The sequence below is a fragment of the Chelonia mydas genome, unplaced genomic scaffold (genome assembly GCF_015237465.2).
Source record: "Chelonia mydas isolate rCheMyd1 unplaced genomic scaffold, rCheMyd1.pri.v2 scaffold_78_arrow_ctg1, whole genome shotgun sequence".
In the NCBI taxonomy this organism is placed as follows: domain Eukaryota; kingdom Metazoa; phylum Chordata; order Testudines; family Cheloniidae; genus Chelonia; species Chelonia mydas.
Window position 1 is genome coordinate 881 of NW_025111282.1, and position 72089 is coordinate 72969.

General features: G+C 45.3%; 3 protein-coding genes across 3 annotated transcripts; all 3 read right to left on the reverse strand.

The window, feature by feature from the left end:
• Window positions 1-5296: 5296 nt before the first annotated feature.
• Window positions 5297-9034, reverse strand: LOC119565040 (olfactory receptor 52N4-like). The gene is made up of 2 exons (XM_037888859.1): window positions 8947-9034; window positions 5297-6342 (listed from the first exon to the last, which is right to left on the reverse strand). Exons 1-2 carry the CDS (start codon window positions 9032-9034, stop codon window positions 5297-5299), a joined length of 1134 nt encoding a protein of 377 aa, XP_037744787.1.
• Window positions 9035-33145: 24111 nt separating this feature from the next.
• On the reverse strand, window positions 33146-38286 carry LOC119565041 (olfactory receptor 52N2-like). The gene is made up of 2 exons (XM_037888860.1): window positions 38148-38286; window positions 33146-34128 (listed from the first exon to the last, which is right to left on the reverse strand). Exons 1-2 carry the CDS (start codon window positions 38284-38286, stop codon window positions 33146-33148), a joined length of 1122 nt encoding a protein of 373 aa, XP_037744788.1.
• A 25407-nt stretch (window positions 38287-63693) lies between these two features.
• Window positions 63694-64632, reverse strand: LOC102938951 (olfactory receptor 52N4-like). Its single transcript, XM_007053434.2, has one exon. It carries the CDS (start codon window positions 64630-64632, stop codon window positions 63694-63696), a length of 939 nt encoding a protein of 312 aa, XP_007053496.2.
• Between the last annotated feature and the right edge of the window lie 7457 nt (window positions 64633-72089).

Below are 72089 nucleotides of genomic sequence, written 5' to 3' on the forward strand. Positions count from 1 at the left end.
TGCTGTCCTCCAGAGAGCCTACTGAATGGACAGTCACCAATTTATCGAATATTGCTGTGTCAGGATGTAGTGTTGGTACCCAGACACTGAGCAAGATTGTTTTGAATAACATTGGCCTCCCTTAGGATGCAGTGTCACTAACCCAAATTATGACTGGTACTAACAGGGAAATTGTTTCCCCTTTTTGTAGGTACGATGTAACGTATTGTTTACCACATTTTTTCCCTTCCCTTCATGTTCTTTGCTGCTATTCGTTTGTTGATTTTCACCTGTGTGTTGGTGAAAGAGTTTTTTCAATGCTATGCACATTGTAAATGACTCACAGCAATAATGCCATACAGCAATAGTGCATACAGCATTAATACAGTTGCTATTACGTAGTATCCACGTTTAATTTAACTGTGGTGATTTTTAGCTGATTGCCACCTTAATTCTCCATATATGGTAGATTGAGGTTTATTTGACCAATCTCTTTTTTATAAAGCACTTCATTTTCCTTTTCTTGATGCTGGGATAGTCCAAACAGCAAATAAAGGGGATCCATCAAGTCCAGCATTCAGATGAGAGATGAATGCTTCCCTCTCAGAGCATCCCTGCAGCAGACCCTCCCTTCCCTCAGAGAGGGACATTTGGGCAATTGTTCAGGGAGAAATTCTGCCTTCCCTCAGCTGAACTCCCTTGGAGCTGCTGGTAGCTGTTCTCCTTTCCTCTCTGGTCTGCCACAAAATGAGCTGCTCCCCTGCCTTTTTGCCCTTCTCAAGCACTTCTCTTCAGACTGCATTTGTCTGACCCATTTTCCTGATCATTTACCTGCTGAACGTTTGGCTCCTTTCAACTCAACTTGAAATGTAGCTACAAGTTCAGTGGCTTTGGAAAGTAACACTGCTGCTTTTTACTACAGGTCTGTGTCTTTGGATTGTGGCAGTTTTGAAACAGCAGTTACCATTTCCACAATCTTTCTGTGAAGCACAATGAGAAAAACTGAACTAAAATTTTCCAATAATTTCTTGAAAGTTGAAGGTTCATAAACATCAGCGGCCTTTTTTGTTCAGGAGAATTATTTCTGTGGGTGCCATCATTGTGTCTAAAATCTGAGAGGAAGCAGTGAGCTCAAAGAGGGAGATGGAGCAAATTGATTTAGTCTGCAGAAAAGAAGAGTGAGGGGGGATTTGGTAGAAGTCTTCAACTACCTAATGGGTGGTTTCAAAGGGGATGGAGCTTGGCTCTTCTCAGTGGTGGCAGATGGCAGAACAAGGAGCAATGGTCTCAAGTTACAGTGGGGGAGGTCTAGGGTAGATATTAAGAAAAATATTTCCCTAGGGGGGTGGTGATACACTGGAATGGGGTACCTAGGGAGGTGGATGCATCTCCAAAATGAGAGGTTTTTAAGGCCCAGCTTGACAAAGCCCTGGCTGGGATGATTTAGTTGGGGTTGGTAATGCCTTGAGCAGGGGATTGGACTACATGACCTCCTGAGGTCTCTTCCAACCCTAATCTTCTACGATTCTAGGATTCATTCTAGTTGTTGATCAATTTTCTAGTCAAGTCCTTGAAGAAGCTTTCATTGTTTATGAAATCTGTTCAAGAGGCCAAAGACAAAATTTCAGTTTTCATCCTCGAACCCCATAATAGAATAGTACAGGGGGGGGGACAGGTTTTATATTATAACAGTCTCTGGGAAGCCATCTCATGCAGTGACGTTATATTCCCCTTACACAGAAAGGGTGCTCCCCAAAGTTACACATTTCAGATTTAGCAGTTAAATGAAGATTTCACGAGTTACACATCTCGTTACACATCACTAAAATCCAACCCATCTGTTTGTCCCAGTTCCCTAATGTAAGTGGGGAACTATTGTGGAGAATTTTCTGGCTTCTGCAATACCCCAGGGGAATTGGCTAATGAAAAGCTCGGAGTCCCCACTCACATTGCCTTTACCCCAAGGCCTGCCTAACCTCAAGCACTCCCCTTCCACTCTCCTGTGTGGCAGAGTCCTCGTAATGGCGACACAGCTGGGCCTTGGATTCCTGGGAGGCTGAACCCCCAGTCTCATCGTGGTCACTTAGGACAGGGGCTAGGATGTCCCCACTTGGGTTACTCCCTTCACACCAGATGCTTCCCTGACCCCCTAATGACTGCATTAAATTCAAAACTAATATAATTTAGAAAACAAAAACTAGAAGAAAAATAAGGAAAAATGGGAAAGATTCAAGGAAATAAGGAACCCCACTTGTTGGGGATGGGGACATTACAAACCACCATCTCTGGGATGTTAGGAAAGTTCACAGTCTGTTCCTCATTCGTCCCAGGCCTCCTGCCCAGGCTCTGCTTGTACTGCGGTGATACCCTGGGTCACACACTTGGTCTGGCAGTGGCCACACACCTTCAGACAGGCAGGACCTTTCTCCCCAGCAGCTACCCTCCCTTCAGAGCCTTCAGGGACCTGGAGTCTGGTGACATCTCCCTGTGTTGAGCCCTCTGCCCAGGGCCCCACCTTGCTCTTCCCATTCTGCTTGGCTGTCATGTTACTTGCAGCATGGCTGACATACAATAGAATAGCTACATTGGCTCTGAACCCGAAGCTCCCCGCTGTAGTTCAGCCTTCTCTCCCTGTTGGCGCAGCTGGTCTGTTCCGATCCAGCCCTGACTTCTGGTCTCCTCCAGCTGCAGGTCCCCAGCGCTGCCTCAGCCTTGCTGTTCTGCCTCCAGCCTCGTTCTGGCTCTTCTGGCTCAGTGCTGCTTCCCTGGCTCTGGCCCACCTCTGCCTCCGGGGCTGCTTCTCTGGCCCTTGTGCTTCCGGATGCTTCTCCTGTGCGTCCAGTTCAGCTTGAGGTGCTGCTCAGGTTTGACAGAATTCTACTGCATTAAGAGCCCCAAATCACTTCAAAAGTAATCTAAATGTACCTGACATCAACTTAAATGTATTTCTTGAAACACAGTGTTCTTTTATTACTAGCAGGACTTTGTCCACATTAGCAACAAAGCCATGAGATGACAATCAAATTCAAAATTAAAACCCCACTACTGGTCCTTGTATCCAGACTGAGGGTTGGCAGGTGTTTAAAAAAAAAAAAAAAACCCGGCTTGTAATGGTGTAAAATAGCCAAAAGGAGCCCAAAACATATGTAGTGTAAAAGCAGCAAGACCATTATATTATTATTTTTTTCTAAATGCATTCATCGAAGGTAGTCAATGTCCATATTTTGAATTGAATTAGTTTGTTACTGTTAATCTCTCAAAGGCAACATTTCATCCTCGCTCCCATCACTGGAAGAAGACGAATGCCTCTGCTCCTGGCCATACATATCTGCAGTGACCAATGCGAGCATTTCTTTTGCTGGTGCAAATGCTTCACAACAGATTTTCTTGTTGCATGCATGCCCTAACATGACAAATCTTTTCTTAAAGTTCCTCTTGTATCTTCTTGCACAGTTTTGGTAGCAACAGCAATGAAAGAGAAACAAGTCAAGTTCACTAAAACCTTTGTCCCCTGTGGCATCCATGTGTTTGAGACCTTCAACACAAAACTGTTCTCCATGGTTGTTCTGAGTAAGAGGACAGTGAACCATAGGCAAAACTGTCCACTGCTGCTCCAACTGTCCACGGTCTCCATGAAACAATGGCTAAGTGAGAAATCAACCAATATAGGCCATGAAGGACTTACTATTGCAAGCGATTCAATCATAGAATCATAGAAGATTAGGGTTGGAAGAGACTTTAGGAGGTCATCTCGTCCAATCCCCTGCTCAAAGCAGGACCAACACCAACTAAATCATCCCAGTCAGGGCTTTGTCAGCCGGCCTTAAAAACCTCAAAGGATGGAGATTCTACCACCTCCCTAATCACCTGGACATTTGATGGCAGTCTCTGTTTCAACTCTTTCACAAAGTCCAAGATGAAATCTCGACACCTACATTTGATGCCTTGGACAACGGGAATAGTTAGTATGTATTTTGAAAGTTCTAGCTGAAAGTGACTCCAAAATTGACTATGAAAAGTGATAAGTTATTAGTCTCCGAGGCGGTTTCATAGTTTAACACAGCAATCTGTTACGCAGGTTTTTCAAAACCCCCGGGGGGGCAACTTAACTCTTTCATTCCAGGCGGTGTCAGGAATAAAGAAATGAGAACACAGCAATTCTGTCTCATCAAGGATTAAATACGAGTAAACATGTTCTTTTCTAACTGCAGTTTCTTATATTTAAGCACACAGAGACATAAGCAATAGGTGTAGAATATCCCACATATTTACCTAACATCTGGAACAGTATTGAGTAATTAACAGCAGGTTCGCAGTTGCCAGTTGCTGACCCACCAGGGAGAAAGAGTGTCAGGAAAAATATCTCTAAAGATGGCTTCAGAGGGCTGCTCCAAAGTACTCTGTATTAGGTAATCTTTTATAACTTCTACAAAATACATAGGTCATAGTGACCCCTACTGGATAATCACTTTTCCTAACTTTCAAAAAACTTCTACTATCTGAGGCATCTAAAGTCAAGGTTTGCATCCATTTATCTAATTTCTTTCTCATATATTTACTTGTCTGTCCACTCCTCCCATTCTGATTAGCAGAAACTGCCAGCTAGATTGTAACCTTGCATCTAAAAGCCTGCTTTCCAATTAACACTTAACTATGTGATGGTCTCTTTTATTAATTCATAGTGACTGAATGCACACCCTATGGTTGCAATTAGCTTGATCACGTTCTGGGCTACACACCTCTTAAATCTAGGGTAACATGGTCCAGTTCTCAAAAACACACAGTTTCACAACTCTCAGCAAGAAGTTCTAGTAGAATGTTCTCAATTCCTGCAGCAGCTTTCCTGTACTAGCACTTTCCAAAGGAAACAATTGGTTTACCCTCCGGGCTTCCTGAATTATTGGTCTTAGAAAAATCAGGTAAATTTTGCTCACCAGATCACTGTCGTTATGAAAAAGAAGTTCAGTTTTTTTTCCTTTTCTTTTCTTTTTGTCTATCAGAAAGCATGGCTTTATTTCACCAAACTGATCAAGAATGCTGTTCACACAGGGGCTAATGGGAAGCCACCTTGCTTCAGAAAGCTGCAGTGTCTTCTGCTGGTATGGAAGTAAAAGGAATGCCAAGTGACATGGTGTGTAGAGGTGGGGGCTGATGGGTGACACTGAAAGTGATCAGGATATGGTCAGAGAGAGGGAACTCAGCAACAGAGAGAGCAGTACTTGATGATGGAGTGATAATATGTTAGGTGTGAGGAGCTTTAATATCTGTGAACTTCCACAATGATGAGCTCAGCCAAACTTGGATAGAACACCCTTCATTAATGAGGAGTAATCATTTCCCCCGTTATGTCACAGAGGTTTGGAGTCAGTGGCCCCAGGTGATCACATTCTGCAGATGTATTTGCGCACTTTATCATGAAGCTCTTTGGTTTGATACCATAAACGATAGGGTTGAGCATAGGAAGGAGGAGGTAATATAGGTTGGCGAAGATGATCTGTACATAGGGAGTGATGCCCTGATTGAACCAGTGTGTCAGATGAGAGAAGAGGGCGAGAGTACAAGAAATCAGAATCACACAGGTGTGGGCTGTGCAGGTGTTGAGGGCTTTCTGGTGGGCTTCCTTGGAGGGGATTCTGAGGACAGCCCTGATTATCAGAAAATACGACACAGCAATAAGTGTCAGGTCAAACCCAAGGACTATAAATACTAACAATAAGACGTATATCCTGTTGACTCTGATGTCCCCACACGACATCTTTGCCACAGCCATGTGGTTGCAGTACGTGTGGGGGATAATGCGGTTGGCACAGAATGGCAGCCTGCTCAGGAGCAGAGGCAGGGGCAGAATGAAGAGAACAGCTCTTGTCAAACACACTAGCCCTATCTTAGCTATTCGTGCATTGGTGAGGATGGTGGCATATCTCAGAGGGTTACATATGGCAACATAGCGATCCAAGGCCATTGTCATGAGGATGGCTGAATGTGTCACAGAAATCACCTGAAGGAAGCACATCTGGGTGAGACAGCCACCCAGAGTAATGCTTTTCAAATTGAACCAAAATATACACAGTGCCTTTGGCACGATGGCAGTAGACGCGCTGATTTCTGTGAGCCCCAGCATGCAGAGCAGCAGGTACATTGGTTCATGCAGGGTCTCCTCTTTGCTTACAACAAACAGAACCATGAAATTTTCCAACAGGCCAATAATGTAGAACGTAAAGAAAGGGATGGAAATCCAGCTGTGAGCAGCTTCCAGGCCAGGGATGCCTATTAGGATGAATGATGAACGGTCATAGTCACTGAGGTTGAAAGCCACCATGAGGTGGTCTGTGTGTCGTTTGGGCTCAGAAATGCTCAAGATATCTGTAAAGGGAAAGAAGCAGAATGAGGAGGGTTACATGTTTTATAACAAAAAGTACAATAAATATTGTATAGTTATGAACACTCGAGAAAGATTGGTGAACAGTGAGATGACAACATTTGCCGATGGCTCCAGATTATTGAGGTCATAGTCATGTCCAGAGAAGTCCTCAGAGGGAGCTAACCATGCAAGGTGAATGGGCAGCATGACGGCAGATGTTCTTCAGTGTAAAAAACTGCAATGTACATGCCCATTGGAGGGAAAAGCTTCAATTCCTTAAACACCTTACAAGGTTCTACTTTAACTGTCTGAACTCAGGACAGGGAGCTTGGCATCATGGTACACAGCTCTGTAAACCCCTGCTCACAGTGCAAGTATGGCCAGAAACTAAGGAAAACATTGGGATCCAGGAGGAATGGGATGGGGAATCATAAAGGAAATAAAATGCCATTAGATCAATCAGTCAATGTTTCATGCTCCTCTGGCCTCCTCTGTGAAGTACGGGGCACACATGTTTTCACACCTGTTATTACAGAACTAGAGGGGTTCCGGCATAGTCAAGAAGAATGATCAAGGGCCTGGGGAAACTCTTATATGGATAAGGTTGTAAAGTCTGGGATATTTACCTCACCAAGGAGGTGCATTAGAGGGGCCTTGAGAAAAGTCTATGAAATAAATATTGGTGGAGAGTAGATGGAGACTGTGTTCTCCCTGTCTCATAACACAAGATCAAGAGGACATTAAATTAAACCGAAAAGTAGAAAAATCAAAACCAATGGATACAAATGTTTTATTTGGTCAATGCCTAATTAGACTGAGGAACTCATTGTCACAAGAGATATTTGAGGCTGTAAGGTAAATGATAATAAGGAAGGGTTTGGAGATTTACATGGATAGAAAGACTATCCAGTAACAATCGTTACAGCTAAATAAATATTTTAGAATTTCTATATACCAAGGTGTTTCAAGGCACAAGCCAAGAGCTAGCTGTCAGGCATGAGGGTGACACCCTGAATCCACCTCCTGCTGGGTTTCTTACTTCTTCTGCTGCATCTGGGCTGTTGCTGTCAGAGACAGGACACTGGACTGGATGGACTATAGGTCTGATCCACATTGCAATTCGTATATTAAAAAGAGGCAAGTTTCCCCCAAGGAAACAATAATTTTAATTTTCAGAGGGGTAGCCATGTTAGTCTAGATTTGTAAAAGCAGCAAAGAGTCCTCTGGCACCGTATAGACTAGCAGACGTATTGGAGCATGAGCTTTTGTGTAAGCAGAGACATGTGGCAACAACTCAGCTGCTAGCCACTCTCATGCCTGAATATCGATGAAGTTTGCAGATGACACAAAATTGGGGGATCGTAAATAATGAAGAGGACACTTCACTGGTTCAGAGAAATCTGGATTGGTTGGTAGACTGGGTTGAAGCAAACAATGTGTGTTCTAACATAGCTATGTAGATATCTATATCTAAGAACAATGAATTCAGGCAATGCGCACATGATGGGGGACTATCGTGAGAAGCACAATGACTCTGAAGAAGATTTGGGGGCATAAAGGGATAATGAGCTGAATATGAGTTCCCAGCGTGACCATGTGGTGAAAAAAGCCAGTGTGATCCTGGGATAATAAGCAGGAAAATCTGAAGAAGAGGTAGAGAATTAATTGTACCTCTATATTTGGCACTGGCGTGACTGCTGCTGGAATCCTGTATCGAGTTCTTGTGTTCACAATTAAAGATGGATGTTGATACACTGAAGAGGTTTCAGAGAAGAATCAGAATTAATAAAAGAATAGAAATATCGCCTTACAGTGATAGACGCAAAGAGCTGTTTACCAGTGATGGCAAAGGGGTGACTTGATAAAAGACTGTAACTAGGTGCACGGGGAACTAATAGTTTTTTAATAGGCTTTTCAACCTAGTTTACAGACGTATAACACAATCCAATGAGTGGAAGTTGAAGGTAAAGAAATTCTGACTGGAAATAAGGTGTACATTTTTAAATGGTGAAAGTAATTAACCACTGGAACAATTTACCAATAGTATTCATAGATTCTTCATTACTGAGAATTTTTCAATCAAGGTTAGAGGTTTCTCTATAAGTTCCTCTCTACAAATAATTTTGGGGAAATTCTCAGGCTTGCGTTATACACAGTAGCTGATCACAATGGTCCCTTCTGATCTTGGAATCTATGAACATGTCCCTGGGAGTCAGCTGGAGACATTTTGCCTGCAAGCTCCTGCCTGAACTCACCAAAGGCATTTTTTCTATTCATGATTGTTTTGAATTTAACCCTCTGGGGAGAAATTCTCATGTGACTGTGGTGCCTTGGACATGTTACACGAGGTGTGTATTTCACGAGGCTGAGGGATCCCATGAGGCTCTGCACGGCCGAATGTTTTCGGTGAGAAAAATAATGGTTTGACCCCACAAAATCTCCTCACTGAGGAATGAATCTACACCCCTCGCCATTAATGAGAAAGAAAGCTGGCGAGCAAATGATCCCAGAGCATCCCGGGTTTAACGTCTGTGTCCCAGTGGCCACTGTTTCAGTCAGCTACTAGTGGTTCGTGCAGGTGGCAGGTGTATTTATCTGGCCCTCACATGTCCCAGAGTTGCCTGTTCTCGTTATAGAATGTGGATACTTCTCTGCTTGCCAGTTGTTCTTACGCAGCAGCCCTTGAAGCGCCATGCGGTGTATATGGGTGTAGCAAGAGAAGCCGCCCAGGTGCCTGTCTTGACCTTTGCCACTCGTGTGTGAGACAGGGCCAGTGATTACCCCCCAGCCAAGGGAGCAGGTGTGATAGGAGGCACCTCTCCCCTGCAGATGAAGAGCTGTGGGAAGCCTGGGGTGGCTTGGAGCTTGTGAGAGCCAGGGATGATTGGGGAGCATGCAGATGACACTGGCGACCAGCATGCTGTTGGACTCAGGGCAGTCTTGCAAGGGGAAGGAGAGAACACACGAGGGGTCAGAGTATGATGGGAGATTGGAGCATCTGAGAATGGCTTTGCTGGGGTGCCACCTGGTACTAGGGTACCACTGACTCGTCTGACTCACCAGCCTGGTCTCCCTCTCTCCGTGTGCTGTTCTGACAGGCTGTAGACCTGCCCCTGCTCCTACACCTCAACCAGCATTTACACAGGCAGGGACACATACAGCAGCAGTTACATGAAGGCTCTCTGACCAGCCACTGCATGAACCAAAAATAGAGAGGCTACAGCCAAAATAACCACTAGCTCCCTACTCTTCTGCTCTGGTCCAAACTCTGACCAGTTTGAATTTTTAACTCAGTTCGCCCCTCCCTCATTGTGGCTTGGAAAATGCACACTGGTTACCAAGCTGAGATTTTACCTCCAGGCAGTTCACTTAAAGGCATCCGGGGTTTAGATTAAAACATAAAACAAGCGTATTAACTACAAAAGATAGATTTTAAGTGATTCTAAGGGATCGCAAACAGATCAAATTTGATTACTGAGTGAATAAATAAAAACACAAACTAAGCTTAACACTGACTATTAATCAGCAGGTTCTCACCCTGATTGATGATGCAAGCAGTGTGGCAGAATCTCAAGGCACAAGCTGCACTTGCTTTGCAGCTTGGGTTTCCTGGTGTTCCATACACAGGCTGGAACTCCCTTGAGCCTGGGTCCAGCACTTCCCCCAGTTCAGTCTTTTATCCTCAGGTGTTTCCAGGAATTCTCTTGTGTGGGGAGTGAATAACCACCGATGGTGTCACTCCCTGCCTTATATAGCTTTAGCATATGATGGGAACCCTTTGTTTCAAAACTTGGTTCTTAGACCAGTTTGTGGGAAATGTACAGACACACCAAGATGGCGTCCATGGTTATGTGGCCTTGTCACATGGCCTTATAGAGTCACAGGACTTATAGGTAAGGCTGTGAGTTTGTCACGAAGGTCCATGACTTCTGCAGCCAGCAGGTGCCACTGACCCAGGACCACCTGAGCAGTTCAGGTGGACGCAGGAGCAGCCTCGCCGCTGCCTCCTGCAACAATGGCAGTTCTAGATGGCCCCTCACTAGCAGCAGTGTAGAAGTTCTGGGTGGTGGGGCTTCCCCATACTATCAGTATCTGCTGCCGTCCAAGGATAGTAGGGCTGTCCTCCACCAGCAGCATTGTGGGGGTCCTGGGCTGCTTTGCAACAGCAGCGGCTGCCCCAGTGGCAGCAGTGGTCCTGGGCCATCCCCAATACCAGATCACCAGTGGGCACCCCATAGACCCTGTTTGTTTGTTTATTGCCCTTGACCTGTCCATGACTTTTACTAAAAAAGGAGTACAGACCTGATTTGGAAAGAGAACTGAGTAAACATTGTGACACCCTTGCCAGGGTAAAGAGACCCTGAGACTGGCTCAAACCAACAATCACAAAGAAAAAATTAATTTCAGCAGCACTGACTATCTGTCCCTGTCCATGTTGCTATATGCCCCCACAACCGCCAGTGTTCCTTGCCTGTCCCTCTATACCTCCTGACTCTCCTTACCACCTCCAGCGCTGCCCTCCTCTCTGTGAACACCCAGCTCCCCACTGCACAACACACAGTGCTGACCACTTGTCCATGTAGGTACCCCACAACTTCCAGCCCTGCCACACAGTGATACCCTTCACCCAGGACCAAAACCAGGTGCCAGAGCCCACAGCGATGGCTCACAGAACACCTCCTCAGGCTCGGTTAAACTCAGTGTCTGCCTGCACCAGGGAAAAGGGGAAGATCAGCCTGAACTGCCTCTTCTGAGGGGGAAGGGAACCCCAGCGGCAGCTCAGCCTGTGCAGGGAAGGAGAGAGGGACAGACCCACCAGGAGGGAGAGAGGACGTGGAGACTAAAAGGAGCCAGTGTTAGTAACTCTTCCTCAAAACAACACAAAGCTCTAACATACTGCAGCCAGTTAGGAACCCAGACACGCTTTCCCAAGGCTGTGTTTCTGTGCTGGAACTGCTAACATTACCGTGAGGTTGTAGGGGGATTGCTAACAGGTGGATGGATGGTCCAGAGAGTGGATGGTGTCAGAGATAATCTGCTACAGGGTGGTCCACGTTATGTTACAGCCTGAGACCCTCCTCTTCCGCAGTAGGCCTCATTATTCCCCTTTGGTCTGTGCATTAGTCAGGATGTCCAATCCCTATTTTACCCAGTTTCAGGACTCCATGCCACTGGGATCTGTATTCTGCACTTCCTGTCATCCTGCTCCCACCCCGAAACACACACATACTGTTTGTTCCTGGATCTCCCCCTGTGAGCTTTCCAACAGCATCTGCTTTCCTCTAAGCCAGAAACATGCTTTTAGTTTTACTACCTTTTGGTGCTAATCATCCGCTCCAGAACCAGAGATGCAAGGGCACAGAGTGAGCAGACCCCTCTCCCACCCTGAAGAAAAATGTTATCCTAATTGTTTGAAACCTTTAAACCTCTGAGTTTGGAATTTCAGGAACTCTCATCTCCTGTCAGTTCTTCTTTGGCCCAAACGAGATCCCTCATCTTTAGAGACCACGCGACCACTCCAGCTGAAGTCATTAGAGGCTCACAGGCAGTGTAAATGAGGCCAATTATTTCAGTTCCTACGTGTGGACTTAGGGTGAAGTCCTGGCCGTGTTGGGAGTTTTGCCATTGATCTCAAAGAGACCAAGATTTCACTCGCCGTGTTTAAGTTTCTGCTCCCAGCTGTGAAAATCACACTTTTCTGTCCTACTACAGAGAGAGGGCTATTCTGCTAGAGTGCTGAAAGAGTCTGAAGGAAACCCCCAGTTCTGTGGCATTGTGAGACTGGGCATGGGAGATGGGGATTCCAAAATACATGGGCCCTGAATTTGCTCTCAGGGAGGCCAGTGTCAATCTGGAGAGACCACTGAGGGAAGAATGTGAGAGCAGAATGTGGTCATTGTGTGACCCATTCTTGTTGTGAACCCTCTGGTAACATAGATAATAAAGTGCAGAAGCTTTGGCTGCAGTTCCTAAAAGGGCAATGAAGTTTTGAATTGGAAAAATTGAGTGAACCACAGGAAAAACCTGACAGCCCAAAAAAGGAGGCTACTGAGTCAGACAGGACACAGTAAGAGACAAGGAACTGATCTTAAAAACAAGTATTTGTCTAAACTATTTCCAATACATTTGTACTTCCAATTTTACCAGGTAAATTTCTTGGTGTTTCTGACAATACTAAACAGTTCAAGTCACTGTGCTGGTGAATTCCTGCTCAGATGGTTAGGAACATAAATATAGTAACATAAGAATGGCCATACTGGGTCAGACCAAAGATCCGTCTGCCCAGTATCCTGTCTCCTGACAGTGGCCAATGCCAGGTGCCCCAGAGGGAGTGAACCTAACAGGTAATGATCCAGTGATGTCTCTCCTGCCATCCAGCTCCACCCTCTGACAAACAGAGGATAGGGACACCATTTCTGACCCATCCTGGCTACTAACCATGAATGGACTTAACCTCCATGAATTTATCTCGTTCTCTTTTCAACCCTGTTATAGTCCTAGCCTTCACAACCGCCTCAGGCAAGGAGTTCCACAGGTTGGCTGTGCGCTGTGTGAAGAAGAAGTTCCTTTTCTTTATTTTAAACATGCTGTCCATCAATTTCACTTGGTGGCCCCTAGTTCAGGTATGTTAGCAACAAGAAGAAATTCTTGGAAATTGTGGGCCCCTTACTGAATGAGGGAGGAAACTTAGTGACAGAGGATGTGGAAAAAGCGAATGTATTCATTGCTTTTTTTGCCTCTGTCTTCACAAACAAGATCGGCTCTCACACCACTGGAGGGTAGGGATAGGATACAGAGGGCCCTAGACAAATTAGAGGATTGGGCCAAAAGAAATCTGATGACGTTCAAGAAAGACAAGTGCAGATTCCTGCACTTAGGATGGAAGAGTCCCATGCATTGCCACAGACTAGGGACCGAATGGCTCGACAACAGTTCTGCAGAAAAGGACCTAGGGGTTACAGAGGACAGATGCTGGATATGAGTCAACAGTGTGCCCTTGTGGCCAAGAAGGGTAATGGCATTTTGGGCTGTATAAGTAAGGTCATTACCAGCAGATCGAGGGACGTGATCGTTCCCCTTCATTTGACACTAGCAAGGCCTAATCTGGAGTACTGTGTCCAGTTTTGGGCCCCACACTACAAGAAGGATGTGGAAAATTGGAAAACATCTAGCAGGGGGATTGTTTAGTCTGCAGTAGAGAAGAATGAGGGGAGATTTGATAGCTGCTTTCAACTACCTGAAAGGGGGTTCCAAAGAGGATGGATCTAGACTGTTCTCAGTGGTGGCAGATGACAGAAAGAGGAGTAATGGTCTCAAGTTGCAGTGGAGGAGGTTTAGGTTGGATATTAGGAAAAACTTTTTCACTAGGAGGGTGGTGAAACACTGGAATGTTTTACCTAGGGAGGTGGTGGAATCGCCTTTCTTTGAGGTTTTTAAGGTCAGGCTTGACAAAGCCCTGGCTGGGATGATTTAGTTGGGGATTGGTCTTGCTTTGAGCAGGGGGTTGGACTAGATGACCTCCTGAGGTCCCTTCCACCCTGATATTCTATGATTCTATGAAGAAAAGGAGTACTTGTGGCACCTTAGAGACTAACCAATTTATTTGAGCATGAGCTTTCGTGAGCTACAGCTCACTTCATCGGATGCATACTGTGGAAACTGCAGAAGACATTATATACACAGAGACCATGAAACAATACCTCCTCCCACCCCACTCTCCTGCTGGTAATAGCTTATCTAAAGTGATCATCAAGTTGGGCCATTTCCAGCACAAATCCAGGTTTTCTCACCCTCCGCCCCCCCACACACAAACTCACTCTTTTGCTGGTAATAGCCCATCCAAAATGACCACTCTCTTCACAATGTGTATGATAATCAATGTGGGCCATTTCCTGCAGAAATCCAGGTTCTCTCACCCCCTCACCCCCCTCCAAAAACCACACACACAAACTCACTCTCCTGCTGGTAATCCAAAGTGACCACTCTCCTTACAACATTGTTACAACGACTAAGAGGGGATAAGATAGAGAATCTATTTTAAGATCTAAAATGGTGACTGGTGTGAAGAAAGTGAATACAGAAATCTTGTTTACTCCTTCACAGAACACAAGAACCAGGGGTCATCCAAGGAAATCACTAGGCATCACGTTAAAACAAAGAAAATGAAGTAGTATTGTCAAGGTTCCTTCCCCACTCTGAACTCCGGGGTACAGATGTGGGGACCTGCATGAAAGACCCCCTAAGCTTCTTTCTACCAGCTTAGGTTAAAAACTTCACCACGGTACAAACTTTCCCTTGTCCTGGAACAGTATGCTGCCACCACCAAGAGTGTTAAACAAAGAATGGGGAAAGAGCCCACTTGGAGACGTCTTCCCCCCAAAATATCCCCCAAGCCCTACATCCCCTTTCCTGGGCAGGCTTGATAATAATATCCTCACCAACTGGTACAGGTGAACACAGACCCAAACCCTTGGATCTCAGTAAGAATGAAAAATCAATCAGGTTCTTAAAAGAAGAATTTTATTGAAAGAAAAGGTAAAAGAATCACCTCTGTAGAATCAGGATGGTAAATACTTTATAGGGCAATCAGATTCAAAACAGAGAATCCCTCTAGGCAAAACCATAAGTTACAAAAAGACACAAAAACAGGAGTACACATTCCCTCCAGAACAGCGAATTTTTCAAGCCAAAACCTAACACATTTTCTTGCTCGATCACTTACTAACTTTACAGGAGTTGGAGGGCTTGCATCCTTGATCTGTTCCCGACAATGGTATCACACAGACAGACAAACAAAAGCCTTTCCCCTCCTCCCCCAGTTGAAAATATCTTGTCCCATCATTGGTCATTTTGGGTCAGGTGCCAGCAAGGTTACCTTAGCTTCTTAAGCCTTTACAGGTGAAAGGATTTTGCCTCTGGTCAGGAGGGATTTTATAGCACTGTATACAAAAAGGTGGTTACCCTTCCCTTTATATTTATGACAAGTAGACACAACACACAGTCAACCTGTGGAACTCATTATTCTAGCAAGGGGATATTGTGAAGGCCAAAGATATAATTGGGTTCAAAAAAGAACTAGATAAATTCATGGAGGCTAGGTCCATCAATGGCTGTTAGCCAAAATGTTCAGGTACTCAACCCTATCTTCTGGGAGTCCCCAGCCTCAGACAACCTGATGATAGGACTGGGTGACAGGAGATGGATACCCTGATAATAGTCCTGTTCTGTTCTTTCCCTCTGAAACACCTGGCATTGGCCATTGTCAAAAGACAGGATACTGGAGTAGATGGACCATTGGTCTGAACCATTATGGCCATTCTTATGTTCTTATCTAACCTGGGTGCTCGATCTGATAGTCGACGGGGCACACATGCCTCATTACCTCAAACATTCCCTGCCATTGGACCAGTAATGTGAACAGGAAACTTGGCAATAACGAAAACACTGAATCACCCATTCTGAACACTCGTGGCTGGACCCCTTTCTTATAGGCCTTCTCTTGCACCCATTATGCATTTAGCAAAATTCTTCTAGCAAATGCCCACATTGTCTTGAGGCGCTTTCTTCATTTGAGAATGTATTGGACTATGTTCATTGTCTGGGGTCTTTGCTCCTCCATGTTTCTCCAAGCAGGTCTCGAAAGCCTAAAGGCTGCTTCCCAAACAGCAGTTGAAAGGGAGAAAACTTGGAGGCTTGAGGCAATTTCCTCTCTGAAAAAAGGAAATGGGGGAAGAGTTGGTCTCAGCATTTGGAATTTGAGGATACAAACTTCTTTAATGTCGCCATCAAAGTTCTGTGAAATTACTCTACAGACCGATCAGTTCTTAAAGTCTTTACCCTCAGTAAGTAACACAGTTCTTTAATTAATTGTAAAGTGAAGTCAGGTCCTTGATCAATAAGGATTTCTTGACGTATTACACCCCAGGAGAGGAATTCCATCAGCTCATTTGGTCTTTTGGCTCATAGACAGGGTGCTAGGTCGATGCCTAGAGGACAATAAACCTGGGTGGGTGCCTTTGTCACTGAACCATGCCTGTGGTCTTTCTTTCAGAGTAACATCATGGTCTTCCAAATTAGAAGGTTCTCTTTGTGTGAAGACTGATAACACTCCATCTCCAAGGACAGAAGCACTAAGCAGCCTCAACAGCATTACCAAGACATCTCCGCAGTGAGGAATGAATGTATAATAACACTTTCCATGCATGACTAAGAGCTGGCTAGTAAATGGTCCCAGAGCATCCTGGGTTTAATGTCTGTGTTGCTGTGGCCCACTGGTTCAATCAGTGGCCAGTGGCTCCTCCACTTGGCATCTGTATTTGTTGAGGCCCTAACCTGTCCCACAGTTGCCCCCTCTCATTATATAATGTGCAAACTTCTCAGCTTGCGAGTTGTTCCTGGGTAGCAATCCTTGAAGCACCATGGTGTGCACGGGTGTACCAAGAGAAGCCACACTGGTGCCTGCCTTGGCATTTGCCACTACTGAGATTCCTCACTGCTGAGACACAGTCAGTGATTACCTGCCAGCCAAGGGAGCAGGTATGATGGGAGGCATCTCACCCCCCACAGAGGACGAGCGGTGGGTAGCGTGGGGCAGCTAGGAGGTGGTGGGAGTGAGGGATAGCTGGGGAGCATGGAGAAGACACTGGCAACCAGCGTGCTGTTGGAATGGGGGCAGCCTGGGATGCAGAAGTAGAGTGCAGACAGAGTTCAGAGTATGATGGGAGATTGAAGCAAGTGAGGAGCAAAGGTCAATGGTTCTTTCCACTAGTGAAATGCCTGAAGTTATGTAAATAACATTCCACAACAACAACAACTATTGGAAACAAAACTGAGTAAAGTTTGTGACAGAGAAGCTGCAGTTCAATGGCTTGTTAGGGCAAAGAGACCCAGAAACCCTCCCAAACACACTCGGGGCCAGGAAATGTCCCAGTGCTGGCCTTGGACCAACAGTGACAAAGACAAATTTAATTTCAACGGAGCTGCCCACCTGTTTGTGTATATGCCACTCCGTGTCCCCACAACACCCAGTGCTGCTCGCCTGTCCCTGTACACCCCCTGCCTGTCCCACAACCCTCATTGCTGCCCACCTGTCCCTTTACATGCCACTCCCAGCCCCTAGAACCCACCAGTGCTGCCCGCCTGTCTGTGTACACCCCAATCCCAGCCCCCACAATCCCCAGCGCTGCCCCTCTTCTTGTGGACCCCCCTGCCTGCCCCACAACCCCCAGCATAGCCCACCTGTCTGGGTAACTCCACTTGCTGCCTCCACACCCCGCAGCACTTCCCTCCTGACTTGTGCACGCTCTGCCTGCCCCACAACCTCCAGCACTCCCTGCCTGCCCCGTACATCCCCTGCCTGCCCCCACAATCCCCAGCACTGCCTGCCTGTCCTTGTACACCCTGATTCCTGCCCCCACAATCCCCAGCGCTGCCTGCCTGTCCATGTACACCCTGATTCCTGACCCCACAATCCCCAGCACTGCCTGCCTATCCTTGTACGCCCTGATTCCTGCCCCCACAATCCCCAGCGCTGCCTGCCTGTCCATGCTCCCCGCACGCACAACTCCCAATGCTGCTCTCCTGTCCCTGTCTACCTGCTGCCTAACCTCATAACCCCCACCACTGCCCGCCTCTCCATGTGCACCCCTCTCCGCACTTCAATAACCCTCACTGTACATCACACTCCCTGCCCCAGAACACCCAGTGCCTGAATAGGCCCTTCAGAACCATCTGTCTAGCCTGGAAGCATTTTGCATAGATGTGTGACACAGATGGATCTACATTGAAATACAGATATGTAGTCAATATTTATAACTTCAGATTAAAAAATGATACATGCACACAAATAGGATGCATGACCTGTCTTATCATAAGAACATCACTATGAAGAATATGGGGTACAGTGTCACACAAAGATCAATGGTTCATTCCACCAGTGAAATGCCTGAAGTTCCATAATTAACATTCAACAACAACAATTCAATCATAGAATCATAGAATATCAGGGTTGGAAGGGACCTGAGGAGGTCATTTAGTCCAACCCCCTGCTCAAAGCAGGACCAATTCCCAATTAAATCATCCCAGAGATTGCTTTGTCAAGCCTGAGCTTAAAAGCTTCGAAGGAAGGAGATTCTACCACCTTCCTAGGTAACAAATTCCAGTGCTTAACCCCCTCCTAGTGAAAAAGTTTTTGCTACTATCCAACCTAAACCTCCCCCACTACACCCTGAGACCATTACTCCTCATTCTGTCATCTGCTACCACTGAGAACAGTCTAGATCTATCCTCTTTGGAACCCCCTTTCAGGTAGTTAAAAGCAGCTATCAAATCCCCCCTCATTCTTCTCTTCTGCAGACTAAACAATCCCATTTCCCTCAGCCTCTCCTCATAACTCATGTGTTCCAGTCCCTAATCATTTTTGTTGCCTTCCGCTGGATGCTTTCCAATTTTTCCACATCCTTCTTGTAGTGTGGGGCCCAAAAATGGACACAGTACTCCAGAAGAGGCCTCACCAATGTCGAATAGATTGGAACAATCACGTCCCTCTGCTGGCTATGCTCCTACTTATACAGCCCAAAATGCCATTGGCCTCCTTGGCACCAAGGGCACACTGTTGACTCATATCCAGCTTCTCATCCACTCTCCCCCTAGGTCCTTTTCTGCAGAACTGCTGCCGAGCCATGCGGTCCCTAGTCTGTAGCGGTGCATGGGATCCTTCCGTCCTAAGTGCAGGACTCTGCACTTTTCCTTGTTGAACCTCATCAGATTTCTGTGGGCCCAATCCTCTAATTCGTCTGAGTCCCTCTGTATCCTATCCCTACCCTCCAGTGTATCTACTTCTCTTCCCAGTTTAGAGTCATCAGCAAACTTGCTGAGGGCGCAATCCATGCCATCCTCCAGATCATTAATAGAGATATTGAAGAAAACTGGCCCCAGGACCGACCCTTGGGGCACTCTGCTTTATACCAGCTGCCAACTAGACATCGAGCCATTGATCGCGATCCGTTGAACCCGACAATCTAGCCAGCTTTCTATGCACCTTATAGTCCATTCATCCAGCCCATACTTCTTTAACTTGCTGGCAAGAATACTGTGGGAGACCGTGGAAACACCCAGGCTGCAGTTCTGTGGCCTGCCAGGGAAAAGAGACCCTGAGACCCTCAGAAACCCTCTCCTGCCTGTATATATCTCACTCCCTGCCCTACAACACCCAGTGCTGGCCACTTGTCCATGTAGGCCCCCCACCCCAACAACTTCCATCCCTGCCACACAGTGATACCCCTCACCCAGGACCAAAACCAGGTGACAGACCCCACAGTAACAGCTCACAGAAATCCCTCCTTAGACTTGGTTAAACTCAGTGTCTGCCTGCACTGGGGAAAAGGGGGACAAAGCCCTGGCTGGGATGATTTAACTGGGAATTGGTCCTGCTTCGAGCAGGGGGTTGGACTAGATGACCTTCTGGGGTCCCTTCCAACCCTGATATTCTATGATTCTATGATTCTATGATCAGTCTGGCCTGCCTTCCTGGGGCAGTGCAGCGTGTTCAGGGAAGGAGAGAGGGACAGACCCAGAGGTAGGGAGAGGATGTGGAGACTAAAAGGAGTCTGCTTGAGTAACTCTTCCTAAAAAAACAACACAAAGCTTTCATGTATGGCAGCCACTTAGAAACCTGGACACATCTTCCTCAGGCTGCTTTTCTGTGTCGGCAATTGCTGACATTACCACAAGGCTGTAGTGGGGTTGCTCTCAGGGGACGGATGGTCCAAATAGGGGAAGGTGTCAGCTACAGTGTGGTCCACACTGCATTACAGTTTGAGACATCCCCCTAGCACAGAAGGACTCATTATGCCTCTTTGGTCTCTGCATTAGGCCGGATGTCCATTCCTTATTTCACCCAGTTTCAGGACTCGAAGCCACTGTGATATGGATACTGCATGTTGCCCCAAACACACTCATTTTCTCTTCCTGGACATCCCTTGGTGAGATTTCCAGCACCGCCTGGTTTCCTCTCAGCCAGAAACATGCTTTTCTTCTTTCTGCCTTTTGTTGGTTCCTGCCCTCTCCCGACCCAGGGATGCAGGTGCATGGAGAGAGCAGACCCAGCTCCCTCTCTGAATTTTCTTTTTTATCCCAATTGTTCGGAACCTCTAAGCCTGTGAGTTTGAGATTTCAGCAACTCTCCTGTCAGTTCTTCCTTGGTCCAAATGACATCACCCACCCTTAGAGGCCACAGGATGACTCCAGTTGAAGTCATTGGAGGATCATGGCTGGTGTAAATCAGGCCATTTATTGAAGTTCCTACATGTGAATTTAGAATGAACTCCTGGCCATGTTGGGAATTTTCTCATTGAAGTCAAGGGGACCAGATTCACCCTTGGTGTTTAAGATTTGGCTTCAAGCTGCATAAATCACAGCTTCGGGTCCTGCTACAGAGAGCTCTATTCTGGTAGGCTGAAGGAAACCGCCAGTGAAAGAGTCTGAAGGAAACCGCCAGTGTATGTGGCGTTCTGAAGCCTGGCACAAAAGAGGGGCATTTCAAAACACAGGGGTCCTGATTTGGCTCTCAGAGAAGCCTTTGTCAATCTTCAGTGACCCACTGAAGGCAAATGGTGGGAGAAGAATCTGGCCAGTGTGTGACCCATTCTTGTTGTGAACCCTCTGGTAACACAGATACCCACGGCAGAGGGTATGGCTGTTCTACCTAACAGGGCAATGAAGTTCCTGAATTGGAAAACTTGAACGAATCAGAGGAAAAACCACACAGACCCCCCAAAAAGGAAGCTACTGAGACAGACAGAAGGACAACTCACCAAAATCCTGGTCAGCACAGAGAGGAAATCTCCTTACTGCAGCAGAAAGGCAGCGCCCTGAGACTCACTCTATGAATCGCACATGTCTGATACTCGGCGTGCTGGGCAGTGACCTTTATTATTCCCCTGTACAGTCCCTGCGGACTCTCAGATTGGCCAGGACTCCCAGACAATTCCCTTGGCTCCGTGAACAGAAGATAGAAGAGCAGAAAATAGACCCTGGAGAACTTCGACTTGAGAGCCTCCCCTTGGAGTGAAGAAATGATTCCCTGATACCAGGGGCTCATATTGTCACGGCAAACTGAGTCTTGCAGACGCTTCAGGCTAGCAATTGATGATGGCTTTCTTTTTTGTGTTTAATGTACTGCCATTTCACTATGTGTGGGAATGCTGCCATAAGGGACAGGACCAGTCTACCACTGCATACCACCCATGCAGTTGTAATATCCAGTCCATTAGCCTCCAAAAAGTCACTGCCACCGTGTGGAGGCCAAATGATGTGATCCTAAATTAAGGCAGGCCAAAAGGCATTGGAAAGGTTTTCTTCTTCCACAATACTGTCCTCAAAGGTTTTTACCAATATCCCTTTGTGAGGTCTAAAGTGGATATATATCTGGCAACTCCAACTGTTCAAATAGTCCATCTAATCTCTGCATCAGGTAAGCATCACATTTCAAGAATGTTTTGATGTTTCAGAAATCGATGCAGAAATGAGTTGTGTTACCCTGTGTCAGGACTGGTACAATAGGACTTCTCCACTCGCTTTGTAATTCCTTCACCACTCTGAGGACCAAAATGACCAGGAGTTCATCTCGTATGGTATCCCACATTTTACAAGGGAACAGCCACGGAGTTTGCCTGGTTTGTTGCCCTGGGCTCTTTCAGTATGGTGGTATTTTAGCTTGATGTGCCCTTCTGGAATGAGAACACAGTGGTAAAGGAATCAAACCACTGCAACATCTCAATCTTTTGTTCAGGCTACAGTCCCTCAACCATGCGTGTGTGACAGGTGCCTGGGGGCCTAATTAGGGCTCTGAAGGTATGACATTCATGAGTTGTCAGCCCTGGAGTGCAGTCTGGGAGCCGTGGTAGATGCTGTGCCCCTCAAAGCACTCAGCTCTTTTGCCAGTAATTCACCCTCTCCAGGCCCTGTTGTCACCCAAAACGACAGCAGACGGCACCACAAACCCAAACGGAGCTACCTGAGGGCTTAGCTATGCCATCAAATACAAACAGCAGACACCAGCCAATTTCCCAGGCTCCCCGAGCTCACCCTCCACCCCCACTCCCACTGGAGTATAAACCCAAATTTATCCTGTCTTGACATCCACAGGGAGCTGTACAATGTCAGCTCATTGACAGAATTTGCCCTCTCCAGATCAAAGCAGAGTACCTAGCAAATAAACAAAACTGCAAACTAAAACCTAAGACACTAGATAGATTGGATATGAATTACCAATATTTCACCCTGGCTGGTGATACAAACAGTTCACCAGGTTTGTATATACTGACTAGAAATCCTTTTAGCCTTGGACCAGGACTTCCCCTAGTTCGGTCTTTGTTCCTTGGGTATTCCCAGGAATTCTCTTGTGTGGGGAGTGAGGCCACTAGATGATGTTACACCCCACCTTAGAGATGTTTATCATATGCCAGGAATCCTTTGTTCCAAAAACAGTTCCCATTCCAGTTTTTGGAAAAAGACAGGTACCCAAAATGGGGTTCAGTGTCATGTGGTCTGGTCAAATGCCATTTAATACCCTGCTGAGTCATAGCAGCCATTCTATATAGGCTGTCTGGAGTCTTCTCAGCAAGGGTCAACAGGTGAGGGATAAGCTTGTGCTAAAGCCCATTGTTTCCCATAATGGCCCATTACCCTGAGTAGGCCCTTCACAACCAGCTGTCTAGACTGGAAGCATTTTGCCAGTGGGTGTCACGCAGGTGTAACTACATTTGAAATACAGATACACAGTCAATATTCCTAACTTCACATACAACAATGATACATGCCCACAAATCTGTATAATATGCTTAATGCTGGAAAGGGGGCCAAGTATAATTATCTTCCGTAAATAACTATTAATATTCATTATATGGACGTTCATATTTGGGAGCATTGTAGTAAATGCAGGTATTTACATATTAACTTAAATAAAAGAGAGTGATGTAATTAATTCGGGGCTTACTGGAGAACTGGGTTGAAGAGAACAAGAACCGCAATTGAGAAGTCTGTTCACTCAATTCGCCTCTGGGTCCTCCTGCTCCTTCTTTCCATCTCTAACAGTGTTCTTCAATCGAACAACATATTCTGAGTCATCATCCAAGATTTCCATAACACAAAATGTATGGCAGAATGCAGGTAAAACCATGGGGCAGTAGAGATAGAATTCAGTCACAAATACAATTAACATAATATTTTTTTAACGAGCATCATCAGCACAGAAACATGTCCTCTGAATGTTGGCTGAAGCATGAAAGGGGATATAGATGTTTAGCATATCTGGCATGGAAATAGCCTGCAACGCCGGCTACAACAGTGCCCTGTGAACGTCTGTTCTCATTTTCAGGTGACGTAAATAAGAAGCAGGCAGCATTATCTCCCATAAATGTAAACAAACTTGTTTGTCTTAGCGATTGGCTAAACAAGGAGTAGGACTGAGTGGACTTGTTGGCTCTAAAGTTTTATATTGTTTTATTTTTGAGTGTCGTTATGTCACAAAAAATTCTACCTTTGTAAGCTGCACTTTCACGATAAAGAGATTGCACTGCAGTATTTTCAAGAGGTGAATTAAAATACTATTTATCTTTTTTAGAGGGCAAATATTTGTAATACAAATAATCATGGAAAGTGAGTGCTGCACACTTAGTAGTCTGTGCTGTAGTGTAAATCAGTGTATTTGAAAATGTATAAAAATATCCAAAATATTTATAACAAACGTAAACTGGTATTCTATTATTAACTGTGTAATTAAAACTGTGATTACTCATGATTAATTTTTTAAATCAAGTTAACTCAAAACAAATTAATCACTTGATTTAACTGTGATTAATTGAGAGCCCGAATTATCAATGATCATAGAATCATAGAATCACAGAACTGGAAGACACCTCAAGAGTCCATCTAGTCCAGGCCCCTGCACTCTTGGCAAGCCGAAGTATTATCTAGACCATTCCTGACAGATGTTTGCCTAACATGCTCTTAAAAATCTCCAATGAGGGAGACTCCACAATGTCCCTAGGCAATTTATTCTTGTCCTTAACTACCCTCAGAGTTAGAAAGTTTTTTTCTATTGTCCAACTTAAACCGCAATTGCTGCAATTTAAGCCCCCTGCTTCTTCTCCTGTCCTCAGAGGTGAAGAAAAACATTGTTTTCTTCTTCCTCCTTGTAACATATTAGGCACTTGAAAACTGTTATCATGTCCTCTCTCAGTCTTCTCTTTTCCAGACTAAACAAACCCAGTTTTTCAATCTTCCCACATAGGTCATGCTTTCTAGACCTTTAATCATCTTTGTTGCTCTTCTCTGGACTCTCTCCAATTTCTACACGTCCTTCCTGAAATGTGGTGTCCAGAACTGGACACAAAACTCCAGCTGAGGCCTAATCAGAGCAGAGCGGAAGAATTACTTCTCGTGTCTTGCTTAAAATACTCCTGCTAATACATCCCAGAATGATTTTCGCTTTTTCTGCAAGAGCGTTAAACTGTTGACTCGTATTTAGCTTGTGATCCACTATAACTCCCCAGCCCTTTCTACAGTCCTCCTTCCTAGGCAGTCATTTCCCATTTTGTATGTGTGCAACTGATTGTTCCTTCCTAAATGGACTACTTTGCATTTGTCCTTATTGAATTTCATCCTATTTACTTCAGACCATTTCTCCTGTTTCTCCAGATTATTTTGAATTAATGCTATGCTCCAAAGCACATGCAACCCCTCCCAGCTTGGTATCATCCTCAAACGTTATAAGTTTACTCTCTATGCCATTATCTAAATCATTGATGAAGATATTGAACAGAACCGGAGCCAGAACTGATCCCTGTGGGACCCCACTCATTGTGCTCTTCCAGCATGACTGTGAACCGCTGATAACTACTCTCTGGGAACAGTTTTCCAACCAGTTTTGCACCCACCTTATAGTAGCTCCATCTAGGTTGCATTTCCCTAGTTTGTTTATGAGAATGTCATGCAAGACAGTATTGAAAGCTTTATTGAAGCTTGACCACATCTACCGCTTCCACGCTCTCCACCAGGCTTCTTACACTGTCAGGGAAAGCTGTCAGGTTGGTTTGACGTGATTTGTTCTTGACAAATCCATGCTGACTGTTACTTATCACTTTATTATCTTCTAGATATTTGTAAATTGTGTTAGGATATAGATATTCAGGCTTGTCTGGAAAAGCCTGTACTTTAAGAATGTACACCCAGCTAGTAGCTATAAAATCCCTCTTAGTAGCTGTTCTCTAATTGCTCTGCCTGTAAAGGGTTAAAAAGTCTCACTGCTATGCATAGGTAAGAGGAAGTGAGTGGGCACCTGGCCAAAAGAGACAATGGGGAGGCTAGAACTTTTTAAAATTGAAAAAAGACTCCCCTTCTGTCTGGCTCTTGTTGTTCTCCCAGGGAGAGGCAGACAGGGCTGCAGCTCTGCTGGAAGACGCTTGGGCCAGGTGCGAAAAAATTATAAGTCTCATACCTAGAAACTTCTCATTTAAAACCCCAGATATTTAAGTAGATCAGGAAATGTCTAGGAAGATGCCATTAGATTTATCTCTCTTTTTTTTTGTTATGGCTTGTGGATTCCTCTTTGCTAATCCAAGGTGCTTTTGTTTTCCTTGTAACCTTTAAGATGGACCTCAAGAAAGCTATTTTTGGTGCTGAATCCTGGTAGATGCTCTTTTAAAATCGAGCAATAGTCTGATTTCCCAGATGTACTTTCTTCCTTTTTTTATTAATAAAATTTATGTTTTTCAAGAACAGAATTGGATTGTTGTGTCTTAAGAGGTTTGTACACATGTTTTTTAATTAGCTGGTGGAAACAGCTGATTTCCTTTTTTATTTTTTTCATCTCTTCCCTGGAAGTAGGGGTGGGGGCAGTGAAAGGGCTTGAGGGTACCCCACAGGAAGAAATTCCCAAGTGCGCCTTCCTGAGCTCTCAAAGGGGCTCTGCACTTGGGTGGTGGCAGCATCTACCAGTCCAAGGTCAGAGAAAAGCTGTAACCTTGGGAGTTTAATACAAACCTGTGTACGGAGAGACTTTGGCAAACCAGTAAAGTGCCTGAAACCACTATGGCTTATTGCTAAAAGCAGCCAAGTCAGCAGGCTGTAAATTGGCCATTCAGCACTCTCAGTTTGACCGAGGTAGGAATGTGTGTGTGTGGGGGGGGAGTTTTGGGTGCCACAGAAAGGCCAGCTTGACCCCATGTCCTTCCTGACAGGAATTGTGTTGAAGTGGCTGATACATGCATTTTCGAAGAGCAGGATGTGCCCCAGGAATGTCTATTGGGGCCTCAAGGCTGAAAAGTCTGGAAAAACCCACCCCTGGTTAATCGATAATCAGAAGGAACCTCTTGCTTGACTATTGAAACTGCTTACTTAACAAGTTTTCTTTAAGGGAAATGTCATTCTATGACTAATGTATAAATAAGGGGGAAAAGTTTGAGGTAGTTGGACTTGTTTTTGGACTCTCTCTCTGGATACATCTTGCAGTCCCCACTGGCAGACGGAAGATTTGGCCACCGGAAGCCTGCCGCTGTGCCACTCGAGAGCCACACTCAGCTTCGGTAATTATCAAGGGTTGGGGGTGTTTTACTAACCTTTTGCGGACGTGTGTTAGTGCTTGAGTCTAAGTCAAGTGAAGTGAAACCAGCCTTGTGTTGTCCTGTTTGTGCCAGCCATCTATCGGACTGACGGCCGTGTCTCCCCTGATTTATTTCCCGACATCACCTCGCACAGAGTAAAAGTTACCAAGAGCTGTGGGTTGAAAGAACCCCGGGTAACACCTGGAGTGGTCAGTATTAATTTGGAGAATCCTTGCAGGCCCCCACCTTCTGCACTCGAAGTGATAGAGTGGGCAATTCGCCTTAAGAAGGGGGCTTTCCCAAATAGTGTTTGTTTGTCTGTTGATTCTGTAAAGGGATGATAATCCACAGGCAGGAAAAACTCAGCCTTTTAAACCACTCCTTGGTAACCCAGACCCTTCCCAATGAAAAAACAATCTTAATACTGAGCATTTGTACAACAGCAGCACCAGATCATAAACTTGAGCACCCAGAGTCAAGCCAGGTACTGGGGTTCTGTAGTAGAGAGAAATGAATGTGACATCCAAAATGCAGAAACTGCCTCTCTCAGGCATATATATATATATATATATAAATAAATGTAGCTATATATATATTTATAAATAAATGTAGCTATATATATAAATAAATGTAGCTATATATATATTTATAAATAAATATATACATATAAAAGTCCCCTAGTCACCACAGGGTTTCCTGATCTCCAGAGAACTTGCAGCTGTGAATGTTCCTCTTCCTCTCATTAGCTGCCACCTGGGTATTTACCTGTATCAGACATTTGCGTGAGAGATTCACTTTATTAACTATTGAATGGGATTTGTATAAGAAATTTATACCATATCCCCTGAGACAGACTTGGTGTCTCACAGGGCGGGTGATGCTATTTTCAGCTTTTCACCTCTAAGACACAGGTTGAAATGGGGCTCAGTGGGAGAGGGATTGTAACTGTTTCATACACAACATACTCCCCTGCTGAGAGCACTTCCCATCTTCAAAGGGTTTTTACAAACATTGGCCTCCCTTAGGATGTAGTGTCACTAACCCAAATTATGACTGCTACTAACAGGGAAATTGTTTCCCCTTTTGGTAGGTACGATGTAACATATTGTTTACCACATTTTTTCCCCTTCCCTTCATGTTCTTTGCTGCTATTCGTTTGTTGATTTTCACCTGTGTGTTGGTGAAAGAGTTTTTTCAATGCTATGCACATTGTAAATGACTCACAGCAATAATGCCATACAGCAATAGTGCAGTCATACAGCATTAATACAGTTGCTATTACGTAGTATCCACGTTTAATTTAACTGTGGTGATTTTTAGCTGATTGCCACCTTAATTCTCCATATATGGTAGACTGAGTTTTATTTGACAAATCTCTTTTTTATAAAGCACTTCATTTTCCTTTTCTTGATGCTGGGATAGTGCAAACAGCAAATAAAGGGGATCCATCAAGTCCAGCATTCAGATGAGAGATGAATGCTTCCCTCTCAGGGCATCCCTGCAGCAGGCCCTCCCTTCCCTCAGAGAGGGACATTTGGGCAATTGTTCAGGGAGAAATTCTGCCTTCCCTCAGCTGAACTCCCTTGGAGCTGCTGGTAGCTGTTCTCCTTTCCTCTCTGGTCTGCCACAAAATGAGCTGCTCCCCTGCCTTTTTGCCCTTCTCAAGCACTTCTCTTCAGACTGCATTTGTCTGACCCATTTTCCTGATCATTTACCTGCTGAACGTTTGGCTCCTTTCAACTCAACTTGAAATGTAGCTACAAGTTCAGTGGCTTTGGAAAGTAATACTGCTGCTTTTTACTACAGGTCTGTGTCTTTGGATTGTGGCAGTTTTGAAACAGCAGTTACCATTTCCACAATCTTTCTGTGAAGCACAATGAGAAAAACTGAACTAAAATTTTCCAATAATTTCTTGAAAGTTGAAGGTTCATAAACATCAGCGGCCTTTTTTGTTCAGGAGAATTATTTCTGTGGGTGCCATCATTGTGTCTAAAATCTGAGAGGAAGCAGTGAGATCAAAGAAGGAGATGGAGCAAATTGATTTAGTCTGCCGAAAAGAAGAGTGAGGGGGGATTTGGTAGAAGTCTTCAACTACCTAATGGGTGGTTTCAAAGGGGATGGAGCTTGGCTCTTCTTAGTGGTGGCAGATGGCAGAACAAGGAGCAATGGTCTCAAGTTGCAGTGGGGGAGGTCTAGGGTAGATATTAAGAAAAATATTTCCCTATGAGGGTGGTGATACACTGGAATGGGGTACCTAGGGAGGTGGATGCATCTCCAAAATGAGAGGTTTTTAAGGCCCAGCTTGACAAAGCCCTGGCTGGGATGATTTAGTTGGGGTTGGTAATGCCTTGAGCAGGGGATTGGACTTCCTGACCTCCTGAGGTCTCTTCCAACCCTAATCTTCTACGATTCTAGGATTCATTCTGGTTGTTGATCAATTTTCTAGTCAAGTCCTTGAAGAAGCTTTCATTGTTTATGAAATCTGTTCAAGAGGCCAAAGACAAAATATCAGTTTTCATCCTCGAACCCCATAATAGAATAGTACAGGTGGGGGGAAAGGTTTTATATTATAACAGTATCTGGGAAGCCATCTCATGCAGTGACGTTATATTCCCCTTACACAGAAAGGGTGCTCCCCAACATTACACATTTCAGCTTTTAGCAGTTAAATGAAGATTTCACAAGTTCCACATCTCGTTACACATCACTAAAATCCAACCCATCTGTTTGTCCCAGTTCCCTAATGTAAGTGGGGAACTATTGTGGGGAATTTTCTGGCTTCTGCAATACCCCAGGGGAATTGGCTAATGAAAAGCTCGGAGTCCCCACTCACATTGCCTTTACCCCAAGGCCTGCCTAACCTCAAGCACTCCCCTTCCACTCTCCTGTGTGGCAGAGTCCTCGTAATGGCGACACAGCTGGGCCTTGGATTCCTGGGAGGCTGAACCCCCAGTCTCATCGTGGTCACTTAGGACAGGGGCTAGGATGTCCCCACTTGGGTTACTCCCTTCACACCAGATGCTTCCCTGACCCCCTAATGACTGCATTAAATTCAAAACTAATATAATTTAGAAAACAAAAACTAGAAGAAAAATAAGGAAAAAATGGGAAAGATTCAAGGAAATAAGGAACCCCACTTGTTGGGGATGGGGACATTACAAACCACCATCTCTGGGATGTTAGGAAAGTTCACAGCCTGTTCCTCATTCATCCCAGGCCTCCTGCCCAGGCTCTGCTTGTGCTGCGGTGATACCCTGGGTCACACACTTGGTCTGGCAGTGGCCACACACCTTCAGACAGGCAGGACCTTTCTCCCCAGCAGCTACCCTCCCTTCAGAGCCTTCAGGGACCTGGAGTCTGGTGACATCTCCCTGTGTTGAGCCCTCTGCCCAGGGCCCCACCTTGCTCTTCCCATTCTGCTTGGCTGTCATGTTACTTGCAGCATGGCTGACATACAATAGAATAGCTACATTGGCTCTGAACCCGAAGCTCCCCGCTGTAGTTCAGCCTTCTCTCCCTGTTGGCGCAGCTGGTCTGTTCCGATCCAGCCCTGACTTCTGGTCTCCTCCAGCTGCAGGTCCCCAGCGCTGCCTCAGCCTTGCTGTTCTGCCTCCAGCCTCGTTCTGGCTCTTCTGGCTCAGTGCTGCTTCCCTGGCTCTGGCCCACCTCTGCCTCCGGGGCTGCTTCTCTGGCCCTTGTGCTTCCGGATGCTTCTCCTGTGCGTCCAGTTCAGCTTGAGGTGCTGCTCAGGTTTGACAGAATTCTACTGCATTAAGAGCCCCAAATCACTTCAAAAGTAATCTAAATGTAGCTGACATCAACTTAAATGTATTTCTTGAAACAAAGGGTTGTTTGTTTGTTTGTTTTTATTACTAGCAGGACTTTGTTCACATTAGCAACAATGCCATGAGATGACAATCAAATTCAAAATTAAAACCCCACTACTGGTCCTTGTATCCAGACTGAGGGTTGGCAGGTGTTTAAAAAACAACAACAACGGCCTGTAAGGGTGTAAAATAGCCAAAAGGAGCCCAAAACATATGTAGTGTAAAAGCAGCAAGACCATTATATTATTATTTTTTTCTAAATGCATTCATTGAAGGTAGTCAATGTCCATATATTGATTTGAATTAATTTGTTACTGTTAATCTCTCGAAGGCAACATTTCACCCTCGCTCCCATCACTGGAAGAAGAATGCTTCTGTTGCTGGCCATACATATCAGCAGTGACCAGTGCGAACATTTCTTTTGCTGGTGCAAATGCTTCAAAACAGATGTTGTTTTGCATGCATGCCCTAACATGACAAATCCTTTCTTAAAGTTCCTCTTGAATCTTGTTGCACAGTTTTGGTAGCAACAGCAATGAAAGAGAAACAAGTCAAGTTCACTAAAACCTTTGTCCCCTGTGGCATCCATGTGTTTGAGAACTTCAACACAAAACTGTTCTCCGTGGTTGTTCTGAGTAAGAGGCCAGTGAACCAAAAGCAAAAAGCTCCACTGCTGCTCCAGCTGTCCAAGGTCTCCATGAAACAATGGCAAAATGAGAAACCGACCAATATAGGCCATGAGGGACTTACTACTGCAAGCGATCCAATCATAGAATCATAGAAGATTAGGGTTGGAAGAGACTTTAGGAGGTCATCTCGTCCAATCCCCTGCTCAAAGCAGGACCAACACCAACTAAATCATTCCACCACCTCCCTAATCACCTGGATAGTTCATGGCAGTCTCTGTTTCAACTCTTTCACAAACTCCAAGATGAAATCTCAACACTACATTTGATGCCTTGGACAACAGGAATAGTTAGTATGTATTTTGAAAGTTCTAGCTGAAAGTGACTCTAAAAGTGACTATGAAAAGTCATAAGTTATTAGTCTCCAAGGCGATTTCATAGTTTAACACAGCAATATGTTACGCAGGTTTTTCAAACCCCCCGGGGGGGGCAACTTAACTCTTTCATTCCAGGCGGTGTCAGGAATAAAGAAATGAGAACACAGCAATTCTGTCTCATCAAGGATTAAACATGAGTAAACCTGCTCTTGTCTAACTCTGCAGTTTCTTCTATTAAAGCACACAGAGACATAAGCAATAGGTTTAGAATATCCCACATATTCACCTAACATCTGGAACAGTATTGAGCAATTGACAGCAGGTTCGCAGTGGCCAGTTGCTGACCCACCAGGGAGAAAGAGTGTGTGGAAAAACATCTCTAAAGATGGCTTCAGAGGGCTGCTCCAAAGTACTCTGTATTAGGTAATCTTTTATAACTTCTACAAAACACATAGGTCATAGTGACCCCTACTGGATCATCACTTTTCCTAACTTTCAAAAAACCTCTACTATCTGAGGCATCTAAAGTCAAAATTTACATCCATTTATCTACTTTCTTTCTCATATATTTACTTGTCTGTACACTCCTCCCATTCCAATTAGCAGCAACTGCCAGCTAGATTGTAACCTTGCATCTAAAAGCCTGCTTTCCAATTAACACTTAACTATGTGATGGTCTCTTTTATTAATTCATAGTGACTGAATGCACACCCTATGGTTGCAATTAGCTTGATCACATTCTGGGGTACACAAGCCTCAAATCTAGGGTAACATGGTCCAGTTCTCAAAAACACACAGTTTCACAACTCTCATCAAGAAGTTCTAGTAGAATGTCCTCAGTTCCTGCAGCAGCTTTCCTGTACTAGCACTTTCCAACGGAAACATTTGGTTTAGACTCCGGGCTTCCTGAATTATTGGTCTTAGAAAAATCAGATAAATTTTGCTCACCAGATCACTGTAGTTGTGAAAAAGAAGTTCAGAATTATAGTTGCTTTCTTTCTTTATTTCACTCAAACTGATCAAGAATGCTGTTCACACAGGGTCTAATGGGAAGCCACCTTGCTTCAGAAAGCTGCAGTGTCTTCTGCTGGTTTGGAAGTAAAAGGAATGCCAAGTAACATGGTGTGTAGAGGTGGGGGCTGATGGGTGACACTGAAAGTGATCAGGATATGGTCAGAGAGAGGGAACTCAGCAACAGAGAGAGCAGTGCTTGGTGATGGAGTGATAAGATGTTAGGTGTGAGGAGCTTTAAAGTCTGTGAACTTCCACAATGATTAGCTCAGCCAAACTTGGATAGAACACCGTTGATTAATGGGGAGATATCATTTCCCCCCTCATGTCACAGAGGTTTGGAGTCAGTGGCCCCAGGTGATCACATTCTGCAGATGTATTTGCGCACTTTGTCACGAAGCTCTTTGGTTTTGATACCATAAACGATAGGGTTGAGCATAGGAAGGAGGAGGTAATAAAGGTTGGCGAAGATGATGTGTACATAGGGAGTGATGCCCTGATTGAACCAGTGTGTCAGAGTAGGGAAGAGGGAGAGAGTACAAGAAATCAGAATCACACAGATGTGGGCTGTACAGGTGTTGAGGGCTTTCTGGTGGGCTTTCTCGGAGGGGATTCTGAGGACGGCCCTGATTATCAGACCATACGACACAGCAATAACTGTCAGGTCAAACCCAAGGACTACAAATACTACCAATAAGATGTATATCCTGTTGACTTTGATGTCCCCACACGACATCTTTGCCACAGCCAGGTGGTCGCAGTACGTGTGGGGGATAATGCGGTTGGCACAGAATGGCAGCCTGCTCAGGAGCAGGGGCAGGGGCAGAGTGAAGAGAACAGCTCTTGTCAAACACACTAGCCCTAGCTTAGCTATTCGTGCGTTGGTGAGGATGGTGGCATATCTCAGAGGGTTACATATGGCAACATAGCGATCCAAGGCCATTGTCATGAGGATGGCTGAATGTGTCACAGAAACCACGTGAAGGAAGAACATCTGGGTGAGACAGCCACCCACAGTAATGCCTTTCAAATTGAACCAAAATATACACAGTGCCTTTGGCACTATGGCAGTAGACGCGCTGATTTCTGTGAGCCCTAGCATGCAGAGCAGCAGGTACATTGGTGCATGCAGGGTCTCCTCTTTGCCTACAACAAACAGAACCATGAAATTTTCCAACAGGCCAATAATGTAGAACGTAAAGAAAGGGATGGAAATCCAGATGTGAGCAGCTTCCAGGCCAGGGATGCCTGTTAGGATGAATGATGAATGATCAGAGTCACTGAGGTTGAATGCTGCCATGAGGTGGTCTGTGTGTCGTTTGGGCTCAGAAATGATCAAGATGTCTGTAAAGGGAAAGAAGCAGAGTGAGGAGGGTTACATGTTTTATAACAAAAAGTACAATAAATATTGTATAGTTATGAACACTTGAGAAAGATTGGTGAACAGTGAGATGACAACATTTGCCTATGGCTCCAGATTATTTAGGTCATAGTCAAGTCCAGAGAAGTCCTCAGAGGGAGCTAACCAAGCAAGGTGAATGGGCAGCGTGATGGCAGATGGACTTCAATGTCAAAAACTGCAATGTGCATGCCCATTGGAGGGAAAAGCTTGAAATCCTTAAACACCTTACAAGGTTCTAATTTAACTGTCTGAACTCAGGATAGGGACCTGGGCATCCTGGTACACAGCTCTGTAAACCCCTGCTCACAGTGCAAGTATGGCCAGAAACAAAGGAAAACATTGGGATCCAGGAGGAATGGGATGGGGAAACATAAAGGAAATAAAATGCCATGAGATCAATCAGTCAATGTTTCACGCTCCTCTGGTCTCCTCTGTGAAGTATGGGGCACCCTTTTCACACAATGTATTACAGAACTAGAGGGGTTCAGGCATAGTCAACAAGAATGATCAAGGGCCTGGGGGAATTCTTATATGGATATAGGTTGTAAAGTCTGGGATATTTACCTTACCAAGGAGGTGCATTAGAGGGGCCATGAGAAAAGTCTATGAAATACAGATTGGTGGAGAGTAGATGGAGAATGTGATCTCCCTGTCTCATAAAACAAGATCAAGAGGACATTAAATTAAACTGAAATGTAAAAAAATCAAAATCAATGGATACAAATGCTTTATTCGGTCAATGCCTAATTAGACTGAGGAACTCATTGTCACAAGAGGTATTTGAGGCTTTAAGGTAAATGAGAATGAGGAAGGGTTTGGAGATTTACATGGATAGAAAGACTATCCAGTTACAATCGTTACAGCTAAATAAATATTTTGGAATGTCTATATACCGAGGTGTTTCAAGGCACAAGCCAAGAGCTAGCTGTCAGGCATTTGGGTGACACCCTGAATGCACCTCCTGCTGGGTTTCTTACTTCTTCTGCTGCATCTGGGTTGTCGCTGTCAGAGACAGGACACTGGACTAGATGGACTATAGGTCTGATCCACATTGCAATTTGTATATTGAAAAGAGCCAAGTTCCCCCAAGGAAACAGTCATTTTAATCTTCAGAGGGATAGCCATGTTAGTCTGGATCTGTAAAAGCGGCACAGAGTCCTCTGGCACCGTATAGACTAGCAGACGTATTGGAGCATGAGCTTTCGTGTAAGCAGAGACATGTGGCAACAACTCAGCTGCTAGCCATTCTCATGCCTGAATATCGATGAAGTTTGCAGATGACACAAAATTGGGGGATCGTAAATAATGAAGAGGACACTTCACTGGTTCAGAGCAGTCTGGATTGGTTGGTAGACTGGGTTGAAGCAACCAATGTGTGTTCTAACATAGCTATGTAGATATCTATATCTAAGAACAATGAATTCAGGCAATGCGTACATGATGGGGGACTATCGTGAGAAGCACAATGACTCTGAAGAAGATTTGGGGGCATAAAGGGATAATGAGCTCAATATGAGTTCCCAGCATGACCATGTGGTGAAAAAAGCCAGTATGATCCTGGAATGATAAGCAGGAAAATCTGAAGAAGAGGTAGAGAAGTAATTGTACCTCTGTATTTGGCACTGGCGTGACTGCTGCTGGAATCCTGTATCTAGTTCTTGTGTCCATTAAAGATGGATGTTGATACAGTGAAGAGGTTTCAGAGAAGAATCAGAATTAATAAAGAATAGAAATATCGCCTTATAGTGATAGACTCAAAGAGCTCAATCTATATAGTTTATTAATGATGGTACAGGGGTGACTTGATAACAGTCTGTAACTAGGTGCATGGGGAACTAATAGTTTTTGAATAGGCTTTTCAGCCTAGTTTACAGAGGTATAACACAATCCAATGACTGGAAGTTGAAGGTAAAGAAATTCTGACTGGAAATAAGGTGTACATTTTTAAATGGTGAGCATAATTAACCACTGGAAGAATTTACCAATGGTATTCATGGATTCTTCATTACTGAGAATTTTTCAATCAAGGTTAGAGGTTTCTCTAAAAGTTCCTCTCTACGAATAATTTTGGGGAAATTCTCAGGCTTGCGTTATACACAGTGGCTGATCACAATGGTCCCTTCTGATCTTGGAATCTATGAACATGTCCCTGGGAGTCAGCTGGAGACATTTTGCCTGCAAGCTCCTGCCTGAACTTACCAAAGGCATTTTTTCTATTCATGATTGTTTTGAATTTAACCCTCTGGGGAGAAATTCTCATGTGACTGTGGTGCCTTGTACATGTTACTCTAGCTGTGTATTTCACGAGGCTGAGGGATCCCATGAGGCTCTGCACGGCCGAAGGTTTTTGGTGAGAAAAATAATGGTTTGACCCCATAAAATCGCCTCACTGAGGAATGAATATACACCCCTCGCCATTAATGAGAAAGAAAGCTGGCGAGCAAATGATCCCAGAGCATCCCGGGTTTAACGTCTGTGCCCCAGTGGCCACTGTTTCAGTCAGCTACTAGTGGCTCGTGCAGGTGGCAGGTGTATTTATCTGGCCCTCACATGTCCCAGAGTTGCCTGTTCTCGTTATAGAATGTGGATACTTCTCTGCTTGCCAGTTGTTCTTACGCAACAGCCCTTGAAGCACCATGCGGTGTATATGGGTGTAGCAAGAGAAGCCGCCCAGGTGCCTGTCTTGGCCTTTGCCACTCATGTGTGAGATTTCTCACCTGTGAGACAGGGCCAGTGATTACCCCCCAGCCCAGGAAGCAGGTGTGATAGGAGGCACCTCTCCCCTGCAGATGAAGAGCTGTGGGAAGCCTGGGGTGGCTTGGAGCTTGTGAGAGCCAGGGATGATTGGGGAGCATGCAGATGACACTGGCGACCAGCATGCTCTTGGAATCAAGGGAGTCTCGCAAGGGGAAGGCGAGAACACACGAGGGGACAGAGTATGATAGGAGATTGGAGCAGCTGAGAATGGCTTTGCCGGGGTGCCACCTGGTACTAGGGTACCACTGACTCGTCTGACTCACCAGCCTGGTCTCCCTCTCTCCGTGTGCTGTTCTGACAGGCAGTAGACCTGCCCCTGCTCCTACACCTCAACCAGTATTTACACAGGCAGGGACACACACAGCTGCAGTTATACGTAGGCTCTCTGAGCAGCCACTGCATGAACCAAAAATAGAGAGGCTACAGCCAAAATAACCAGCTCCCTACTGTTCTGCTCTGGACCAAACTCTGACCAGTATGAATTTTTAACCTAGTTCACCCCTCCCGCATTGTGGCTTGGAAAATGCACACTGGTTACCAAGCTGAGATTTTACCTACAGGCACTTCACTTAAAGGCATCCGGGGTTTAGATTAAAACATAAAACAAGTGTATTAACTACAAAAGATAGATTTTAAGTGATTCTAAGGGATAGCAACAGATCATATTTGATTACCAAGTGAATAAATAAAAAGACAAACTAAGCTTAACACTGACTATTAATTAGCAGGTTCTCACCCTGATTGATGATGCAAGCAGTGTGGCAGAATCTCAAGGCACAAGCTGCATTTGCTTTGCAGCTTGGGTTTCCTGGTGTTCCATACACAGGCTGGAACTCCCTTGAGCCTGGGTCCAGCACTTCCCCCAGTTCAGTCTTTTATCCTCAGGTGTTTCCAGGAGTCCTCTTGTGTGGGGAGTGAAGAACCACTGATGGTGTCACTCCCTGCCTTATCTAGCTTTAGCATATGATGGGAACCCTTTGTTTTAAAACTTGGTTCTTAGACCAGTTTGTGGGAAATGTACAGACTCACCAATTTGGAGTCCAGTGTTATGTGGCCTTGTGACGTGGCCTTGTAGAGTCACAGCATCCAGAACTTATAGGAAAGGCTGTGAGTTTGTCACGAAGGTGCATGACTTCTGCAGCCAGCAGGTGCCACTGACCCAGGGCCACCTGAGCAGCTCAGGTGGCCCCAGGGCCAGCCTCACCGCTGCCTCCTTCAACAATGGCAGTTCCAGGTGGCCCCCCGCTAGCAGCAGTGCTGCGGTTCTGGGTGGCGGGGCTGCCCCATACCAGCAGTAGCTGCTGCCATCCAAGGACAGAGGGGCTGTCCTCCACCAGCAGCATTGTGGGGGTCCTGGGCTTCTTTGCAACAGCAGCGGCTGCCCCAGTCCAGGGCTGGTGCCCCCCGCACCCCCGCCAGTAATGGTGGCAGTGGTCCCAAGCCATCCCCAATGGCTGATCACCAATAGGTACCCCAGAGACCCCCACTAGCAGGGATCACCCTGGACTCCCCCAGCACAAGCGGGTGCCCCAAAGCCCTCCCTCCCCCAATCCAGGGCAGTAGCTGTGCCCTCCGGACTCCCCCTGAACACCAAAGATATAGTTAGGAGGATCTAGTACAAGTCATGGACAGGTCATGGAGCCGTGAATTTTTGTTTATTGCCCTTGACCTGTCCATATCTTTTACTAAAAATGCCCATTACTAAATCTTAGACTTAATTCTAGGCTGTCTGGAGCATTGTCAGGAAGGCTCACCAGGTGAGAGATCATTTTCTCCTACACACTATTGTTTTCTTCATGGCTCATTGCCCTGAATAGACCCTTCCCAAACATCTATCTAAACTGAAAGCAACATGCCAACTGTAACTACATGTGAAATATAGAAACGCAAGTCAGTATTTATAACTTCAGATACAAAAATAATACATGCATACAGATAGGATAATCATATTCAGAAAATCATAACTTTTCCAATGACAACTTACATGACCGATCATGCATAAAATGTATCATGATTATGCTATAATCATGTCATAATAAGACCTCTAAGAAGAATATGGGGTACAGAGTCACGCAAAGATCAATGGTTCTTTTCACCAGTCAGATGCCTAAACTTACATAACAACAGACAGGAGTACAGACCTGAGTTGGAAAGAGAACTGCATCTACGTTGTGACACCCAGGCTGCAGTTCTATGGCTTGCCAGGGTAAAGAGACCCTGAGACTGGCCCAAACCAACAATCACAAAGAAAAATTTAATTTCAGCAGCACTGCCTATCTGTCCCTGTGTATGTTGCTCCACGCCCCCACAACCCCCAGTGCTCCTTGCCTGTCCCTCTATACCTCCTGACTCTCCTTACCACCTCCAGCGCTGCCCTCCTGTCTGTGAACACCCAGCTCCCCACTGCATGACACACAGTGCTGACCACTTGTCCATGCCGGTACCCACAACTTCCAGCCCTGCCACACAGTGATACCCTTCACCCAGGACCAAAACCAGGTGCCAGAGCCCACAGCGATGGCTCACAGAACACCTCCTCAGGCTCGGTTAAACTCAGTGTCTGCCTGCACCAGGGAAAAGGGGGAGATCAGCCTGAACTGCCTCTCTGAGGGGGAAGGGAACCCCAGCGGCAGCTCAGCCTGTGCAGGGAAGGAGAGAGGGACAGACCCACCAGGAGGGAGAGAGGACGTGGAGACTAAAAGGAGCCAGTGTTAGTAACTCTTCCTCAAAACAACACAAAGCTTTAACATACAGCAGCCAGTTAGGAACCCAGACACACTTTCCCAAGGCTGGTTTCAGAGTAACAGCCGTGTTAGTCTGTATTCGCAAAAAGAAAAGGAGTACTTGTGGCACCTTAGAGACTAACCAATTTATTTGAGCATGAGCTCTCATGCTCAAATATATTGGTTAGTCTCTAAGGTGCCACAAGTACCACTATTCTTTTTCCCAAGGCTGTGTTTCTGTGTTGGCAATTGCTAACATTACCATGAGGCTGTCGTGGGATTGCTAACAGGTGGACGGATGCTGCAGAAAGTTGATGGTGTCAGAGATAATCTGCTACAGCATGGTCCACGTTATGTTACAGCTAGAGACAATCCTCTTCCCCAGTAGGCCTCATTATTCCCCTTTGGTCGGTGCATTAGTCAGGATGTCCAATCCCTATTTTACCCAGTTTCAGGACTCCATGCCACTGGGATTTGTATACTACACTTCCTGCCATCCTGCCCCCACCCCCGAAACACACACATACTGTTTGTTCCTGGATCTCCCCCTGTGAGCTTTCCAACAGCATCTGCTTTCCTCTAAGTCAGAAACATGCTTTTGTTTTTACTACCTTTTGGTGCTAATCATCCGCTCCAGAACCAGAGATGCAAGGGCACAGAGTGAGCAGACCCCTCTCCCACCCTGAAGAAAATTGTTATCCTAATTGTTTGAAACCTTTAAACCTCTGAGTTTGAAATTTCAGGAACTCTCATCTCCTGTCACTTCTTCTTTGACCCAAACGAGCTCCCTCCTCCTTAGAGGCCACGCAACCACGCAACCCAGCTGAAGTCACTAGAGGCTCACAGGCAGTGTAAAGGAGGCCAATTATTTCAGTTCCTACATGTGGACTTAGGCTGAAGTCCTGGCCGTGTTGGGAGTTTTGCCATTGATCTCAAAGAGACCAAGATTTCACTCGTCGTGTTTAACTTTCTGCTCCCAGCTGTGAAAATCACACTTTTCTGTCCTACTACAGAGAGAGGGCTATTCTGCTAGAGTGCTGAAAGAGTCTGAAGGAAACCCCCGGTTCTGTGGCATTGTGAGACTGGGCATGGGAGATGGGGATTCCAAAATACATGGGCCCTGAATTTGCTCTCAGGGAGGCCAGTGTCAATCTGGAGAGACCACTGAGGGAAGAATGCGAGAGCAGAATGTGGCCATTGTGTGACCCATTCTGTTGTGAACCCTCTGGTAACATAGATAATAAAGTGCAGAAGCTTTGGCTGCAGTTCCTAAAAGGGCAATGAAGTTTTGAATTGGAAAAATTGAGTGAACCACAGGAAAAACCTGACAGCCCAAAAAAGGAAGCTACTGAGTCAGACAGAAGGACACAGTAAGAGACAAGGAACTGATCTTAAAAACAAATATTTGTCTAAACTATTTCCAATACATTTGTAGTTCCAATTTTACCAGGTAAATTTCTTGGTGTTTCTGACAATACTAAACAGTTCAAGTCACCGTGCTGGTGAATTCCTGCTCAGATGGTTAAGAACATAAATATAGTAACATAAGTAACATATAGTAACATAAGAATGGCCATACTGCGTCAGACCAAAGATCCGTCTGCCCAGTATCCTGTCTACTGACAGTGGCCAATGCCAGGTGCCCCAGAGGGAGTGAACCTAACAGGTAATGATCCAGTGATGTCTCTCCTGCCATCCAGCTCCACCCTCTGACAAACTTAACCTCCATGAATTTATCTAGTTCTCTTTTCAACCCTGTTATAGTCCTAGCCTTCACAACCTCCTCAGGCAAGGAGTTCCACAGGTTGACTGTGCGCTGTGTGAAGAAAAAGTTCCTTTTCTTTGTTTTAAACATGCTGTCCATCAATTTCACTTGGTGGCCCCTAGTTCAGGTATGTTAGCAACAAGAAGAAATTCATGGAAAGTGTGGGCCCCTTACTGAATGAGGGAGGAAACTTAGCGACAGAGGATGTGGAAAAAGCGAGTGTACTCAATGCTTTTTTGCCTCTGTCTTCACAAACAAGGTCAGTTCTCAGACTACTGCACAGGGCAGCAGAGCATGGGGAGGAGGTGACCAGCCCTCTGTGGAGAAAGAAGTGGTTTGGGACTAATTAGAAAAGCTGAACGAGCACAAGTCCATGGGTCCAGATATGCTGCATCTGAGGGTGCTAAAGGAGGTGGCGGATGTGATTGCGGAGTCATTAACCATTATCTTTGAAAACTCATGGTGACTGGGGGAGGTCCTAGATGATGTAGTGCCCATCTCTAAAAAAGGGAAGAAGGAGGATCCGGGGAACTACAGGCCAGTCAGTCTCACCTCAGTCCCTGCAAAAATCATGGAGCAGGTCCTCAAGGAATCAATTCTGAAGCACTTAGAGGAGAGGAAAGTGATCAGGTCTCAAGTTGCAGTGGGGGAGGTTTAGGTTGGATATTAGGAAAAACTTTTTCAATAGGAGGGTGGTGAAACACTGGAATGTGTTACCTAGGGAGTTAGTGGAATTGCCTTCCTTTGAGATTTTTAAGGTCAGGCTTGACAAAGCCCTGGCTGGGATGATTTAGTTGGGGATTGGTCCTGCTTTGAGCAGGGGGTTGGACTAAATGACCTCCTCAGGTCCCTTCCAACCCTGATATTCTATGATTCTATGATTTTTGTAATGCCAGTATATCTTTTTTGAGATGAGGAGACCACATGTGTATGCAGTATTCAAGGTGTGGGCACACCATGGATGTATATAAGGTCAATAAGATATTCTCCATCTTATTCTCTATCCCGTTTTTAATTATTCCTGACATCACATTTGCTTTTTGACTGCCACTGCACACTGCGTGGACGTCTGCAGAGAACCATCCATGATGACTCCAAGATCTCTTTCCTGGTCAGTTGTAGATAAATCAGCTCCCATCATATTGTATGTATAGTTGGGGTTATTTTTTACAATGTGCATTACTTTACATTTATCCGCATTAAATTTCATTTGCCATTTTGTTGCCCAACCACTCAGTTTTATGAGATCTTTTTGAAGTTCTTCACAGTCTGCTTTGGTCTAAACTATCTTGTGGAGTTTAGTATCATCTGCAAACTTTGCCACCTCACTGTTTACCCCAGATCATTTATGAATAAGTTTTATAGGATTGGTCCTGGGACTGACCCTTGTGCAACACCACTAGTTACCCCTCTCCATTCGGAAAATTTACCAGTTATTCCTACCCTTTGTTCCCTGTCTTTTAACCAGATCTCAGTTCATGAAAGGAACTTCCCTCTTATCCCATGACAACTGATGCTTCTTGATTTGAACCCTGGAACCGTTTCAGAGCCCTTAGCGCTATCTTCAAGGCAGAAGCAAGCAACTCACCGAAATTCCATGTAGCAGAGAGAGGAAATCTCCGAACTGTGACAGGAAGGCAGAGCCCCAAGAATCAGTGTATGAATCTCACATGTCTGGCACTCAGCATGCTGGGCAGCGACTTTTATGATTTCCCTGTACAGTCCCTGTGGACTCTCAGGTTGGCCAGGAGTCCCAAACAATTCCCTCAGCTCCGTGAGCAGTGGGTAGAGCAGAAAATAGACCCTGGAGAACTACAGCTTGAGAGCCTCCCCTGGCAGTGAAGAAATGATTCCCCAAGAACAGGTGCTCAGATTTTCAGGCCAAAATAATTTGATAGTGAACTGATGCAAGGAGCCATTAGGAAAGGGATAGATAAGAATAGAGAAAATAAAATAAGGCCACTCTATAACTATCACAGCATGGATATTGCATGCAATTCTGTCCATCTCATTTAAAAAAAAAGATAAATTAGAAATGGAAAAGGTACAGAGAAGGGCAAGGAAATGATTAGGTGGGTATGGAAAGGTTCCACCTGAGGAGAGATTAAACAGGCTGGGACTTTTCAGCTTGCAACAGAGACGACTAAGAGGGGATAAGATAGAGAATCTATTTTAAGATCTAAAATGGTGACTGGTGTGGAGAAAGTGAATAGAGAAATCTTGTTTACTTCTTCACATAACACAAGAACCAGGGGTCAGCCAAGGAAATCACTAGGCATCACGTTAAAACAAAGAAAATGAAGTAGTATTGTCAAAGTTCCTTCCCCACTCTGAACTCCGGGGTACAGATGTGTGGACCTACATGAAGGACCCCCTAAGCTTCTTTCTACCAGCTTAGCTTAAAACGTTCCCCATGGTACAAACTAAGAGCTGGCTAGTAAATGGCCCCACAGCAGCCGGGGTTTAATGTCTGTGTTGCGGTGGCCCACTGGTTCATTCAGCGGCCAGTGGCTCCTCCACTTGGCATCTGTATTTTTTGAGGCCCTAACCTGTCCCACAGTTGCCCCCTCTCATTATATAATGTGCAAACTTCTCAGCTTGCGAGTTGTTCCTGGGTAGCAATCCTTGAAGCACCATGGTGTGCACGGGTGTACCAAGAGAAGCCACACTGGTGCCTGCCTTGGCATTTGCCACTACTGAGATTCCTCACTGCTGAGACACAGTCAGTGATTACCCCCCAGCCAAGGGAGCAGGTATGATGGGAGGCACCTCACCCCCCACAGAGGAAGAGCGGTGGGTAGCGTGGGGCAGCTGGGAGGTGGTGGGAGCGAGGGATGGCTGGGGAGCATGGAGAAGACACTGGCGACCAGTGTGCTGTTGGAATGGGGGCAGCCTGGGATGCAGAAGAAGAGTGCAGACAGAGTTCAGAGTATGATGGGAGATTGAAGCAAGTGAGGAGCAAAGGTCAATGGTTCTTTCCACTAGTGAAATGCCTGAAGTTATGTAAATAACATTCCACAACAACAACAACTATTGGAAACCAAACTGAGTAAAGTTTGTGACACTGAAGCTGCAGTTCAATGGCTTGTTAGGGCAAAGAGACCCAGAAACCCTCCCAAACACACTCGGGGCCAGGAAATGTCCCAGTGAGGGCCTTGGACCAACAGTCACAAAGAAAAAAATAATTTCAATGGAGCTGCCCACCTGTGTGTGTACATGCCACTCCGTGTCCCCCCAACACCCAGCGCTGCTCGCCTGTCCCTGTACACCCCCTGCCTGTCCCACAACCCTCAGTGCTGCCCACCTGTCCCTTTACATGCCACTCCCAGCCCCTAGAACACACCAGTGCTGCCCGCCTGTCTGTGTACACCCCAATCCCAGCCCCCACAATCCCCAGCTCTGCCCCCTCTTCTTGTAAACCCCCCTGCCTGCCCCACAACCCCCAACATAGCCCACCTGTCTGGGTACACTCCACTTGCTGACCCAGAACCCGCAGCACTTCCCTCTTGACTTGTGCACTCTCTGCCTGCCCCACAACCTCCAGCACTCCCTGCCTGCCCTGTACATTCCCTGCCTGCCCTACAATCCCCAGCACTGCCTGCCTGTTCCTATACACCCTGATTCCTGCCCCTACAATCCCCAGCGCTGCCTGCCTGTCCTTGTACACCCTGATTCCTGCCCCCACAATCTCCAGCGCTGCCTGCCTGTCCTTGTACACCCTGATTCCTGCCCCTACAATCCCCAGCGCTGCCTGCCTATCCTTGTACACCCTGATTCCTGCCCTACAATCCCCAGCACTGCCTGCCTATCCTTGTACACCCTGATTCCTGACCCCACAATCCCCAGCGCTGCCTGCCTGTCCGTGCTCCCCGCACGCACAACTCCCAATGCTTCCCTCCTGTCCCTGTCTACCTACTGCCTATCCCCATAACCCCCACCTCTGCCCGCCTCTCCATGTACACCCCTCTCCCCACTTCGATAACCCTCACTGTACATCACTCTCCCTGTCCCAGAGCACCCCATGCCTGAATAGGCCCTTCAGAACCATCTGTCTAGCCTGGAAGCATTTTGCATAGATGTGTGACACAGATGTATCTACATTGAAATACAGATATGTAGTCAATATTTATAACTTCAGATTAAAAAATGATATATGCACACAAATAGGATACATGACCTGTCTTGCGTAAAATGTATCATAATTATGCCATAATCATATCATAATAACATCACTATGAAGAATATGGGGTACAGGGTCACACAAAGATCAATGGTTCATTCCACCAGTGAAATGCCTGAAGTTCCATAAATAACATTCAACAACAACAATTCAATCATAGAATATCAGGGTTGGAAGGGACCTGAGGAGGTCATTTAGTCCAACCCCCTGCTCAAAACAGGACCAATCCCCACCTAAAACATCCCAGCCAGGGCTTTGTCAAGCCTGACCTTAAAAGCTTCAAAGGAAGGATATTCCACCACCTTCCTAGGTAACAAATTCCAGTGCTTAACCCCCTCCTAGTGAAAAAGTTTTTGCTACTATCCAACCTAAACCTCCCCCCCTACACCTTAAGACCATTACTCCTCATTCTGTCATCTGCTATCAGTGAGAACAGTCTAGATCCATACTCTTTGGAACCCCCTTTCAGGTAGTTAAAAGCAGCTATCAAATCCCCCCTCATTCTTCTCTTCTGCAGATTAACAATCCCAGTTCCCTCAGCCTCTCCTCATAACTCATGTGTTCCAGTCCCCTAATAACTTTTGTTGCCTTCTGCTGGATGCTTTCCAATTTTTCCACAACCTTCTTCTAGTGTGGGGCCCCAAAATGGACACAGTACTCCAGATAAGGCCTCACCAATGTCGAATAGATGGGAACGATCACGTCCCTCTGCTGGCAATGCTCCTACTTATACAGTCTAAAATGCCATTGGTCTTCTTGGCAACAAGGGCACACTGTTGACTCATATCCAGCTTCTCACCCACTGTAACCCCTAGGTCCTTTTCTGCACAACTGCTGCTGAGCCATTGGGTCCCTAGTCTGTAGCGGTGCATGGGATCCTTCCATCCTAAGTGCAGGACTCTGTACTTGTCCTTGTTGAACCTCATCAGATTTCTTTTTGGCCCAATCCTCTAATTCGTTTAAGTCCCTCTGTATCCTATCCCTACCCTCCAGTGTATCTACTTCTCTTCCCAGTTTAGAGTCCTCTGCAAACTTGCTGAGGGCGAAATCCATGCCATCCTCCAGATCATTAATAGAGATATTGAAGAAAACTGGCCCCAGGACCGACCCTTGGGGCACTCCGCTTTATACCGGCTGCCAACTAGACATGGAGCCATTGATCGCTATCCGTTGAGCCCGACAATCTAGCCAGCTTTCTATGCACCTTATAGTCCATTCATCCAGCCCATACTTCGTTAACTTGCTGGCAAGAATACTGTGAGAGACCGTGGAAACACCCAGGCTGCAATTCTGTGGCCTCCCAGGGAAAAGAGACCCTGAGAGCCTCAAAAACCCTCTCCTGCCTGTATACATCTCACTCCCTGCCCCACAACACCCAGTGCTGGCCACTTGTCCATGTAGGCCCCCCACCCACACAACTTCCATCTCTGCCACACAGTGATACCCCTCACCCATGACCAAAACCAGGTGCCAGACCCCACAGTAACAGCTCACAGAAATCCCTCCTCAGACTCGGTTAAACTCAGTGTCTTCCTGCACTGGGGAAAAGGGGGAGATCAGTCTGGCCTGCCTTCCTGGGGCAGTGCAGCGTGTGCAGGGAAGGAGAGCGGGACAGACCCAGAGGGAGGGAGAGGATGTGGAGACTAAAAGGAGTCTGACTGAGTAACTCTTCCTAAAAATACAACACAAAGCTTTCATGTATGGCAGCCACTTGGAAAACTGGACACATCTTCCTGAGGCTGTTTTTCCATGTTGGCAATTGCTGACATTACCACAAGGCTGTAGTGGGGTTGCTCTCAGGAGGAGGGACGGTCCAAAGGGGGAAGGTGTCAGAGACAATCTGCTACATTGTGGTCCACACTGCTTTACAGTTTGAGACGTCCCCCTAGCACAGCAGGCCTCATTATGCCTCTTTGGTCTCTGCATTAGGCCGGATGTCTGTTTCTTATTTCACCCAGTTTCAGGACTCGAAGCCACTGTGATCTGGATACTGCATGTTGCCCCCAAACACACTCATTTTCTCTTCCTGGACATCCCTCGGTGAGATTTCCAACACCACCTGGTTTCCTCTCAGCCAGAAACGTGCTTTTCTTTTTTCTGCCCTTCGTTGGTTCCTGTCCTCTCCAGACCCAGGGATGCAGGTGCATGGAGAGAGCAGACCCATCTCCCTCTCTGAATTTTCTTTTTTATCCCAGTTGTTTGGAACCTCTAAGCCTGTGAGTTTGAGATTTCAGCAACTCTCCTGCCAGTTCTTCCTTGGTCCAAATGACATCACCCACCCTTTGAGGCCACAGGATGACTCCAGTTGAAGTCATTGGAGGATCATGGCCGGTGTAAATCAGGCCATTCATTGAAGTCCCCACATGTGGATTTAGAGTGAACTCCTGGCCATGTTGGGAATTTTCTCATTGAACTCAAGGGGACCAGATCACCCACGGTGTTTAAGATCTGGCTTCAAGCTGCATAAATCAGGGTTTCGGGTCCTGCTACAGAGAGCTCTATTCTGGTAGGCTGCTGAAAGAGTCTGAAGGAAACCGCCAGTGTATGTGGTGTTCTGAGGCCTGGCACAAAAGAGGGGCATTTCAAAACACAGGGGCCCTGATTTGGCTCTCAGAGAAGCCTTTCTCAATCTTCAGTGACCCACTGAAGGCAAATGGTGGGAGAAGAATCTGGCCAGTGTGTGACCCATTCTTGTTGTGAACCCTCTGGTAACACAGATACCCATGGCAGAGGGTTTGGCTATTCTACCTAACAGGGCAATGAAGTTCCTGAATTGGAAAACTTGAACGAATCAGAGGAAAAACCACACAGACCCCCCAAAAAGGAAGCTGCTGAGACAGACAGAAGGGCAACTCACCAAAATCCTGGTCAGCAGAGAGAGGAAATCTCCTTACTGCAACAGAAAGGCAGCGCCCGAGACTCACTCTATGAATCGCACATGTCTGATACTCAGCGTGCTGGGCAGTGACCTTTATTACTCCCCTGTACAGTCCCTGCAGACTCTCAGATTGGCCAGGACTCCCAGACAATTCCCTTGGCTCCGTGAACAGAAGATAGAAGAGCAGAAAATAGACCCTGGAGAACTTCAACTTGAGAGCCTCCCCCGGGAGTGAAGAAATGATTCCCTGATACCAGGGGCTCATATTGTCAGGGTAAACTGAGTCTTGCAGACTCTTCAGGCTAGCAATGGATGATGGCTTTCTTTTTTGTGTTTAATGTACTGCCATTTCACTATGTGTGGGAATGCTGCCATAAGGGACAGGACCAGTCTACCACTGCATACCACCCATGCAGTTGTAATATCCAGTCCATTAGCCTCCAAAAAGTCACTGCCACCGTGTGGAGGCCAAATGATGTGATCCTAAATTAAGGCAGGCCAAAAGGCATCGGAAAGGTTTTCTTCTCCCACAATACTGTCCTCAAAGGTTTTTACCAATATCCCTTTGTGAGGTCTAAAGTGGATATATATCTGGCAACTCCCAACTGTTCAAATAGTCCATCTAATCTCTGCATGAGGTAAGCATCACATTTCAAGAATGTTTTGATGTTTCAGAAATCGATGCAGAAATGAGTTGTGTTACCCTGTGTCAGGACTGGTACAATAGGACTTCTCCACTCACTTTGTGATTCCTTCACCACTCTGAGGACCAAAATGACCAGGAGTTCATCTCGTATGGTATCCCACATTTTACAAGGGGACAGCCACGAAGTTTGCCTGGTTTGTTGCCCTGGGCCTTTTCAGTATGGTGGTATTTTAGCTTGATGTGCCCTGTTGGGTTGAGAACACAGTGGTAACAGAATCAAACCACTGCAACATCTCAATCTTTTGTTCAGGCTACAGTCCCTCAGCCATGCATGTGTGACAGGTGCCTGGGGGCCTAATAAGGGCTCTGGATGTATGACATTCATGAGTTGTCAGCCCTGGAGTGCAGTCTGGGAGCCGTGGTAGATGCTGTGCCCTTCAAACGACTCAGCTGTTTTGCTAGTGATTCACCATCTCCAGGCCCTGTTGTCACCTAAAACGACAGCAGACGGCACCACAAACCCAAACGGAGCTACCTGAGGGCTTAGGTATGCCATCCAAATACAAACAGCAGACACCAGCCAATTTCCCACTCTCCCCGTTCTCACCACCCACCCCAACCCCCACTGGAGTATAAACCCAAATTTATCCTGTCTTGACATGCACAGGGAGTTGTACAATGTCAGCTCATTAGCACAGTTTGCCTTCTCCAGATCAAAGCAGAGTACCTAGCAAATAAAGAAAACTGCACACTAAACCTAAGATACTAGATAGATTGGATTTCAGTTACCAGTTTTTCACCCTGGCTGGTGATACAAACAGTTCACCAGGTTTGCATATACTGACTAGAAATCCTTTTAGCCTTGGACCAGAACTTCCCCCAGTTCAGTCTTTGTTCCTTGGGTATTCCTAGGACTTCTCTTGTGTGGGGAGTGAGGCCACTAGATGATGTCACACCCCACCTTATATATGTTTATCGTATGGCAGGAATCCTTTGTTACAAAAACAGTTCCCATTCCAGTTTTTGGAAAAAGACAGGTACCCAAAATGGGGTTCAGTTTCATGTGGTCTGGTCAAATGCCATTTAATACCCTGCTGAGTCATAGCAGCCATTCTATATAGGCTGTCTGGAGTGTTCTCAGCAAGGGTCAACAGGTGAGGGATAAGCTTGTGCTAAAGCCTATTGTTTCCCCTAATGGCCCATTACCCTGAGTAGGCCCTTCACAACCAGCCATCTAGACTGGAAGCATTTTGCCTAGTGGGTGTCACGCAGGTGTAACTACATTTGAAATACAGATACATAGTCAATATTCCTAACTTCACATACAAAAATGATACATGCACACATATCTGTATAATGTGCTTAATGCTGTTGTCAAGGTTCCTTCCCCACTCTGAACTCTCGGGTACAGATCTGGGGACCTGCATGAAAACCTCCTAAGCTTACTTTTACCAGCTTAGTTTAAAACTTCCCCAAGGTACAAATTATTTTACCCTTTTCCCTTGGATTTCCACTGCCACCACCAAACTTTATCTGGGTTCCTGAAAAAACGGAGTTTGGACATGTCTTTCCCCACAAAATCCTCCCAATCCCGGGGAAGGTTTGGTAAAAATCCTCACCAATTTGCATAGGTGACCACAGACCCAAACTCTTGGATCTTAGAACAATGAAAAAGCATTCAGTTTTCTACAAGAAGACTTTTAATAGAAGTAAAAAAAAATCACCTCTGTAAAATCAGGATGGTAGATACCTTGCAGGATAATTAGATTCAAACACAGAGAATCCCTCTAGGCAAAACCTTAACTTGCAAAAAAGACACACAGACAGGAATAGTCATTCTATTCAGCACAGCTATTTTCTCAGCCATTTAAAGAAATCATAATCTAACACATACCTAGCTAGATTACTTACTCAGTTCTAAGACTTCATTCTTGTTCTGTCTCCATCAAAAGCATCACACAGACAGACACAGACCCTTTTTTTTTCTCCCTCCTCCTAGCTTTTGAAGGTATCTTGTCTCCTCATTGGTAATTTTGGTCAGGTGCCAGTGAGGTTACATTTAGCTTCTTAACCCTTTACAGGTAAGAGAATTTTTCCTCTGGCCAGGAGGGATTTTAAAGGGGTTTACCCTTCCCTTTATATTTATGACAGCTGTAAACAGGGCCAAGTATAATTATATTCCATATATAGCTATTAATATTCATTATATGGATGTTCATATTTGGGAACATTGTAGGAAATGCGGGTATTTACATATTAACTTAAATAAAAGAGTGTGATTTAATTACTTACTCCGGGCTTACTCGAGAATTGGGTTGAAGAGGACAAGTACTGCAATAAAGAAGTCTGTTTACGCAATCCACCTCTGGGTCCTCCTGCTCCTTTTTTCCATCTCTAACAGTGTTCTTCAATCGAACAACATATTCTGAGTCATCATCTAAGATTGCCATAACACAAAATGTATGGCAGAATGCAGGTAAAACCATGGGGCAGTAGAGATAGAATTCTCCCCCAAGGAATTCAGTCACAAATATAATTAACATAATATTTTTAATGAACATCATCAGCACAGAAGCATGTCCTCTGAATGTTGGCTGAAGCATGAAAGGGGATATAGACGTTTAGCATATCTGGCATGGAAATACCCTGCAACGCCAGCTACAACAGTGCCCTGTGAACGTCTGTTCTCATTTTCAGGTGACATTGTAAATAATAAGCGGGCACCATTATCTCCCATAAATGTAAACAAACTTCTTTGTCTTAGCGATTGGCTAAACAAGGAGTAGGACTGAGTGGACTCGCTGGCTCTAAAGTTTTCTATTCTTTTATTTTTGAGTGTCGTTATGTAACAAACAATTCTACCTTTGTAAGCTGCACTTTCACGATAAAGAGATTGCACTGCAGTATTTTTACGAGGTGAATTAAAATACTATTTATCTTTTTTACAGTGCAAATATTTGTAATACAAATAATCATGGAAAGTGAGTGCTACACACTTAGTAGTCTGTGCTGTAGTGTAAATCAGTGTATTTGAAAATGTATAAAAACATCCAAAATATTTATAACAAATGTAAACTGGTATTCTATTATTGTTTAACTGTGTAATTAAAACTGTGATTACTCGTGATTAATTTTTTAAATCAAGTTAACTCAAAACAAATTAATCACTTGATTTAACTGTGATTAATTGAGAGCCCGAATTATCAATGATCATAGAATCATGGAATCATAGAACTGGAAGACACCTCAAGAGTCCATCTAGTCCAGGCCCCTGCACTCTTGGCAGGCCTAAGTATTATCTAGACCATTCCTGACAGATGTTTGCCTAACACGCTCTTAAAAATCTCCAATGAGGGAGACTCCACAATGTCCCTAGGCAATTTATTTTTGTCCTTAACTACCCTGAGAGTTAGAAACTTTTTTCTAATGTCCAACTTAAACCGCCATTGCTGCAATTTAAGCCCATTGCTTCTTCTCCTGTCCTCAGAAGTGAAGAAAAACATTGTTTTCTTCTTGTAACATTTTAGGTACTTGAAAACTGTTATCATGTCCTCTCTCAGTCTTCTCTTTTCCAGACTAAACAAACCCAGTTTTTTCAATCTTCCCTCATAGGTCCTGCTTTCGACACCTTTTATCATTTTTGTTGCTCTTCTCTGGACTCTCTCCAATTTGTACACGTCCTTCCTGAAATGTGGTTCCCAGAATTGGACACAAAACTCCAGCTAAGGCCTAATCAGAGCAGAGCGGAAGAATTACTTCTCGTGTTTTGCTTAAAATACTCCTGCTAATACATCCCAGAATGATGTTTGCTTTTTCTGCAAGAGCGTTAAACTGTTGACTCGTATTTAGCTTGTGATCCACCATAACTCCCCAACCCTTTCTACAGTCCTCCTTCCTAGGCAGTCATTTCCCATTTTGTATGTGTGCAACTGATTGTTCCTTCCTAAATGGACTACTTTGCATTTGTCCTTAGTGAATTTCATCCTATTTACTTCAGACCATTTCTCCTGTTTGTCCAGATCATTTGAATTACAATGCTATGCTCCAAAGCACATGCAACCCCTCCCAGCTTGGTATCATCCTCAAACGTTATAAGTGTACCCTCTATGCCATTATCTAAATCATCAATGAAGATATTGAACAGAACCGGAGCCAGAATTGATCCCTGTGGGACCCCACTCATTATGCTCTTCCAGCATGACTGTGAACAACTGATAACTACTCTCTGGGAACAGTTTTCCACCAGTTTTGCACCCACCTTATAGTAGCTCCATCTAGGTTGCATTTCCCTAGTTTGTTTATGAGAATGTCATGCAAGACAGTATCAAAAGCTTTCCTGAAGCTTGACCACATCTACCGCTTCCACGCTCTCTACCAGGCTTCTTACACTGTCAGAGAAAGCTGTCAGATTGGTTTGACATGATTTGTTCTTGACAAATCCATGCTGACTGTTACTTATCACTTTATTATCTTCTAAATATTTGTAAATTGTGTTAGGATATAGATATTCAGGCCTGTCTGCAAAGGCCTGTACTTTAAGAATTTAGGTGTATTCTTATAACTTGGCTAGTTATAGAGGTATAAAAGAAAGAATCAAAATCACTGTCTGCCGGTGTAAGGGCCTTCTCTTACTATGAAAATCTGAGGGCCTGTTCTTAGGCTAAGGCCTTTGGCTAAGCAGCAGAGGCAGCCATAAGCTGGGAAGCGACTGGTCACCTCCTCACATTCCAAACTAGTCACATTGGAAGAAGGTGTTATTGGGCTGTTAGGATACAATCCTGTCCTGATAATGCCTATCGCCTCCAGAGAAAGGGAAGTGCCTAGAAGATGCAAAAGGAAACTTAGTTTGGTAGCATCCTGTCTGGCAAGAACTCACTTATCAATAGATGAGATGTGAAATCCTCATTTCTGTATAGTTTTGTCATTATAGTTCCCACTTTGCCATTGTTTGCCTGTATAATCTCTGTCTGGTTCTGTGATTCTTCCTGTGTGCTGTATAATCTATTTTGCTGGGTGTAAACTAATAAAGGTGGTGGGATATAATTGGTTACATAATCATGTTACAATATGTTAGGATTGGTTAGTTAAATTTCAGGAAAATGATTGGTTAAGGTATAGCTAAGCAGAATTCAAGTTTTACTATATAGTCTGCAGTCAATCAGGCAGTGTGTGGGGTGGGTGTGTGTGTGTGTGGGGGAAATGGGAACAGGGAATGGGGGTAAGGAAATTGGAGTCATGTTTGGCTAAGGGCAGGAATGGGAAGAGGGACACAGGAGTAAGGCTCTATGGTGTCAGAGCTGGGAAGGGGGACACAAAGGAAGTAAACTGGAATCATGCTTGCTGGAAGTTCACCCCAATAAACATCGAATTGTTTGCACCTTTGGACTTTGGGTATTGTTGCTCTCTCTCTTCATGCGAGGACCAGGGAAGTAAGTGGGTGAAGGAATAAGCCCCCTAACAAATTGATTGCTTAATTATTTGCTCCATTATCTTTCCAGATACAGAAGTTAAGCTGACTATTCTGTAATTCCCTGGGTTGGCCTTATTTCCCTTTTTATAGATAGGCACTATATTTGCCCTTTTCCAGTCTTCTGGAATCTCTCCCATCTTCTATGGCTTTTCAAAGATAATCACTAATGGCCTCAGTCAGCTAATTGAGTATGATGAATTTCATGAGGCCCTGGAGACTTGAAGACATCTCATTTGTCTAAGTAATTTTTCCAGTGTGGTATGAATATTAAGATTTAATTGAAGTTACTCTGGATTTACGCTGCAGTAACTGAGATCCAAATCAGGTCCCAGGAGTTTGAAACTTGTGTAACTTAGTGGCAAAAGTAAGAGAATTTCACATGCAATGTACTGAAACCAATAGGGTCTAACATTGTCCTCTCTCCTCAAGAACAGGAGTATCCTGCCAATGATGGTCTCCCAAACCGACAAACAATAGCTGGATCAGTGCCAGGTTGGGGAGACAGCACAGAGCAGGGGTATAATAAATGAAGTCGGGGGGGGGGGGGAGCTCCCTTTTATGGACACTCACCCAGCTAGTAGCTATAAAATCCTTCTTAGTAGCTGTTCTCTAATTCCTCTGCCTGTAAAGGGTTAAAAAGTCTCACTGCTATGCATAGGTAAGAGGAAGTGAGTGGGCGCCTGGCCAAAAGAGACAATGGGGAGGCTAGAACTTTTTAAAATTGAAAAAAGACTCCCCTTCTGTCTGGCTGTTGTTGTTCTCCCAGGGAGAGGCGGACAGGGCTGCAGCTCTGCTGGAAGACGCTTGGGCCAGGTGCGAAAAAATTATAAGTCTCATACCTAGAAACTTCAAATTTAAAACCCCAGATATTTAAGTAGATCAGGAAATGTCTAGGAAGATGCCATTAGATTTATCTCTCTTTTTTTTTGTTATGGCTTGTGGATTCCTCTGTGCTGACCCCAGGTGCTTTTGTTTTCCTTGTAACCTTTAAGATGGACCTCAAGAAAGCTATTCTTGGTGCTTAATCCTGGTAGTTGTTCTTTTAAAATTTAGCAATAGTCTGATTTCCCAGATGTACTTTCTTCCTTTTTTTATTAATAAAATTTACCTTTTTTAAGAACAGAATTGGATTGTTGTGTCTTAAGAGGTTTGCACACATGTTGTTTAGTTAGCTGGTGGAAACAGCTGATTTCCTTTTTTTTTTCCTTTTTCAGCACTTCCCTGAAAGGGGGGGGGGGCAGTGAAAGGGCTTGAGGGTACCCCACAGGAAGGAATTCCCAAGTGCGCCTTCCTGGGCTCTCAAAGGGGCTCTGCACTTGGGTGGTGGCAGCATCTACCAGTCCAAGGTCAGAGAAAAGCTGTAACCTTGGGAGTTTAATACAAACCTGTGTACGGGGAGACTTTTGCAAACCAGTAAAGTGCCTGAAACCACTATGGCTTATTGCTAAAAGCAGCCAAGTCAGCAGGCTGTAAATTGATCATTCAGGACTCTCAGTTTGACCAAGTTAGGAATGTGGGGGGAAGTTTTGGGTGTCATAGAAAGGGCAGCTTGACCCCGCGTCCTTCCTGATAGGAATTGTGTTGAAGTGGCTGATACACGCATTTTCGAAGAGCAGGATGTGCCCCAGGAATGTCTATTGGGGCCTCAAGGCTGAAAAGTCTGGAAAAACCCACCCCTGGTTAATCGATAATCAGAAGGAACCTCTTGCTTGACTATTGAAACTGCTTACTTAACAAGTTTTCTTTAAGGGAAATGTCATTCTATGACTAATGTATAAATAAGGGGGAAAAGTTTGAGGTAGTTGGACTTGTTTTTGGACTCTCTCTCTGGACACATCTTGCAGTCCCCACTGGCAGACGGAAGATTTGGCCACCGGAAGCCTGCCGCTGTGCCACTCGAGAGCCACACTCAGCTTTGGTAATTATCAAGGGTTGGGGGTGTTTTACTAACCTTTTGCGGACGTGTGTTAGTGCTTGAGTCTAAGTCAAGTCAAGCGAAAGCAGCCTTGTGTTGTCCTGTTTGTGCCAGCCATCTATCGGTCGGACGGCCGTGTCTCCCCTGATTTATTTCCTGACACCACCTTGCACAGAGTAAAAGTTACCAAGAGCTGTGGGTTGAAAGAACCCCGGGTAACACCTGGAGTGGTCAGTATTAATTTGGAGAATCCTTGCAGGCCCCCACCTTGTGCACTCGAAGTGATAGAGTGGGTAATTCGTCTTAAGAAGGGGACTTTCCCAAATAGCGTGTGTTTGTCTGTTTACTCTGTAAAGGGCCGATAATCCACAGGCAGGAAAAACTCAGCCTTTTAAACCACTCCTTGGTAACCCAGACCCTTCCCAATGAAAAAGAATTTCAATACTGAGCATTTGTACAACAGCAGCACCAGATCATAAACATGAGCACCCAGAGTCAAGCCAGTAACTGGGGTTGTGTAGTAGAGAGAAATGAATGTGACATCCAAAGTGCAGGAACTGCATCTCTCAGGCTCATGTATGTATATATATATATATAAAGTCCCCTAGTCACCCCAGATTTCCTGATCTCCAGAAAACTTGCAGCTGTGAATGTTCCTCTTCCTCTCATTAGCTGCCACCTGGGTATTTACCTGTATCAGACATTTGCATGAGATATTCACTTTATTAACTATTGAGTGGGATTTGTATAAGAAATTTATACTGTATCCCCTGAGACAGACTTGGTGTCTCACAGGGCGGGTGATGCTATTTTCAGCTTTTCACCTCTAAGACACTGGTTGAAATTGGGCTCAGTGGGAGAGGGATTGTAACTGTTTCATACACAACATACTCCCCTGCTGAGACCACGTCCCATCTTCGAAGGGTTTTAATAATATTCACTTAATTACCCTTCCCTCGTGGATCAGATCAGAGTCCCTGACAGTGAACAGTGCCAGATGCTTCAGAGGGATCAGATGCTGCCTCTGAGCTTTGTGGGCTCTGCTGCCCCTCTGTAGGGTTTGGGTGCCACTCACAGTAGCTTGTGGATACCTTCATTATACAAACTCCCTCCACCCTCGCTATCTTTAACAGTGGAATAGTTCACAAGGTCACTGTTTCAATGATCAACCTTAAGTTACAAAAAGACACAAAAACAGGAATATACATTCCATTCAGCACAGCTTATTTTACAAGCCATTAAAGAAAAGAAAATCTAACACATTTTCTAGCTAGATTACTTCCTAACTTTACAGGAGTTGTAAGGGTGCATTCCTGATCTGTTCCCAGCAAAAGCATCACACAGACAGACAGAACCCTTCGTTCCCCCCGCACCTCCAGATTTGAAAGAATCTTGTCCCCTCATTGGCCATTTTGGGTCAGTTGCCAGCGGGATTACCTTAGCTTCTTAACCCTTTACAGGTGAAAGGGTTTTGCCTCTGGCCAGGAGGGATTTTCTAGCACTGTATACAGAAAGGTGGTTACCCTTCCCTTTATATTTGTGACATATGTGTATATATGTGCAGTATGTATGTTTACATACAACACCACGTTATACCCAAGCATAATTATGTTTTTCCAATCTGGTGTTGTCGTCTGGCCCTTTTACTTTGGTGCCGCAGACAGCAACACTTTTATTAGGGCAATTAGACTTATCACCTGTATCATCCCTACGAGTAGCCTGAGTGTTTGGAAATACTGGGATAGGCATTGTTACAGTGTGTTTCACAGTGCTATGTGTATGAGACGTGAAACAGACATTGGGAGTAGTGACCTTACAAAAGAGGCCTTTCTATATAAACGTCTTGTAATTAGTTATTACACAGTACTGTCCATTCATGTTATAGGTTACTCTTACAGCTGGTTGATGCCCTCTGGTAAAATTTACTGGGCAGGAAACAGGAATGTCTAGTTTCTTTGGTCCAGGGGTTGCACTGTTCTGTGATACACCAGTAGCTGACGTAGATCCAGTTGTTTTTTATGGATGCTGTCCTCCAGAGAGCCTACTGAATGGACAGTCACCAATTTATCGAATATTGCTGTGTCAGGATGTAGTGTTGGTACCCAGACACTGAGCAAGATTGTTTTGAATAACATGGGCCTCCGTTAGGATGCAGTGTCGCTCACGCAAATGATGACTGGTACTAACAGGGAAATCGTTTCCCCTTTTTGTAGGTATGATGTAACATATTGTTTACCACATTTTTTCCCCTTGCCTTCATGTTGTTTGCTACTATTTGTTTTGTTGATTTTCACCTGTGTGTTGGTGAAAGAGTTTTTTCAATGCTATGCACATTGTAAATGACTCACAGCAATAATGCCATACAGCAATAGTGCATACAGCATTAATACAGTTGCTATTACGTAGTATCCACGTTTAATTTAACTGTGGTGATTTTTAGCTGATTGCCACCTTAATTCTCCATATATGGTAGATTGAGGTTTATTTGACCAATCTCTTTTTATAAAGCACTTCATTTTCCTTTTCTTGATGCTGGGATAGTGCAAACAGCAAATAAAGGGGATCCATCAAGTCCAGCATTCAGATGAGAGATGAATGCTTCCCTCTCAGGGCATCCCTGCAGCAGGCCCTCCCTTCCCTCAGAGAGGGACATTTGGGCAGTTGTTCAGGGAGAAATTCTGCCTTCCCTCAGCTGAACTCCCTTGGAGCTGCTGGTAGCTGTTCTCCTTTCCTCTCTGGTCTGCCACAAAATGAGCTGCTCCCCTGCCTTTTTGCCCTTCTCAAGCACTTCTCTTCAGACTGCATTTGTCTGACCCATTTTCCTGATCATTTACCTGCTGAACGTTTGGCTCCTTTCAACTCAACTTGAAATGTAGCTACAAGTTCAGTGGCTTTGGAAAGTAATACTGCTGCTTTTTACTACAGGTCTGTGTCTTTGGATTGCGGCAGTTTGGAAAGAACATTTACCATTTCCACAATCTGTCTTTGAAGCACAATGAGAAAAACTGAACTAAAATTTTCCAATAATTTCTTGAAAGTTGAAGGTTCATAAACATCAGCGGCCTTTTTTGTTCAGGAGAATTATTTCTGTGGGTGCCTTCATTGTGTCTAAAATCTGAGAGGAAGCAGTGAGATCAAAGAGGGAGATGGAGTAAATTGATTCTTCCCCTCTGTTCAGCACTGGAGTATTGCGTCCCGTTTTTGGGCCCCCTGCTACAGAAAGGATGTGGACAAATTGGAGAGAGTCCAGCAGAGGGCAATAAAAATGATGACGGGGCTGGGGCACATGAATTATGAGGAGAGGCTGAGCGAACCTGTATTATTTAGTCTGCAGAAAAGAAGAGTGAGGGGGGATTTGGTAGAAGTCTTCAACTACCTAATGGGTGGTTTCAAAGGGGATGGAGCTTGGCTCTTCTCAGTGGTGGCAGATGGCAGAACAAGGAGCAATGGTCTCAAGTTGCAGTGGGGGAGGTCTAGGGTGGATATTAAGAAAAATATTTCCCTAGGTGGGTGGTGATACACTGGAATGGGTTACCTAGAGAGGTGGTTGAATCTCCAAAATGAGAGGTTTTTAAGGCCCAGCTTGATAAAGCCCTGGCTGGGATGATTTAGTAAGGGTTGGTAATGCCTTGAGCAGGGGGTTGGACTACCTGACCTCCTGAGGTCTATTCCAACCCTAATCTTCTACGATTCTAGGATTCATTTTGGTTGTTGATCAATTTTCTAGTCAAGTCCTTGAAGAAGCTTTCATTGTTTATGAAATCTGTTCAAGAGGCCAAAGACAAAATATCAGTTTTCATCCTCAAACCCCATAATAGAATAGTACAGGTGGGGGGAAAGGTTTTATATTATAAGAGTCTCTGGGCTAGGGTGTCCCCACTTGGGTTACTCCCTTCACACCAGATGCTTCCCTGACCCCCTAATGACTGAATTAAACTCAAACCTAATATAATTTAGAAAACACCAACTAGAAGAAAAATAAGGAAAAAATGGGAAAGATTCAAGGAAATAAGGAACCCCACTTGTTGGGGATGGGGACATTACAAACCACCATCTCTGGGATGTTAGGAAAGTTCACAGTCTGTTCCTCATTCGTCCCAGGCCTCCTGTCCAGGCTCTGCTTGTGCTGCGGTGATACCCTGGGTCACACACTTGGTCTGGCAGTGGCCACACACCTTCAGACAGGCAGGACCTTTCTCCCCAGCAGCTACCCTCCCCTCAGAGCCTTCAGGGACCTGGAGTCTGGTGACATCTCCCTGTGTTGAGCCCTCTGCCCAGGGCCCCACCTTGCTCTTCCCATTGTGCTTGGCTGTCATGTTACTTGCAGCATGGCTGACATACAATAGAATAGCTACATTGGCTCTGAACCCGAAGCTCCCCGCTGTAGTTCAGCCTTCTCTCCCTGTTGGCGCAGCTGGTCTGTTCCGATCCAGCCCTGACTTCTGGTCTCCTCCAGCTGCAGGTCCCCAGCGCTGCCTCAGCCTTGCTGTTCTGCCTCCAGCCTCGTTCTGGCTCTTCTGGCTCAGTGCTGCTTCCCTGGCTCTGGCCCACCTCTGCCTCCGGGGCTGCTTCTCTGGCCCTTGTGCTTCCGGATGCTTCTCCTGTGCGTCCAGTTCAGCTTGAGGTGCTGCTCAGGTCTGACAGAATTCTACTGCATTAAGAGCCCCAAATCACTTCAAAAGTAATCTAAATGTAGCTGAAATCAACTTAAATGTATTTCTTGAAACAAAGGGTTCTTTGTTTTTTATTACTAGCAGGAGTTTGTCCACATTAGCAACAAAGCCATGAGATGACAATCAAATTCAAAATTAAAACCCCACTACTGGTCCTTGTATCCAGACTGAGGGTTGGCAGGTGTTTAAATAAAAAAAAACAATGGCCTGTAAGGGTGTAAAATAGCCAAAAGGAGCCCAAAACATAAGTAGTGTAAAAACAGCAAGACCATTATATTATTATTTTTTTTTCTAAATGCATTCTTCAAAGGTAGTCAGTGTCCATATTTTGATTTGAATTAGTTTGTTACTGTTAATCTCTCGAAGGCAACATTTCATCCTCGCTCCCATCACTGGAAGAAGAAGAATGCCTCTGCTGCTGGCCATATATATCAGCAGTGACCAGTGTGAATATTTCTTTTGCTGGTGCAAATGCTTCACAACAGATGTTGTTGCATGCATGCCCTAACATGACAAATCTTTTCTTAAAGTTCCTCTTGTATCTTCTTGCACAGTTTTGGTAGCAACAGCAATGAAAGAGAAACAAGTCAAGTTCACTAAAACCTTTGTCCCCTGTGGCATCCATATGTTTGAGACCTTCAACACAAAACTGTTCTCCATGGTTGTTCTGAGTAAGAGGACAGTGAACCATAGGCAAAACTGTCCACTGCTGCTCCAACTGTCCACGGTCTCCATGAAACAATGGCTAAGTGAGAAATCAACCAATATAGGCCATGAAGGACTTACTACTGCAAGCGATTCAATCATAGAATCATAGAAGATTGGGGTTGGAAGAGACTTTAGGAGGTCATCTCGTCCAATCCCCTGCTCAAAGCAGGACCAACACCAACTCAATCATCCCAGTCAGGGCTTTGTCAGCCGGCCTTAAAAACCTCAAAGGATGGAGATTCCACCACCTCCCTAATCACCTGGACATTTGATGGCAGTCTCTGTTTCAACTCTTTCACAAAGTCCAAGATGAAATCTCGACACCTACATATGATGCCTTGGACAATGGGAATAGTTAGTATGTATTTTGAAAGTTCTAGCTGAAAGTGACTCCAAAATTGTCTATGAAAAGTGATAAGTTATTAGTCTCCGAGGCGATTTCATAGTTTAACACAGCAATGTTACGCAGGTTTTTCAAAACCCCCAGGGGGGCAACTTAACTCTTTCACTCCAGGCAGTGTCAGAAATAAATAAATGAGAACACAGCAATTCTGTCTGATCAAGGATGAAATACGAGTAAACATGCTCTTGTCTAACTCTGCAGTTTCTTATATTTAAGCACACAGAGACATAAGCAATAGGTGTAGAATATCCCACATATTTACCTAACATCTGGAACAGTATTGAGCAATTAACAGCAGGTTCTCAGTGGCCAGTTGCTCACCCACCAGGGAGAAAGAGTGTCAGGAAAGCACATCTCTAAAGATGGCTTCAGAGGGCTGCTCCAAAGTACTCTGTATTAGGTAATCTTTTATAACTTCTACAAAACACATAGGTCATAGTGACCCCTACTGGATCATCACTTTTCCTAACTTTCAAAAAACTTCTACTATCTGAGGCATCTAAAGTCAAGGTTTGCATCCATTTATCTAATTTCTTTCTCATATATTTACTTGTCTGGCCACTCCTCCCATTCTGATTAGCAGAAACTGCCAGCTAGATTGTAACCTTGCATCTAAAAGCCTGCTTTCCAATTAACACTTAACTATGTGATGGTCTCTTTTATTAATTCATAGTGACTGAATGCACACCCTATGGTTGCAATTAGCTTGATCACGTTCTGGGCTACACACCCCTTAAATCTAGGGTAACATGGTCCAGTTCTCAAAAACACACAGTTTCACAACTCTCAGCAAGAAGTTCTAGTAGAATGTCCTCAATTCCTGCAGCAGCTTTCCTGTACTAGCACTTTCCAATGGAAACATTTGGTTTACCCTCCGGGCTTCCTGAATTATTGGTTTTAGAAAAATCAGGTAAATTTTGCTCACCAGATCACTGTCGTTATGAAAAAGAAGTTCAGAATTATAGTTGCTTTCTTTTTTTTTCCTTTTCTTTTCTTTTTGTCTATCAGAAAGCATAGCTTTATTTCACCAAACTGATCAAGAATGCTGTTCACACAGGGTCTAATGGGAAGCCACCTTGCTTCAAAAAGCTGCAGTGTCTTCTGCTGGTATGGAAGTAAAAGGAATGCCAAGTGACATGGTGTGTAGAGGTGGGGGCTGATGGGTGACACTGAAAGTGATCAGGATATGGTCAGAGAGAGGGAACTCAGCAACAGAGAGAGCAGTGCTTGGTGATGGAGTGATAAGATGTTAGGTGTGAGAAGCTTTAATGTCTGTGAACTTCCACAATGATGAGCTCAGCCAAACTTGGATAGAACACCCTTCATTAATGAGGAGATATCATTACCCCCGTTATGTCACAGAGGTTTGGAGTCAGTGGCCCCAGGTGATCACATTCTGCAGATATATTTGCGCACTTTATCACGAAGCTCTTTGGTTTTGATACCATAAACGATAGGGTTGAGCATAGGAAGGAGGAGGTAATAAAGGTTGGCGAAGATGATGTGTACATAGGGAGTGATGCCCTGATTGAACCAGTGTGTCAGAGTAGAGAAGAGGGCAAGAGTACAAGAAATCAGAATCACACAGATGTGGGCTGTGCAGGTGTTGAGGGCTTTCTGGTGGGCTTCCTTGGAGGGGATTCTGAGGACAGCCCTGATTATCAGAAAATATGACACAGCAATAACTGTCAGGTCAAACCCAAGGACTATAAATACTAACAATAAGACGTATATCCTGTTGACTTTGATGTCCCCACACGACATCTTTGCCACAGCCAGGTGGTCGCAGTACGTGTGGGCGATAATGCGGTTGGCACAGAATGGCAGCCTGCTCAGGAGCAGAGGCAGGGGCAGAATGAAGAGAACAGCTCTTGTCAAACACACTAGCCCTAGCTTAGCTATTCGTGCGTTGGTGAGGATGGTGGCATATCTCAGAGGGTTACATATGGCAACATAGCGATCCAAGGCCATTGTCATGAGGATGGCTGAATGTGTCACAGAAATCACGTGAAGGAAGCACATCTGGGTGAGACAGCCACCCACAGTAATGCCTTTCAAATTGAACCAAAATATACACAGTGCCTTTGGCACGATGGCAGTAGACGCGCTGATTTCTGTGAGCCCCATCATGCAGAGCAGCAGGTACATTGGTTCATGCAGGGTCTGCTCTTTGCCTACAACAAACAGAACCATGAAATTTTCCAACAGGCCAATAATGTAGAATGTAAAGAAAGGGATGGAAATCCAGATGTGAGCAGCTTCCAGGCCAGGGATGCCTGTTAGGATGAATGATGAACGGTCATAGTCACTGAGGTTGAAAGCCGCCATGAGGTGGTCTGTGCGTAGTTTGGGCTCAGAAATGCTCAAGATGTCTGTAAAGGGAAAGAAGCAGAGTGAGGAGGGTTACATGTTTTATAAGAAAAAGTACAATAAATATTGTATAGTTATGAACACTCGAGAAAGATTGGTGAACAGTGAGATGACAACATTTGCAGATGGCTCCAGATTATTTAGGTCATAGTCATGTCCAGAGAAGTCCTCAGAGGGAGCTAACCACGCAAGGTGAATGGGCAGCATGATGGCAGGTGGACTTCAATGTCAAAAACTGCAATGTGCATTCCCATTGGAGGGAAAAGCATGAATTCCTTAAACACCTTACAAGGTTCTACTTTAACTGTCTGAACTCAGGACAGGGAGCTTGGCATCATGGTACACAGCTCTGTAAACCCCTGCTCACAGTGCAAGTATGGCCAGAAACTAAGGAAAACATTGGGATGCAGGAGGAATGGGATGGGGAACCATAAAGGAAATAAAATGCCATGAGATCAATCAGTCAATGTTTCACGCTCCTCTGGCCTCCTCTGTGAAGTACGGGGCACCCTTTCCACACCTGTTATTATAGAACTAGAGGGGTTCCGGCATAGTCAACAAGAATGGTCAAGGGCCTGGGGAAACTCTTATATGGATAAGGTTGTAAAGTCTGGGATATTTACCTCACCAAGGAGGTGCATTAGAGGGGCCATGAGAAAAGTCTATGAAATACAGATTGGTGGAGAGTAGATGGAGACTGTGATCTCCCTGTCTCATAACACAAGATCAAGAGGACATTAAATTAAACCGAAAAGTAGAAAAATCAAAACCAATGGATACAAATGCTTTATTCGGTCAATGCCTAATTAGACAGAGGAACTCATTTTCACAAGAGGTATTTGAGGCTGTAAGGTAAATGATAATAACGAAGGATTTGGAGATTTACATGGATAGAAAGACGATCCATAAACAATCGTTACAGCTAAATAAATATTTTAGAATTTCTATATACCAAGGTGTTTCAAGGCACAAGCCAAGAGCTAGCTGTCAGGCATGAGGGTGACACCCTGAATCCACCTCCTGCTGGGTTTCTTACTTCTTCTGCTGTATCTGGGCTGTTGCTGTCAGAGACAGGACACTGGACTGGATGGACTATAGGTCTGATCCACATTGCAATTCGTATATTGAAAAGAGCCAAGTTTCCCCCAAGGAAACAATAATTTTAATTTTCAGAGGGGTAGCCATGTTAGTCTAGATTTGTAAAAGTGGCACAGAGTCCTCTGGCACCGTATAGACTAGCAGACGTATTGGAGCATGAGCTTTTGTGTAAGCAGAGACATGTGGCAACAACTCAGCTGCTAGCCATTCTCATGCCTGAATATCGATGAAGTTTGCAGATGACACAAAATTGGGGGATTGTAAATAATGAAGAGGACACATCACTGATTCAGAGCAATCTGGATTGGTTGGTAGACTGGGTTGAAGCAAACAATGTGTATTCTAATATAGCTATGTAGATATCTATATCTAAGAACCATGAATTCAGGCAATGCGCACATGATGGGGGACTATCGTGAGAAGCACAATGACTCTGAAGAAGATTTGGGGCATAAACGGATAATGAGCTGAATATGAGTTCCCAGCGTGGCCTTGTGGTGAAAAAAAGCCAGTGTGATCCTGGGATAATAAGCAGGAAAATATGAAGAAGAGGTAGAGAATTAATTGTACCTCTATATTTGGCACTGGCGTGACTGCTGCTGGAATCCTGTATCGAGTTCTTGTGTTCACAATTAAAGATGGATGTTGATACACTGAAGAGGTTTCAAAGAAGAATCAGAATTAGTAAAAAAATAGAAATATCGCCTTGCAGTGATAGATGCAAAGAGCTCAATCTATGTAGTTTACCAGTGATGGCAAAGGGGTGACTTGATAAAAGACTGTAACTAGGTGCACGGGGAACTAATAGTTTTTGAATAGGCTTTTCAGCCTAGCTTACAGAGGTATAACACAATCCAATGACTGGAAGTTGAAGGTAAAGAAATTCTGACTGGAAATAAGGTATACATTTTTAAATGGTGGACGTAATTAACCACTGGAACAATTTCCCAATAGTATTCATAGATTCTTCATAACTGAGGATTTTTCAATCAAGGTTGGACATTTCTCTAAAAGTTCCTCTCTACGAATAATTTTGGGGAAATTCTCAGGGTTGCGTTATACAGAGTAGCTGATCACAATGGTCCCTTCTGATCTTGGAATCTATGAACACGTCCCTGGGAGTCAGCTGGAGACATTTTGCCTGCAAGCTCCTGCCTGAACTTACCAAAGGCATTTTTTCTATTCATGATTGTTTTGAATTTAACCCTCTGGGGAGAAATTCTCATGTGACTGTGGTGCCTTGGACATGTTACACGAGGTGTGTATTTCACGAGGCTGAGGGATCCCATGAGGCTCTGCACGGCCAAAGGTTTTTGGTGAGAAAAATAATGGTTTGACCCCATAAAATCTCCTCACTGAGGAATGAATCTACACCCCTCGCCATTCATGAGAAAGAAAGCTGGCGAGCAAATGATCCCAGAGCATCCCGGGTTTAACGTCTGTGTCCCAGTGGCCACTGTTTCAGTCAGCTACTAGTGGCTCGTGCAGGTGGCAGGTGTATTTATCTGGCCCTCACATGTCCCAGAGTTGCCTGTTCTCGTTATAGAATGTGGATACTTCTCTGCTTGCCAGTTGTTCTTACGCAGCAGTCCTTGAAGCGCCACGCGGTGTATATGGGTGTAACAAGAGAAGCCCCCCAGGTGCCTGTCTTGGCCTTTGCCACTCGTGTGTGAGATTTCTCACCTGTGAGACAGGGCCAGTGATTACCCCCCAGCCAAGGGAGCAGGTGTGATAGGAGGCACCTCTCCCCCTGCAGATGAAGAGCTGTGGGAAGCCTGGGGCGGCTTGGAGCTTGTGAGAGCCAGGGATGATTGGGGAGCATGCAGATGACACTGGCAACCAGCATGCTGTTGGACTCAGGGCAGTCTCGCAAGGGGAAGGAGAGAACACACGAGGGGACAGAGTATGATGGGAGATTGGAGCAGCTGAGAATGGCTTTGCCGGGGTGCCACCTGGTACTAGGGTACCACTGACTCGTCTGACTCACCAGCCTGGTCTCCCTCTCTCAGTGTGCTGTTCTGACAGGAAGTAGACCTGCCCCTGCTCCTACACCTCAACCAGCATTTACACAGGCAGGGACACACACAGCTGCAGTTATATGAAGGCTCTCTGACCAGCCACTGCATGAACCAAAAATAGAGAGGCTACAGCCAAAATAACCACTAGCTCCCTACTCTTGTGCTCTGGTCCAAACTCTGACCAGCTTGAATTTTTAACTCAGTTCACCCCTCCCTCATTGTGGCTTGGAAAATGCACACTGGTTACCAAGCTGAGATTTTACCTCCAGGCAGTTCACTTAAAGGCATCCGGGGTTTAGATTAAAACATAAAACAAGTGTATTAACTACAAAAGATAGATTTTAAGTGATTCTAAGGGATAGCAAACAGATCAGATTTGATTATCAAGTGAATAAATAAAAACACAAACTAAGCTTAACACTGACTATTAATCAGCAGGTTCTCACCCTGATTGATGATGCAAGCAGTGTGGCAGAATCTCAAGGCACAAGCTGCATTTGCTTTGCAGGTTGGGTTCCCTGGTGTTCCATACACAGGCTGGAACTCCCTTGAGCCTGGGTCCAGCACTTCCCCCAGTTCAGTCTTTTATCCTCAGGTGTTTCCTGGAGTCCTCTTGTGTGGGGAGTGAAGAACCACTGATGGTGTCACTCCCTGCCTTATATAGCTTTAGCATATGATGGGAACCCTTTGTTTCAAAACTTGGTTCTTAGACCAGTTTGTGGGAAATGTACAGACTCACCAATCTGGAGTCCAGTGTTATGTGGCCTTGTCACATGGCCTTATAGAGTCACAGGACTTATAGGTGAGGCTGTGAGTTTGTCACAAAAGTCCATGACTTCTGCAGCCTGCAGGTGCCACTGACCCAGGGCCACCTGAGCAGCTCAGGTGGCCCCAGGGCCAGCCTCGCCACTGCCTCCTGCAACAATGGCAGTTCTAGGTGCCCCCCCCCAGCAGCAGTGCAGCAGTTCTGGGTGGCAGGGCTGCCCCAAACTAGCAGTATCTGCTGCCGTCTAAGGACAGTGGGGCTGTCCTCCACCAGCAGCATTGTGGGGGTCCTGGGCTGCTTTGCAACAGCAGCAGCTGCCCCAGTCCAGGGCTGGTGACCCTCACCCCCCGCCAGTAGTGGTGGCAGTGGTCCCAGGCCATCCCCAATACCAGATCACCAGTGGGCACCCCAGAGACCCTGTTTGTTTGTTTATTGCCCTTGACCTGTCCATGACTTTTACTAAAAAAGGAGTACAGACCTGATTTGGAAAGAGAACTGAGTAAACATTGTGACACCCAGGCTGCAGTTCTGTGGCTTGCCAGGGTAAAGAGACCCTGAGACTGGCCCAAACCAACAATCACAAAGAAAAAATTAATTTCAGCAGCACCACCTATCTGTCCCTGTCTATGTTGCTCCATGCCCCCACAACCCCCAGTGCTCCTTGCCTGTCCCTCTATACCTCCTGACTCTCCTTACCACCTCCAGCGCTGCCCTCCTCTCTGTGAACACCAAGCTCCCCACTGCACAACACACAGTGCTGACCACTTGTCCATGTAGGTACCCCACAACTTCCAGCCCTGCAACAAAGTGATACCCCTCACACACCCAGGACCAAAACCAGGTGCCAGAGCCCACAGCGATGGCTCACAGAACACCTCCTCAGGCTCGGTTAACTCAGTGTCTGCCTGCACCAGGGAAAAGGGGAAGATCAGCCTGAACTGCCTCTCTGATGGGGAAGGGAACCCCAGCGGCAGCTCAGCCTGTGCAGGGAAGGAGAGAGGGACAGACCCACCAGGAGGGAGAGAGGACGTGGAGAGTAGAAGGAGCCAGTGTTAGTAACTCTTCCTCAAAACACCACAAAGCTTTAACATACTGCATCCAGTTAGGAATCCAGACACACTTTCCCAAGGCTGTGTTTCTGTGCTGGAACTGCTAACATTACCGTGAGGTTGTAGGGGGATTGCTAACAGGTGGATGGATGGTCCAGAGAGTGGATGGTGTCAGAGATAATCTGCTACAGCGTGGTCCATGTTATGTTACAGCCTGAGACACCCCTCTTCCCCAGTAGGCCTCATTATTCCCCTTTGGTCGGTGCATTAGTCAGGATGTCCAATCCCTATTTTACCCAGTTTCAGGACTCCATGCCACTGGGATTTGTATACTGCACTTCCTGTCATCCTGCTCCCACCCCCGAAACACACACATACTGGATCTCCCCCTGTGAGCTTTCCAACAGCATCTGCTTTCCTCTAAGCCAGAAACATGCTTTTAGTTTTACTACCTTTTGGTGCTAATCATCCGCTACAGAACCAGAGATGCAAGGGCACAGATTGAGCAGACCCCTCTCCCACCCTGAAGAAAAATGTTATCCTAATTGTTTGAAACCTTTAAACCTCTGAGTTTGAAATTTCAGGAACTCTCATCTCCTGTCACTTCTTCTTTGGCCCAATCGAGCTCCCTCATCCTGTCTACTGACAGTGGCCAATGCCAGGTGCCGCAGAGGGAGTGAACCTAACAGGTAATGATCCAGTGATGTCTCTCCTGCCATCCAGCTCCACCCTCTGACAAACAGAGGATAGGGACACCATTTCTTACCCATCCTGGCAACTAACCATGAATGGACTTAACCTCCATGAATTTATCTAGTTCTCTTTTCAACCCTGTTATAGTCCTAGCCTTCACAACCTCCTCAGGCAAGGAGTTCCACAGGTTGACTGTGCGCTGTGTGAAGAAAAAGTTCCTTTTCTTTCTTTTAAACATGCTGTCCATCAATTTCACTTGGTAGCCCCTAGTTCAGGTATGTTAGCAACAAGAAGAAATTCATGGAAAGTGTGGGCCCCTTACTGAATGAGGGAGGAAACTTAGCGACAGAGGATGTGGAAAAAGCGAATGTACTCAATGCTTTTTTTGCCTCTGTCTTCACAAACAAGGTCGGCTCTCAGACCACTGCACAGGGCAGCACAGCATGGGGAGGAGGTGACCAGCCCTCTGTGGAGAAAGAAGTGGTTTGGGACTAATTAGAAAAGCTGAACGAGCACAAGTCCATGGAACCAGATACGCTGCATCTGAGGGTGCTAAAGGAGGTGGGGGATGTGATTGCAGAGTCATTAACCATTATCTTTGAAAACTCATGGTGACTGGGGGAGGTCCTAGATGATGTAATGCCCATCTCTAAAAAAGGGAAGAAGGAGGATCCGGGGAACTAGAGGCCAGTCAGTCTCACCTCAGTCCCTGCAAAAATCATGGAGCAGGTCCTCAAGGAATCAATTCTGAAGCACTTACAGGAGAGGAAAGTGATCAGGAACAGTCAGCATGGATTCGCCATGGGCAAGTCATGCCTGACTCACCTAATTGCCTTCTATGATGAGCTAAATGGCTCTGTGGCTGAGGGAAAAGCAGTGGACATGTTATTCCTTGACTTTAGCAAAGCTTTTGATATGGTCTCCTACAGTATTCTTTCAGCAAGTTAAAGAACTATGGGTTGGATGAATGGACTATAAGGTGGATAGCAAGCTGGCTAGATTGTCGGGCTCAACGGATCGTGATCAATGGCTCCATGTCTAGTTGGCAGCCGGTATCAAGTGGAGTGCCCCAAGGGTTGGTCCTGCACCCTCGGGAAGTTTGCAGATGACACTAAACTGGGAGGAGAGGTAGATACGCTGGAGGGTAGGGATAGGATACAGAGGGCCCTAGACAAATTAGAGGATTGGGCCAAAAGATATCTGATGACGTTCAAGAAAGACAAGTGCAGATTCCTGCACTTAGGATGGAAGAGTCCCATGCATTGCCACAGACTAGGGACCGAATGGCTCGACAACAGTTCTGCAGAAAAGGACCTAGGGGTTACAGAGGACGAGATGCTGGATATGAGTCAACAGTGTGCCCTTGTTGCCAAGAAGGCTAATGGCATTTTGGGCTGTATAAGTAGGGTCATTACCAGCAGATCGACGGACGTGATCGTTCCCCTGTATTCAACACTGGCGAGGCCTCATCTGGAGTATTGTGTCCAGTTTTGGGCCCCACACTACAAGAAGGATGTCAAAAAATTGGAAAACATCTAGCAGAGGGATTGTTTAGTCTGCAGAAGAGAAGAATGAGGGGAGATTTGATAGCTGCTTTCAACTACCTGAAAGGGGGTTCCAAAGAGGATGGATCTAGACTGTTCTCAGTGGTGGCAGATGACAGAGAAAGGAGTAATGGTCTCAAGTTGCAGTGGGGGAGGTTTAGGTTGGATATTAGGAAAAACTTTCAATAGGAGGGTGGTGAAACACTGGAATGCGTTACCTAGGGAGGTGGTAGAATCGCCTTCCTTT

Coding starts and splice junctions, on each gene's coding strand:
- LOC119565040 (XM_037888859.1), bottom strand. CDS start 9,034: ATGGCGCTTCAAGGGCTGCTGCGTAAGAACAACTGGCAAGCAGAGAAG. Junction 6,343..8,946: donor AACAGGCAACTCTGGGACAT/GTGAGGGCCAGA, acceptor TTCCCTTTACAG/ATATCTTGAGCATTTCTGAG.
- LOC102938951 (XM_007053434.2), bottom strand. CDS start 64,632: ATGGCGGCTTTCAACCTCAGTGACTATGACCGTTCATCATTCATCCTA.
- LOC119565041 (XM_037888860.1), bottom strand. CDS start 38,286: ATGCTGCTGGTGGAGGACAGCCCCTCTGTCCTTGGATGGCAGCAGCTA. Junction 34,129..38,147: donor CATTGTTGAAGGAGGCAGCG/GTGAGGCTGGCC, acceptor TTCCCTTTACAG/ACATCTTGATCATTTCTGAG.